General features: G+C 43.5%; 1 protein-coding gene and 1 non-coding gene across 4 annotated transcripts; both read right to left on the reverse strand.

Moving 5' to 3' along the window:
- Nucleotides 1–2,900: 2,900 nt before the first annotated feature.
- Nucleotides 2,901–59,973, reverse strand: SPIN1 (spindlin 1). Of its 3 annotated transcripts, none has more exons than XM_049769580.1 (6): nucleotides 59,876–59,973; nucleotides 36,696–36,817; nucleotides 18,160–18,208; nucleotides 8,917–9,170; nucleotides 5,138–5,371; nucleotides 2,901–3,762 (listed from the first exon to the last, which is right to left on the reverse strand). In XM_049769580.1, the coding sequence occupies exons 2-6, from the start codon at nucleotides 36,745–36,747 to the stop codon at nucleotides 3,563–3,565; spliced, it is 789 nt and encodes a 262-aa protein (XP_049625537.1). In that variant the 5' UTR covers nucleotides 36,748–36,817; nucleotides 59,876–59,973; the 3' UTR covers nucleotides 2,901–3,562. The 3 variants fall into 3 exon arrangements, with proteins under 3 accessions (XP_049625537.1, XP_049625536.1, XP_049625539.1); XM_049769579.1 differs by having other exon boundaries at nucleotides 36,696–36,909; nucleotides 59,876–59,964; XM_049769582.1 differs by having other exon boundaries at nucleotides 36,696–36,820; nucleotides 59,876–59,904.
- On the reverse strand, nucleotides 5,785–5,891 carry LOC126005594 (U6 spliceosomal RNA). The gene has a single exon (XR_007494641.1). It is a non-coding gene; the product is annotated as a U6 spliceosomal RNA (small nuclear RNA).
- Nucleotides 59,974–72,089: the final 12,116 nt, after the last annotated feature.

Raw genomic sequence — 72,089 nt, forward strand, 5'->3', positions numbered from 1 at the left:
CATTGTATAAAATAAAATTAAAATAAAAAAATGAATTCAAGCTTGAATGATGAGGTCATTTACCTAAGTTTAAATGCGAACACGAAGACCTCTGAAGTCTACACATTCATTCAAACTGCACTAAGATGGAAAATACAAAGAGCGCAGCATATCCAAGGAACCACAGGTATTTTGACGATAATTATTTTTCTGTTATAATAATTGTTCCTATTTGTCTTTGGAGAACTTTCTTTCCTTTTTAAAACAGACAATCAGCTAAAGAATGTTTTCAGGCACTACAATTTGTGACAATCAAAACCGTCTTCAAATGGGTCTACTGCGTTCAGAGATTCAGGCCCAATGCACTTTGGGGTTTGGCACAAAAAACGAGACTAGAAATGAAATCTGGTTTAGAACTGTGATTGTTCACAAATGCACAGTCCCTTCGAATGCTGCATGATATACACAACTGGAAATCACCTCCTGCTGGCACTAATTTGCTTTACCAGTGCATTTTTATCTTACAATCACTAAAACAGCACAGTAAGCAAATATACAGAGAACTGAAAACAAATAAAGTAAAAACAAAGAAAACAACAACAAAAAAAAAAAACCTAGGTATCTTCCACATGCAGTTCTAGTTAGTTACACTGGACATTCTACTTAGAATAGAGCATGCAAAAAAGGATGGTTAGCTTTTAAGGTTTTCCTTTGAAGCTTCCCGTGGCAGCCAGACATCATCACACACACGCACACGACACGATAATACTATAGCAGGTCAATGAGGAAGGCCGATACGTTTTATACAGTCATGTCTTGTGGTGTCACAAGTCCCATGATAAGTTTTGGGAATTGATGTCGGAGTCCAAGAACAAGGAACCAACATTCAGGTACCAGGAAGAGGCAAGCAGTGCATGCAGATCGGAAACATGAGCCTAAAATCAAGCCTGAAACACTCGGCTAGGGAGCAGAAAAGTCACAGCGCCACCAAGTGTGGTTTAAGCCACTGGGGAGAAAAACAAAAGTCAGGGAAAGAAACTGAAAACAAAACAAAACAAAACCCCTTCCCCTTCTTTCAGCCCTCAAGGCAATAAACGGAACAATATTAAAATAATGAAATAATAATCACGTCACAGTCATCTAGAGTGGCAGATTGTGTGGTATTAAAGTTGTTAAAGGTACTTGCAGAACTATCACAATGCAAGTCACTAATTAATGCTGGAAATGTTTCAACTGACCCACCTTGGCCGGTCCTACAGGATGTTCCCCAAGAACTTTGCCTCTTGGCTGTAAGTCACTGTACTGTGAGCTGCACTGGACACACACATTCTCCAGGTCATACGTGTCCGGTGAAGCTGGCCGAGCTTGGCCTGGAGATTCACATGCAGACTATAACAGGACCACCAGTATAAACAGGTGAAACCTGCTAAAGCTCAGGGGTGAAGGAAGAGTGTCAGTGTACCCAGCAGCCATTCCTGCTACAGCATAGGGGTAAGGGTACCCACCACCCACACTTACAAAGCACAGGAGGGCAGAGTGTTTGGGTCCCTGCCACCCACACCTGCTTAAACACAGGGCTGAAGGCAGTATCCAGGGACTCACCCCCTAAATCTGCTCAAGCATGGGGGTGAGGGCAAGTGTGTCCAGGTCTGGGTCCCCCCATCCGAAAAGCTTGTTTGTCTGCACACTGCTTGAGAACAAGGTGCTGTAGGCATTCAGGGGTGAGTTGCTTCCAGTCGCACAAGGCACATGCCTTCCGGAAGATGAAATGGGCAGTCAAAGAACCAGAGAGTGAGGCCTTGGTACCAGAGCTCATGCTGAGGCCACTCAGACCTCTAGTCGAACTCTGGAGTTTCTCATAGCCTTTTGCCCAAATCTTGGGTAAGATGAATTTCAATCTCTACAAGAGACAGGTTCCACCTTTCTCCTAACTCTCAACTGCCAGGGCTCACCCAGAACACAGTGATCAATAGCTATTTTGCTACTAAACCAACCACTTTGGGGCTGTATTTCAGTTAAAAAGAACAAAAACCCCACCTACCTTGCAGGCAGGATTAACCCACATTACGATTCTGTGGCTAAGGCTCACTATTGGTCATACCCCACAACTTACAGTGAATGGGTGACCCTAATGTGGCAGAGTCCACTGATGCAATGAAGCTACATCAACAGCACACCATGAGCAAGAACAAACAGCACCGCAAAAAGGTGTCAAGAGACTTCAGCGTTATTTTGACTAGACATTCTTTGTGGAGAAGAGCTGGGGGAGTGGAGGAAGAGGGGGTGGGAGTGTGAACCTTCTGGCATAAGCACACATCAGTCATTATAGTAATACAAGAGTCCCAGAGAACTGGAGCAGGAACATCAACCATTCTCTCTGACTGATGTTTCTAACAAAAGCACTAAGCTCTTCCAAGAACTTACCACATGCACACAAACCACTTCTGTACTGTTGCCTTTGAAATCCATGTACTAACCAGAGAGCTGATTTGTACAAACAGTGGGTCATGTGCTGTCCAAACTGTATCTGTATTACACGGTTTGAACCAAGTACCTGGGGCTTAAAAAAAAAAAAAAAAAAAAAAGTATTCATGATTTTAAAAAAAAGTAAACAAAAATTTTTTTACAAAGTTTCTAATTACAGGCAGCCTTTTACCCAGACTTGTATTTTGTAAAAGTTTTGAGGTGGGTCTGTTCGAAAGTGATTCATATCTGGATCTATGGTTTAAAGCAGTGGTCCTCAAACTATGGCCCGCCGGCCACATATTGTATTTGTATCTGTTTTGTTTCTTCATTGCAAAATAAGATAATATGCAGTGTGCATAAGAATTCGTTCGTAAGTTTTGCTTTTACTATAATCAGACCCTCCAATGGTCTGAGGGACAGTGAACTGGCCCCCTGTTTAAGAAGTTTGAGGAACCCTGATTTAAAGCCTCCAGATTGAAAAGGTGCTCTGAACCTGACTTTCAAAACAAGCTAAACATCTTTATATGCCCAAATTCATTTTAAATAAATAGCAGTAATATAGTAAATTTTGACTGACTTGGGTCAAGCACTCCTGTTAAACTGGAGATTATTTAACCCTTGTCCCAATCCACAAAAGACTGCCAAATGATTTTTGTGTGTGCGTACAGATCTGTGTGCGTATTAATACATCATATATGTAAACACACAGATATATAGATAAATAGGTAGATATAGATACATATATATCTCAAAAAGGCAGTAACAAAAATACCAAACTATGCTTGCATTGTGGCAGCAGAATATGAGAGTTCTTAAGAATGAAGGGGAAGATGGATAAGATTGATCAGTTTTAAACGTATACTAGCTGAACTTTTACCAAACTTGCCCGTAACTCCCCTCCTAACAAACAGACTTCTTTTAAGAGGAAGGAGTTCCTTACACAAAATGCTGTGTTCACATAAATCTGTACTACTCAGAACAAAACCAGTTCTGCTGCAGAGATTGTGGGTTCGCAGGGACATTTAAGCTTTCATTAAACTGGAAAGCAATCAAGTCTTTATGTCTACAAATTATACATTTAATAGTTCCACAAATTTGGCCAAGTTCATGATGACATCTAGGATGTTTTCACCAAATCGTAGACATAGATATGGAAATCGTCATCAAACTTGATGAAGTAGACAGACGGTTTGGCTTCTACTTGATGGATGACCATGCCAGTCCTTTTAGAGCCGTCTTCTTTGGCATATTCCACTTGTTTGCCTACCAGGCTGTCCACAACTTCGCCTGGTTCCCTTTCTGCTGGAGGTGAATCATCTATATTTAAGGGAAGGGTAAGAGTTCAGGTCAGTTTTTAAGTACATACCAATTCACAAGCCTCTTTGAACAGCAATTTTAAAAATTCATCATGACATTCTAAACCAGTTTCCTCCCACCTTCCATTTCGCCTTCTCAGAATTAGTTCTTCAAATTATTGTTTTAAACTGTTATTCAGATTATTAAATTATTATCCAATATACTAATTATTAAATTGTTGTTTAGAACATGCTACAAAGCAAATAATTCCTACTGGAATCAATCTAAAAGTGTCAGGGTAAAATGCCTGGTCCTTGATTGCATTCCACATCTTCCATACCAGTTTCAAATTAAAGATTTACTATGCTTCATAAATGGGTGCTGCTACGAAGAGACAATTCTCAAGACTAAATAAAATGTTTTGCCTGCAGGAGACCTGTCTCTTGTCCCCAGTACCACATGGTCCTCATAGGATCAGTAGTATCCCTCAATTATGGAATGAGGAATAGCCCTGAGCACCACCATTATTTGTCCCCCGAACCTCCCCTCCCATCCACTATAACACTAGAAATGGGTGCTATGTGAACTGCACTGAAGATGAGGATTTTGTGGAGGCTTGGAGCCCTGTGCCCAAGATTTCAATGCTAGCTGGAAAGAACTATGTATATGTTCTGTAAATTCGAGGGTGGCACAAGAAGTTTCAGCAGACTATCACCATCATTAAACTAAGAATGGAAAGGGGGCAGAGAAGCTGGCCATGATCCCACTGGAAGCTCTCAGTCATGAAGAGCCTCAGAAAGGGAGACCTCATCTTAGTGTTTGGCCATATCACCAGTACATCTCACTGAGCCATTACAGCCTCCACTTTATTCTTATATGTGGCCTCGATTGGATCATGTAATACATTTATAATTTAAAACACTGAGGGTCAGAGCAATAGTACAGAAAAGCAGGAGAGTGTTTTCTTTGCAGTTTTCCCTGACATTTTCCCAGGCAGTTGACCTGAGTTGAATCCCTGCCATCCTATCATCCATCCCTATCATCCTATCACTCGGTTCGGAGCCAGGAGTAAGTCCTAAGAACAGCCAGGTATGGGCCCCAAACAAAAAAATAAAGAAATGAAATAGAGGCACATGCTATAACTTAAATACTGAAAGCATGATACTGAATGAAAGGATTCAATGAAAAGGATTCCACATTAGACAATCCATTTATATCAAACCCAAAGTCCCAAGCAGGGAAAAACCCAAATAGGAAGCAAAATCTTTTTTTTTTTTTTGCAAAGGAGTAAAAAAAATTCTATAACCTATGTTTGGTGCATGCCTGAAAAAATATACTTAATATTCTAAATTTCAACTTCTTTTTGTATTAGCCAAAGTTTCCACTAAACACTTACTAGAGTCAGGCATTATGCGAAGATCGCCTTCTTTATAATCGTCTAAAAGCTGGTACATGTACAAGACAGGATCTTTCTCATAGGTTATATAAAACCATGTGTTCATTATTGGTGCACGTGCTAACACCATTCCCCTCCACTCGTCTTTAGAACCATCTTCAGTCTCAAACATGTGCTCCACAGCTTTGCCAATCATTGTGTCTGCCAGGTGTGCATCGCTGATCCTAGAAGTTGCTAAGAGGGAAAAGCAAGCAGTAGTCTATGAGGTATTCAATAAACAGTTTGTCAACACTTAATAAACCTGGAGTTCTGTCCACTTAATATACTTACTCTGCCAAGTCCAGCTAGATCAGATTGAGAATCTGGTCTTTATTTCTTCATAGTGTTCTAAATACTCTTTGTATTATAACTAAATCAGAACTCAAATATAAAATGACTTTACTGTTTTTTTTTATATATATATATTTTGGTTATCTTGTTGTTGCTGTTTGTTGTTGCACCACACCTGGTGACACTTAAGCGTTACTCCTGAGATCAGAAATCACTCCTGGCAAACGAAAGGGACCAAATGGGATGCTGGGCATTGAACCCAGGTCAGCTGTGTGCAAGACACTGTGCTGTACCCACTTTGGCCCCAATATTTTTTTTTAAATATGGAACGCTTCACGAATTTGCGTGTCATCCTTGTGCAGGGGCCATGCTAATCTTCTCTGTATCGTTCCAATTTTAGTATATGTACTGCCGAAGCGAGCACGGCCCCAATATTTTTTAAATTTAGATATAATTTTAGGTTTAAAAGAGCTGTAAAAGGATCAAGTATAAAATAGGAGCATTCCTTTCTGTTTTTGTGCCACATCCTGCAGTGCTCTAAGATCATTGCTGATGATGCTCAAGGGACAATAAGAGTGTTGGGGACTGAATCTGGGTCAGCTACATGCAATGTAGGCTCTTTTCCAGTGGTACTAACCACCAAACTTCCTATCCACCGACATTTTACAAATCCACATACCATTTATAAAGACTGAAGAATAAACGTAATGGAGACATGGATACCAATTTCCATAGCATTAGAATAGTATTTGTGCAGTTACACCAGATGGCACGGTCCATTTGTTTACAGTGTTCTGGGCTTTCCTTTCACCCTTTGAACAACAAAATGCTTTCACAGGGGCTGGAGAGATAGCATGAGGTAAGGCGTTTGCCTTGCATGCAGAAGGATGGTGGTTCAAATCCCGGCATCCCATATGGTCCCCCGAGCCTGCCAGGAGCTATTTCTGAGCATAGAGCCAGGAACGCTGCCCGGTGTGACCCAAAATCAAAATCAAAAAAAAGAAAAAAAAAATGCTTTCACAGACATCTGGATGTGGGTGGCCTTTCAATTCAGTTTCTTCTTTTCACTGTCTATATACTTTCTGATTACAGGTTATCATTTTAGTCGTGCAATATCCTGCTTTTTCACATTTGTCCAAGGTTCCACAGAATGCAAGGTTGCCAAAAGTTACTTTAAGCTTTTAGTCAAAGCTTTAAGGTCAAAGGAGATGCCAAGATATGGCCTCGCGGTATTTCCTACTGACATTCAGTATTCCTTGTAGTTATACTATTCTACATGCTTTATATTTCAGCTTTTGGACCACACCTTAAAGTGCTTAAAAGCTCCAGTGCAAAGGGTCACTTCCAAGGCTCTTGCATGCGAAAGATGTGCTCTAGCTCTCCTCAGTGTCTCTATTTGCTATGAACTTGTACACAGTGACAAAAAAGCAGAGAACTGTTAGATGATTTCAACAAATATATGGCTCAATGTCTGCTGCAGGTGAAATAGCTGCTTAATTTCCTAAGGTCTGGGATATATCCAGAGTCCTTGACTGCTACAACACGACTCTCCTCTTTGAAAAGTAGGTACAAAATTACATGTTCCATTCATTTTTAACACTACTGGAAATCTCACACACACACAAACCACCAACTCTCTCATAATTCTATCATTAAAAGTAGCTCTATATTTCTGGCTATTTTTGATTTGGTCAAATAACTTTTCTACCCATGGAATTTGCTTTAAAAAACTAACTCGTAAGTATCAAAAGCAGTAATATTTAAATAAGCTAGTAGTTTTATACTTAACCCAAGATGTGGACTGTTAAAAAATAAAGTGTATTATTTAGCACAAGTAATTGTTACATAGGTTTGAGCAACCAGAGTTAGAACTAGGAAACTTCAGTTTCTTGTAACAAAAATGGACTAACATCATGGTCAACAGAAAATGAGATGTCCATTATGGAAACAAATGAGGTGTTTGATTCACTCAGACTAGACAGATCAAGATGTTTAAAATGGGAGCCGGAGCAATAGCACAGTAGTAGGGCGTTTGCCTTGTAAGTGGCCGAACCAGAAGGATCCAGGTTCGATTCCCAGCATAATTCGAGCCTGCCAGGGGTGACTTATGAGTGCAGAAATTAAAATTTAAGAAGATTTATATGAAAATTTCACTCGGGGGCCAGAACAATACAACAGGTAAAGCGCTTGCCTTGCATGCTGCCAACCTGTATTCAATCCCTGACACCCCATATGGCTCCCAGAAGTCTGCCAGAAGTGATCTCTGTGGGAACAGCCAAGAGTTAAGCCCTGAATATTGCAGGGTGTGGCTCCAAGACAAATGGAAAAGAATTAACCTTCTGGGACTATGTGTACAAGAACACAGAGCAAAAACGTAAAGAAGAAAGAAAAGTGATTTTGAGTTTCTTCTAACAATCTGACTCCAAATCGCTAATCTGACTCTAGAGTAAAGAGGCCTTTAAAAGCGAACTACAAATATAACCCCATTCAAGAATTAGCACCAGGGCCGGAGAGATAGCATGGAGGTAAGCGTTTGCCTTTCATGCAAAAAGTCAGTGGTTCAAATCCCGTTATCCCATATGGTCCCCTGAGACTGCCATGAGCGATTTCTGAGCAGAGAGCCAGGAGTAACCCCTGAGCACCAATGGCTGTGACCCAAAAACCATTGAAAAAAAAAAATTAACACCATCTCTGACAGCATTTCAGCCTGAAGAAAGTTCCACCAATTTGAATATATCCTTACCAATCTTAATGCTTTGTTTTAAACTTAAAATGAAACAAAAAAATAAGTAAGACCAATCAGTATTTAATAGAAACATTATGCCTTTATACATGAAAAGGCTGGGCCCAGAAGAGGACTGTAACAGGTGCTTTGCATGAAGGAGTCCCAATTCATAAAGGAGCGCTGTCTGGTTACTCTCCCCACCTTAAACCATTGTCCGGTATTGTACACCCTCACCTCCAAAAAAACCAGCCACTCATTCCCACAAGCATACAAACAAATCCAGAGGAACATGTACTAAAACTGACATATTTTGATTCAATTTTGGCCCAAAGTATAACTATCTTTTATGTAGTAATACACAACACAACGAAAGATGTGATTCACATCAATATTCTAAAATAAATGTAAATTACTCTAAACTACTATAACTTAGTGAAATAAAAATTAGTACATAGGATATTTGAACTATTAATATTTTTATTCATTAGGGTCTAGGTAGTGAGCCAAATATAGTGAGTTAGAAGTTATTAAAGTGAAATCTTTTTAAATAATAAAAAATACATCTTTGTGCACCTCAACATTCCTTGGCCTTTGATTTTTAGAACATGTGCTCAATTTTTGTGTCTTTGAATGACTGTATAAGTATTTTAAAATACTAACAATATGATCAAAAAGGATTCATTTCAGTAAGAATTTTTAAACCATGTAACAACAAAGAACTTACCAACTCTATCAGGAAGTACTTCAAGGGCAGAAACTCTTTCATCTTTATTGAGTTCTAGTCCATAAACACAGTCAAATCCATCGTACTTTATAAGGTACAAAGAAGGATTTACAGGCACCTGGTCCAGAACGGTTCCTTTCCACTGTGTAACAGGGCCATTCCCCTCTTTCCACCCATGCTGAATCCTGCAGCCTACGATGTTCCTTCGGGGCTGGGAAACAGGCTTGCTGGGCCCCACACTGCTCCGATGTTTTCTGCATTCACACATACACATAGATAAGTACGTATCTCTGGATCCATCACAATCACAGCTCGCTGGCATCTCATACCACCAGTGACTTCCAGGTCTTGTGCTTATTCTTGCTGCCTCAAGTGGCTTCAGGCAGGAGGTAACAGAGAGGCCTTGCTCTATTAATTATGTGTGTACCAAAGAGCACGCACTGTTAGCAACTAGGAATTCTTGCACAATCCAAGTATGAACAAGCAGAAAAACACCACACCAACAGAAACAGAAGCTCTTAACATGAAGCATCAGTTTTCATATTCTACATTTTATTAGATTTGAAATTCTCCAAGTTAATCAAAGAAGTCAAAGCCCAATCACACAAACATGCATGTGACTTTATATATACTAGAAACACAGATACTGTTAAAAAAAATGTGTAATGTGATTTCACTCATTCTTATACCCATGTAATTCTTCCTCCATGGCTTAAACAGTAAACATCAACTAGACATTTAGCTTTTACTTAACCTGGGATCCATGCTGGCTTATACCCATGCATTTTATCTTTGTTACTTCTCTAGAAAACACAAAATCTTAAAACACTTAAATTCATAACAAATATTTAATATATTAAAATTATTGAAGCAACTCCAACTACATTCTTTCTGAAATATTAACGATTGAAAAGATCTACATACAATGTTTACAAATAATACATCAGGATCTTGATGTCAGGGAAAAAAATCCTCGTTCACCTAGAAATCCAAAGACAAGGGACAAGATTTGGCTTGAAAGCAAGCTAGAGGCAGAGAAGCAGCACTAGTATCTGAATGCTACTTCCTATATAAGCTAAGAATAAAAGAGCAGAAAAGATCCCCAAACACACACAATTTCATGAACATGAAGCTCACTAGGTATTATCAGGAACAACATAACTTAATTTGTATATTGTTTTGCTGCACTCAGCTTGGTGTTCAGAGAAACACCAGGTAGGTGCAGGGAATCAATCATATTCAGACATACTGAATATACATGCAGGGCACAATACTTAACCTTTAGTTCTCTCTGGCCCAAAACTCTATTTGAAATTGAGTTGGAAGAATTGGAAGGGGGGGGGGGCACAGAGCTGTAATACAGAGCTATAGGTAGGATGTTTGCTTTGCAAGTAACCGACCCTGTTTGATCACCAGCACCACAAATGGTTAGTCCTTTTGAGCACCACCAGGAGTGATCCCTGAGCAGCGCCAGAAGCCCTGAGCTTTGTGGGATGTGGACTCCCCAAATCAAAACAAAGCATGGAACTAGGTGAGCTAGGGAAACATGTGCAGAAGCAAGATGGCAAGCAAGAGAAACAGGACAACTTCTATACAATAGAACTACCCAAAAGAAAATAAGAAAACAACCCCACAAACATTAATTTAAAAAGAAATAAAACCTTCCCCAGGGTTGGAGAAATAGTACAGTGAGTAAGTGCTTGCCCTGTACATGCCGAATCCAGGTCCCATAGTTGGAACCATATATGGTCCCAGGAATCCCACCAAGACTAATCCCTAAGCATCACAGTATGTGACCCCAAAACAAAATAAATAAAAAGAACTGAGTTTCAGAATCAGTCTGTCCATGTCTCTTTTAGTCTTTTTCTAAATGCATATACGAAAGGTATATACCACTGGTTCCATTTCTCTGGAGAATACAGACTGCAACCAGAAAAGGTCTATCTCATATTCAAAGGCATAAATTTTACCTTGATTCTAAACAAAACCAATCAAGCCATTGACTGTCTGAAAGGACACCAAGCCAAAACTGCCTGGTGGCACTGTTCGGTGGTGTCCCCTCTTCTGAAAAAAGAAGCAGCATCTCTTTCCTGCCAGCCTCTTAGAGGCATTTAGGCTGCTTCTCTGTGCCTAAGAGTAAGTGCCTCACAGCTGATTGGTGTGTCTCTTTTCAAAATGGATCTTGTGTCCTTGAACTCTGATCTTATTCATAAATCTGCTTCTGTGTGCAATGTTTTCCTCTCACCTTTCCTCATCTATGCATCTGCAGTATGGATGAATGAGGATTGTTTCTAAGTGCATAGCCAGGAAAAAAACTCTGAAATGTAAATCAAGTTTGTTATTTCTATTCTGACAGCATTCAATTCCCTCTGGCTTTCAAATTACATTTGATCATACATTTCTCTACTAAAACTTACTAGTAATCAGAATCTTTATTTTTCTTTCCTTAGCACAAGCAACAATAAAAAGAATTTTTTTTTGTTTTTTGGGTCACACCCGGTGATGCTCAGGGGTTACTCCTGGCTATGCAGTCAGAAATCGCTCCTGGCTTGGGGGACCTATGGGATGCCGGGGGATTGAACCAGAGTCCATCCTAGGCTAGCGTGTGCAAGGCAAACAATTAAAAAAATTTTAATCAAACTGGGTGAGAGGGTGTGTTGGGTATGAGGGGATGTCATGTAGAAGAGATTATACAGCAGCAGTCCTGAGTTTGATACCTGGTACCCCTTTCAGTCCCCTGCAAGCACCACCAGGAGTGATCCCTGAGCAGAGGCAGGTGTGTTGTTCCCCCCACCCCCAACCAGGTGGGTCACTCCCTTCTCAAACAAAACCTAAGGGCCAGTCAGATGGCTCAATGGGTAGGCAAACCTGCTTGGTATGCAGGAGACCCAGGCTCAATCCCCAGCATGTCTTTGGCCTCTAGCAAGCCAGAGCTGAGATTTGCCTGGAAGGGTCCCTGGTATCCTTGAGTCCCACTTAAGAGCCCCTAAATTCATTTCCGTTCATATAATATATCCCATAATGTTTCTTACTTCTACAAATAGCTGCTTATCATCTTGAACAGTTGTAAAACTATATTAAAAAAAAAAAAAAGACTATAGACCTGGCTGGCTTTGGAGAGGAGTTTAGGCTCACTTCACTTCCTTTCTTACTTCCTCTCTAAACTCTTAGCAGAGTTTGGTGCTGTTCAAATGTGGGGTTTCTGTGTGTCTTCAGATTTAGTGCACTCTCCCATTTATGTATGACTTTGTGCTGTTCTGTCAGAGCCCCTTAGGGGTCCGATGGTCCCAGTGTTCCCATTTTAAATGCAAGTCCAACTGATGAAAGAGTACAAAGCCTAAGTAGTTTCCTAGCATGCGGCTCTGGTGGACTCTATCAGATTCAAGCCCTGATTACCACATACGCTCCCCGCCCCAGGTCAGCTATGGCTGTGGAGCACAGAGACGAAAGTAGCCTAAATAAAATGAGGTGTGTTCCCAAAACAAACAAACAAAAAAAGCAAAAACTTACACTAAAAAATCCAAGTCAAGATTATACCAAAATGTGTAGCCTCAGCTTCCTCCTTCCCTAGAACAGGCAGAGCCAAAGGCAGTGAAGTGCAGGAGAATCTGCCAACCTCCAAACCCCCCAAAGCATCACCCACAACCTCTGCTTACTTTGAATAATTTCATTCTTTTCCTCTCCTCTCCCCTCCCCTCTCCTTCCTCCTTCACTTTTTACTTTTTGGGCCACACCTAGAGGTACTCAGGACTAATTCCTGATGGTGCCTGAAGGGATAATATAGGTGTCAGGGATTGAATCCAGGTTGGCCACAGGCAAGGCAGCACTGGCCCAAGGTTCTATCTCTCCAGCTCCAAGGAGCTACTTTTGCATTCCAAATAGCTAAGAGATACCTTCCTTAAGCTCAACCTAGCTTCATAGAAATCTGTGCAAATTTGTTTTGGGTCTTCCAGAAACTTCTCAGTGTTGGTCTTCTGGTTATTGCAATCTATCAGTTATCAATAATAAAGACTGTAAACTTGGGGCCAGATCAGAGTACAAGGGGGAGGGGGAGGCTCAATTTAATCCACAGCAGGGCTTGAACCCCCAGCAATCACAGGGGGTGATCAGGAAGGCATCAAGTTGAGAGAAGACCCAGAACAGCATCAGGTATGACCCCGAAACAAAAACCAAAAGGCACTTCCTTAGCATGCATCCTCAATGTTTATCATTCCATTTTGGCTAGTTATATGATTCAGCAGAGAATGTCTAGTTTGCATGCTCAATCAATCCCCAGCACCACACAAGAAATAATTCTCACAGTCTAATATTTTTATTTAGTCTTTATTATTATTATTATTATTATTATTATTATTATTATTATTATTTTGGGTGGGGGGTTTGAGTCACACCCGGCAGCACTCAGTGGTTACTCCTGACTCTATGCTCAGAAATCGCTCCTGGCAGGCTCGGGGGACCCAAGATTCGAACCACTGTCCTTCTGCATGCAAGGCAAATGCGCTATCTCCATGCTATCTTTCCAGCAATAACCAGAAGATCAGCACTGAGAAGAAAAAAATTAAGTAATTAAAGTATTCCAGGCTATAGCATCTATCTTAGGTACACTAGAGTGATCAACTAGACACAGCCCATCTTCAGCAGTGGTGAGTACGTGCAGCCTCTGCAAAACACTGCCTCCAACCTGGTCAAGCCAGTGCTACTCTAATGGGGATGTTGCTGGAGATCCTATGAAGAGACTCCTGCACCTGCAAGGTTAGAGGGGCCAAGACACTAGCAAATCCTGAGTGCTGCCAATTCCAGGATCACACTCTAGAGAGCTCAGAAAGTCTAGAGACTCAGAAAATATCTAGTTAACCTATTCCCTAAAATGGGAACGAAGATGAGAGACATCCATGTACTGCTCAATCTGCTAATCTTGGCCAAGCATTAATTCAAAAGAGTATGACTCTGAAGGGTTTTCTGGCAGCACTCAACTGTTGGATTTCTCAGACCAAGAGGGATGAATCACAAACAGAAGGAAACATACATTCAAAAATTTTAAAGAACTTTGTCTGTTGTACTGAGATCATAAACAGGGCCTTGCATATTAAAGCATGAAATTTATGACCCCAATTCTACCAACATCTGATACTGCATCTTTGAATAGAGTTAATGATATTTCCCTTGTCCTAGTTGGTATTATTATGGCATAAAAGTGCTCCCTTGTTTATGCCCCAATGGATTAAAAATAAGACCCACTGGGGCCAGAGCGGCGGCACTAGAGGTAAGGTGTCTGCTTTGCAAGCACTAGCCTAGGATGGACCAAGGTTCGATCACTCAGCATCCATATGGTCCCTCCAAGTCAGGAGTGATTTCTGATCACATAGCCAAGAGTAACCCCTGAGTGTCAACGGGTATAGCCAAAATAAATAAATAAATAAATAAATAAATAAATAAATAAATAAATAAGCAAACAAACAAATAAATAAATAAGACCCACTAATTAAATCAATTTCTTTGTGATGGTGAGAGGAACATGGCAAGGAAAGAAACTGCTTTTCTGATATCTACTATTTGATTAGAGTGCTTTCTACAGCCAACTTAACAATGTCAAGAGGTGGAAAAAGAATAAAGTTTCCACTTAGATTACTTGTGGTTTCTTTTTTTAAAATTTTATTTTCTTAATTTAAACAACATGGTTATCAGGTTATTAATACAGTTGTGTTTATTTCACAGATAAAGTTGTTCATGATTGAGTTACAGTATAATGTACAACTTTCACCAGTATACATTTCCCACCGCCGTCAAGTTTTCCCCCCTCCCCCATGCCCTCTCTCCGTCTCATCTCTGGGGCACACATTTTTCTTCTCTCCTTTCCCTTTCTTTTTTCTTCTGGATACTTTGGTTTGTAGGACAGTACACAATTCCAGCCACCAATGTCCCTAGTTTCCCTCTCACCCACCTTCCCCCGCATTCTCAATCTCAGGAACTGTTTCCTCTCCCCCCACCCCCTGTCTACCCTCCTTCTTTTATACTGTGATTTGCACTACTGCTAGCTACAGACTATCCCATTTCAGCACCCGAATTCTTGTCTAGTGATCAGTTCCAACCATCACTGTCACTGTAACTATTCACTACCCTAACTCCATTCATTACTCTTGGTGGCAAGCTTCCTACCATGGACTGGTCCTCCTGATCCTCATCTCTTCCTGCTCTGAGTATTACCAAACTATTATTTTTATTTTTCTTATATCCCACAAATGAAGTGAGATTACTGTGTATCTTCCTCTCCCTCTGACTCATTTCACTCAACATAATAATCTCAATATTCCTGTATAAGCAAATTTCATGGCTTTATTTTTCCTAACAGCTGTGTAGGATTCAATTGTGTAGACATGATTCTCTAGCCACTCACCTGTTCTCAGGCACCTGGGTTGTTTCCAGATGCTGTTGATTATAAATAGTGCTGTGATGAACATAGAAATGCAGAGGGCCTTTCTGCATAATGTTTTTAGGTTCCTAGGGCATATCCCTAGGAGTAATATTGCTGAGTCATATGAAAGCTCAATATCTAGTTTTTGTTTTTGTTTTCTTTATTGTTGATTCCTAGTTTTGTTTTGTTTTAATAAATTTTAATTTTTGGGTCACACCCGGCAGCGCTCAGGGGTTACTCCTGGCTCCACACTCAGAACTTGCTCCTGGCAGGCTCGGGGACCATATGGGATAACGGGATTCATATCAATGATCTTCTGCTTGAAAGGCAAATGCCTTAACTCCATGCTATCTCTCCGGCTCCAATTCCTAGTTTTTTTGTTTTTTTTTTTTAGGAATATCCATACTGTTTTCCAAAAAGGCTAGACCAATCTGCATTCCATTTCTCCCTGCATTCACTCCACACCAGCACTGGTTGCTCATGTTCTTTGTGATATGAGTCAGTGTCTGTGGTGAGATGATACCTCATTGTTGTTTTGATTTACATCTCTCTGATGATTAATACTGTGGAACAGTATGATAGCACAGTGGTAGGGCAAAGTTTGCCTTGCATGCGGCTGACCCAAGACGGACCTGGGTTCTATCCCGGCATCCCTTATGGTCACCAGGAGCAATTTCTGAGTGCAGAGCCAGGAGTAACCTCTGAACATCAACAGGTGTGGCCCAATAACAAATGAACCAAAAAAAAAAAAAAAAAATACTGTGTAACATTTTCTAATGTGTCTTTTAGAGATCACTATTGTCCCTTTTCTTTTTTTTTTCTATTGAAACTTACTTAGAAAGAGAAAGAGATTGTGTGTATTCAAGAGAGACACAGACTTCTCCAGAGTGGGAAAAGAAAACAACCCATAGAGATTAGCAAGTGGATCCACATTCAAGAGAGAAAAAAAAAAAAAAAAAAAAAGCAAGCTTCACTAGTTTCTTTTGTGATTCTCTCACCTTGTGCCTTAAGAATATCAGAGATGTCCATAGCTAACAGTAAAAAGCCTCTAGTCTAGGATGTGGAGGCGTTCCAAAGCCCTGTTCACTCTCACTGGTGTTAATGACTAGGAGGTGCTGCTGCAATCTGAAAGTACCAGGCTTTGACTTTCAGAGAAAGACTGTCCACACCAGGCTTCATCAGATGGCTGCAACAACAGTAGACTTGTCCATTTATGGCACACATTTACTATGTTTTTTCAGATGTGATTACAAAGCAGTCAGTAGTTCAAGAAATATGGCAGAGTCATTACTGTGGTCCTAGGATAGCAGTCCCAGTTCTAAGTCCAAGTCCTGTCACTCACTTCTTAGGTATGCGACCCCATTAAACCAATGGGCTCATGTTCCTATGGGACAGGCAGCCAAAAATGACCTAGAACCACATTAGGGATGCAAGGCAGAAGTGGCAACGACAATGTTTATCAGTGGCTAGTCAGTTCCAGATAATGTAAGCCAACTGTCACAGCCTGCTGTACCTAACTGTACATAAAGGAGAAATGTACCTAAGCTAAGATGCGTTCCAATCAATGTCCTGACACAGAAATCTGTTCAAATTAAACAGGACACCTGAAAACCAAAACAGTTGAAAATTCATCTTCAAGAGCACCCCAGTTTCCCTTATCATAAAATATCCAGAAAAAAGCATTTTCCAAACATCTCTAAAAGACTGGCATGTCTTGTCAGAACTCCCACCCCCCAGAAAGGGTATGTGTAGCCTGACTTAAAGCATTTTGTTTTCATTAACTCTACAAGATAAAACCCAACAAGGCAAGGCTTCTGGTTGCGGTATGGCTGCTGCTTCACACACCTCAGACTTCCCAGAGTCCTAATATACCAATGGGCCTATCCACTGCCAAGATACACACACCTGGCACATGTCCAGGATGCTCAGATGCACATGCCAGGATGCAAACAGAGGCATCTGTACCTGGGTTCGTTCTCAGCTGCTCTGGCCAGCGAGAAGAGCATGCCTGAACACGTAATTAGGAATCCTATGTAGTGCTGGACACTTTCCCTTTCTGAATTTCCTACAGGGTGACAGCGGGGCAGGTAAAAGAAGGTTCTGTTTGCTTTTCTCTTGTTCCCATAGACTCTGCATTTGCAAGGAGTCTCTGCTGAGAAGTATACCCGCTGCGCCAATCTAGTCTCTGATTCTGCAATAAGAAGCTGGAGGCAAAGTGGATGGAAGAAGCTACGCCTGACTCAAAGGTTAATCTTTGAGTGGCCTCTACACTGGCCACTACCCCTATTTACCCTCCCCCAAAGCCCCTTTATAGCCACTATTTGTCAGATATGAAAGCTCTTGTCCTTTTTTCCATTCTTCAGGTTTGCATTAGGGAAATAGGGTCATTAACTTTTAAATTCAAATTCTCCTTTTGGCTGCACTGTAACACTTCAAGGCTCCAGAGTGTAGGTGAGCTGAGCATGCCTCCATTTATTTAAAGCACTAGATCAAGAGATACATGGCAACTTTGGGGGCTGGTGATAGTTGGGGGTTACTCCTGGCTCTGCACTCAGGGATTACATGGAGCTAGGCTTGGGGGAACCATACACAGTGTTGGGAATCAAAGTCAGGCCAGGTGTTTAAGTAAGTGCAGATCCAGGATATTTAGACCAGGCTAGGGGAAAAGAAGTGAGCAGAGACACACTGCACACCATTATTCAACTTACAAGGGGCATGCCCACACACTTGAGATTCACAATAGCGTTAAGCTGTCCACCTCCCCTGGGCCAATACATTCCACTATAACAGCCAGAATCTGCCACCCACAGAAAGTATCAAAAAGTGCTTACTTGTGGGACGTCCTTTTCTTCATCATGCTTGCAGACACACCTGCATGGCCTACAAGAGAATAAAAAAGAGAAAAAGATAAATGAAAACAAACTTCTTAGAATTTCTATAGAAACCTCCATCATGTTCACATCTTCTGTTTACTTAGTTTTTGAAAAAGGGAGTCTGGGAAGGCACAAGTATAGGGGGGAAACGTTCTCTCTCCCTAATCAGGCATAAAAAGGAAAATCAAGGGCCCGGAGAGAGAACACAGCAGCGTTTGCCTTGCAAGCAGCCGATCCAGGACCAAAGGTGGTTGGTTCGAATCCCGGTGTCCCATATGGTCCCCGTGCCTGCCAGGAACTATTTCTGAGCAGACAGCCAGGAGTAACCCCTGAGCATAGCCGGTTGTGGCCCAAAAACCAAAAAAAAAATAATAATAATAATAAAGAAAATCAAGATTGTGTGGACAAAAATAAGTGACTATCTTAGCCTTGCACAGAATTACATCTGAATACAGAGAGTAGGGAATGACTGCCATGAACACCTGGACCCAAGCCTAAGGTAGGCGGCACAAGATGGCGGGTGGACTGAGTCCTGACAACAGGCAGTTGGGAGAAGACTGCAGGCGGCCCAGCGGTGATCAGAGAGCACCAGCAGTAGGCCTGACCCCCACCCCACAACAGAAGAGCACTGTTTTGTTCTTGAGAGCAATGGAAGAGAAAGGGTATCCAACATCTTCCACTACAATAGGAAAGAAGGCACAAACGCTTTCAAGTCTGACCTAGTCATCCATTTCAACACATTCACCAATGAGAGTCACAAAAACGGTTTCCCTTCCAGAAGAAAGCAACTCACAGAATGAAAACTGTTAGAAACCCACCATAGCACAAATTGCTTACAGGAATTCAAGAAAATATGGAAAGTACAACAGTACTTTTTCAAATGCCTGCAAAAGTCATGAGTGCTGGGATGTGACCCAAGTGGTACCACCAAGTGCCCAGACTCTTGTGCATCACTGGGTATGACCCCATAGGCAAAATATGTATTAACTATGAAAAAAGCAGACTGTAAATTCATAACGAACTTATGTCAAGCAATTTAAGAACACTATTGAAAGAACTACAAATATGGGCAAAAGTACAAGAAGCCCATTCTGGTTTGATCCCTACAAATGGGCCCCCAATATTGTCCTCAGGGTAACTCCTAAACAGCCAAGAACAGCCCCTAAGGAAAAAACAAACAAACAAACGAACGAACAAAAACCTAAGTATATAGAAGTAGGTTCAAGATCCATTAAAAATCAAAAATTAGGGGGCCTGAAGAAATAGCACAGCGGCGTTTGCCTTGCAAGCAGCCAATCCAGGACCTAAGGTGGTTGGTTCGAATCCCGGTGTCCCATATGGTCCCCCGTGCCTGCCAGGAGCTATTTCTGAGCAGACAGCCAGGAGTAACCCCTGAACACCACCGGGTGTGGCCCAAAAATAAATAAATAAAATAAAATAAAAATTAGGGGGCCGGAGAGATAGCATGGAGGTAAGGCGTTTGCCTTTCATGCAGAAGGTCATCGGTTCGAATCCCGGCGTCCCATATGGTCCCCCGTGCCTGCCGGGAGCAATTTCTGAGCATGGAGCCAGGAGTGGCCCCTGAGCACTGCCGGGTGTGACCCAAAAACCACACACACACAAAAAAAAAAATAAAATAAAATAAATAAATAAATAAATAAATAAATAAATAAATAAATAAAAATTAGGGACCGGAGAGATAGCAGAGCAGTAGGGTGTTTGCCTTGCATGTGGCCGACTGGACCTGGCAGGGACTCGGTTAGACTCCCCATACCCAAATGGTCCCCCAGTCAGCCAGGGGCGATTTCTGAGAGCAGAGCAGGAGTGATTCCCTGAGCACCACTGTGTGTGGCCCAACAACCAACCAACTAATCAACCAATAACGTTTTCAAAAGAATTAAATTGCCAAAATAAAAAAGTATGATCAAAAAGGGGGTAAAAAATGAAAAAAAAATTATGAACTGAGGGTTGATGCATACCACATCTCCATAACTCCACCAGAAATCGGATTCCTGGATCAGATGCGGCCCCCAACATGCCCAAATCCATGAACGAAGACACTCCAGCACAAATGGTTTAAATATGGCTCCTCAGGGATTAGGAAGGAGGTTGGAGTTGCTCAGAAACCTTCAATGTATTATCCAGTGGCCTCCTGTCAATGAAACTGGACTGCACAACAGTGAGCAACAAGTCGGAGGAAAAGCTATTTGAAACCTCAGCACAGCTTCCCAAGTATCTCGGGAAGAAGCTGAAAGTCAGGCACATGTGTGGGCTCCTGAGCCATGTGTCGCTGCTATGCTCATGTGCTGTTCAAGCATGCCACTTGCCTCTCCCCCTGGAGAGGACTTACGCACTTTAGTGCTGAAATGGACTTGGGCTCCTGATCTTTCTGCCTTGGAAGAAGCCCATACTCTCCTGACAAGCATTACTCTTCCTCTCCTCTTCCTCAGAATTTCTACACAAAACCTGTTTTTACTTAACTTAAAAAAAAAAAAAAAAAAAAAGATAAACAAGACCATCCTAAGATACAACTTGACCACATTTCTAGAATATTTTGGGGAAATGGTATTTTAAACAGCTAAAGAAGGACTGAACAATGTAGAGCAGGTAAGGTGCTTTGCTTTCTCTAACAGGCTGACCCATGTTTCAATTCCTGGCAGCTCTATCAGGAGTGACGCCTCAGTGCAGAACCAAGAGGAAGCCCTGAGCACAGTCAAGTGACCCAAAAACAAAAACAAACAAAAAATCAACAGAACAGCCAAAGAAGAAGACACATCAATATAGTTTTGCTATTAAAAGCAAAGTATGTCAAAGGGGTGTAAGATGACTGCTAAACTCAAACAACAAAACTCACAAGCAAAAACAGATGTCACAGAGCAACTGCAGTGGACAGTAACACCTGAGTGATAGGAAGGGCCAGGGCCAACAGGCACAGAATCAGGGGACACCAGGTGCATGTGCATGTGTCTTCAGCAGAAAAGGTCCCAGGGCCAAGTGTCTATGTGAGCAAAATGGGCCAGTCTCGGGGCCACAGGGCAAACCCTTGGTTCCTTATTCCTGGGGCATTTGGGAGGTTGGGGTGCAGTGGGAAGAAGGCCAGAGGACCCATGACCCCATTAATGAGCTGAGAAAGGGTGACCACTAGTGACAGGTATTTCCTGGAGCCCTACCAGTGTGTACACAATCCTGGGATACCAGAACCTGCACCAAGAAGACTCTGGGCAATTGAGTGATATTCCCTGGATGATGATACCCCACTCCCCACCCCACCCCACCACAGGATCCTTAAAGAGTTATTCTTACTGTTTGGAGGAAAGACTCCCGTGGGGTGGGGTGTCCTATTCCTAAGAAAGGATTCTGGTTCCTGGGGAGGTCCTCAAGAAGGGATTCCCATCCCAAGTGAGTCCAGAAAAGATCAAGGCCCAGAGAAATATCTATAAATTAAGGCAATGTCTTTGGAGATGGCCTGCTGGGTATAACAAGGGCCCCATACAGATGCACACAGTGGACCCTACGGTTCCCAAGAGAATCTCTATAATTCTGCCACACCTCATGGGTTTTGTTGCCTATAAAAAGCAAGCATCCGGGGCCGGAGAGATAGCACAGCGGTAAGGCGGTTGCCTTACATGCGGAAGGTCGCTGGTTCAAATCCCGGCATCCCATATGGTCCCCCGAGCCTGCCAGGGGTGATTTCTGAGCGTAGAGCCAGGAATAACCCCTGAGCATTGCTGGGTGTGACCCAAAAACCAAAAAAAAAAAAAAGCAAGCATCCATTCTTTATTCTCATCCTTTTATGACCCTCTTCCTCCTGATTCTAATACTTCCCCCAAGATTTTCTGATAAGGCAGTAGACCAGAATCCACTGAATGCATAAACTTAAACTGACCTGACCCTTAACCACTAGTCACTGACCATCAGTAAACTTCATCCAACATTCTGGCTCCATCACCAGGTGCTTCCTACCAATAGTCGGTACACAAAGTAAGAATCCCAGTTCCCAAAATGGGGTTCTGATCACAGGAAGGGTTTCAGTTCAGGAGGAGTGGTTTGTTGGACAACCTGATAGGGAAGCATTCCATCCCCAGGGTTTTTATGGACCAGGCCTTACGCTCACCCCTGGCTTCTAAACAGTAGCTGGACAGTTGGGATTCTTCCTCACAGTGTCACCTCACTGTGTCGGAACAGCACAGGCCCTCCACAACTGCTGCCTTCTCTTTTAAGGCACCCACTGCAGGTCCAAGGGGCTTCCTCATATACCTCTTGTGCCTACTTTCCCCCAATAGTGTGGAGTCAACACTATCGGGTCAGTCTCCACAAGGAAGACCAGAGAAGCCAAGGAGGAAGGAAGCTTAGGGATGTACACAGCCTCCTACTGCTGAATACTCCTCCACAGAGGTCCCATGGCCCCTAGAGAATCATCTTGTGAGCCCCCTACTTTTTAAGTGAAACAAAGTTAAGATCTTTTTTTTTTTTTTTTTTTTTTTGGTTTTTGGGCCACACCCGGTAACGCTCAGGGGTTACTCCTGGCTATGCGCTCAGAAGTCGCTCCTGGCTTGGGGGACCATATGGGACGCCGGGGGATCGAACCGCGGTCCGTCTCCTAGGCTAGCGCAGGTAAGGCAGGCACCTTACCTCCAGCGCCACCGCCCGGCCCCAATGCTTTTTTTTTTTTTTTTTTTTTTTTTTTTTTTTTTTGGTTTTTTGGGCCACACCCGGTGACGCTCAGGGGTTACTCCTGGCTATGCACTCAGAAGTCGCTCCTGGCTTGGGGGACCATATGGGATGCCGGGGGATCGAACCGCGGTCCGTCCTAGGCCAGCGCAGGCAAGGCAGGCACCTTACCTCCAGCGCCACCGCCCGGCCCCAAAGTTAAGATCTTAATTACTTATGTTTTGGGGTCACAACTAGTGTTGCTAAGGGCTTTCTTATTCTTTAGCCCCTACACTTCAGACCACTTTTACCATTTTAGTAGAAAGAAAATGTGTCTATATCGTATTACTGAAAATGTTTATTATATTTAAACTTGATATTATTTTCAGTTTGAATCTTATTTTATAAAGTACATGCATTAAAGATATTTTATTAGGGTCAGGAACAATAGCACTGTGGGATGGGCACTGCCTTGTACAGATAAAATGTAGGTTCGATCCCTGAAAGTAGAGCAAGGAGAGAACCTTGAACACTGCCAGGTAAAAAGCAAAAAAACTGAATCAACCTTTATTATTAAAAAATGAAGCATGGGCCCGGAGAGATAACACAGCGGTGTTTGCCTTGCAAGCAGCCGATCCAGGACCAAAGGTGGTTGGTTCGAATCCCGGCGTCCCATATGGTCCCCCGTGCCTGCCAGGAGCTATTTCTGAGCAGACAGCCAGGAGTAACCCCTGAGCACTGCTGGGTGTGGCCCCCCAAAAAAAAACAAAAAACAAAACAAACAAACAAAAAAAATGAAGCATGGGGCCGGGCGGTGGCGCTGGAGGTAAGGTGCCTGCCTTGCCTGCGCTAGCTTAGGACGGACCGCGGTTCGATCCCCCGGCGTCCCATATGGTCCCCCAAGAAGCCAGGAGCAACTTCTGAGCGCATAGCCAGGAGTAACCCCTGAGCGTCACAGGGTGTGGCCCAAAAACCAAAAAAAAAAAAATGAAGCAGGGCCCGGAGACATAGCACAGTGGCACTTGCCTTGCAAGCAGCCAATTCAGGACCAAAGGTGGTTGGTTCAAATCCTGGTGTCCCATATGGTCCCCTGTGCCTGCCAGGAGCTATTTCTGAGCAGACAGCCAGGAGTAACCCCTGAGCATTGCTGGGTGTGGCCCAAAAACAAACAAACAAAAAATGAAGCAAATAAACCTTTATTATTAAAAATACAGAAATGGGTCTATATTTTAATATTGCAAAACAGAGTAAAAATAATTTTCTTTATTGTTTTTGAGCCACACTCAGTGGCGCTCAGGAGTTACTCCTGGCTCTGTACTCAGAGAATATCCATATTATTTTCCAAATGGCTGGATTAGACTGCCTTCCCACCAGCAGTGAATGAGAGTCCCTTTTCCCCACATTCACTCCATCACTGGTTGTTTTTGTTCTTTGTGATATTTGGCAGTCTTTGTGGTGGGAGATGATACTTTATTGTTGTTTAGATTTGCATCTCCCTGATGATTAGTGATGTGGATGGAGCATATTTTCATTGTGTCTTTTCGCCATGTCCGTCCATTTCTTTTCCTCATTTTTTGATGATGTTGGATGCTTTTTACTTGTTAAGTTTTGCCAGTACCTTATGTATCTTAGATTTTCTAGCCCTTTATCAGATGGGTATTAGGTGAAGAGTTTTCTCCCATTCTGGAACTATATACTTTTTATCCATCCATTCATCTAACCTCTGGCATTTGTGTTGTTTCCAGATTCGGACTGTGAATAGTGCTGCATTGAACTTTGGAGCAGAGGGCTTTTCTGCATTGTGTTTTTGGGCCCTTACAATGTATTCCCAGGAGTGGTATTACTGGGTCATATGGAACTCAATTTTGTTTTTTGAACAATATCCATATTGTTTTCCAGAAAGGCTGTACCAGTTGACAGTCCCAGGAGCAGTGAATGAGAGTCCGTTTCTCCCCATATCCCTGTCAGCACTGTTCTTGTTCTTTTTTTGTTTGTTTTTTCGGGCCACACTCATTTGATGCTCAAGGGTTACTCCTGGCTAAGCACTTAAAATTGCCCCTGGCTTGGGGGGACCATATGGGACGCTGGGGGATTGAACCGCGGTCGCAATCTTTCCTTGCAAGCGCTATGATATTCCTTAAAAACTGAATATTGGGGGCCGGAGAGATAGCATGGAGGTAAGGTGTTTGCCTTTCATACAGAAGGTCATCGGTTTGAATCCCAGCGGAGTCCCATATGGTCCCCTGTGCCTGTCAGGAGCAATTTCTGAGTGTGGAGCTAGGAGGAGTATCCCCTGAGCACTGCCTGGTGTGACCCAAAAACCACAAAAACAAACAAACAAAAAAAAAATGAACATTGAACTTCCTAATGATCGAGCAATACCATTCCTAGGGATATATGCCCTACAACACAAAAGTGCCCTCTGAACTACTATGTTCTTCACAGCACTATTTACAATAGCCAGAATCTAGAAGCAATCCAGGTGCTAACAACATGAGTGGCTACTTTGTGTGGTACTTTTACACAATGGAATATTATGCAGCTGTTAAGAAAAATGAGGTTGGGGCCGGGTAGGTGGCGCTGGAGGTAACGTGTCTGCCTTGCAAGCGCTAGCCAAGGAAGGACCGTGGTTCGATCCCCCCGCGTCCCATATGGTCCCCCCAAGCCAGGGGCGATTTCTGAGCACATAGCCAGGAGTAACCCCTGAGCGTCAAACGGGTGTGGCCCAAAAACCAAAAAAAAAAAGAAAAAAAAAGAAAAATGAGGTCATGAAGTTTGTTTATACATGGATAGATATGGAGACTATTATGCTGAGCAAAATAAGTCAGAGAGATAGAATAATTGTACTCCTTTGTGGGATACTTAAAAAAAAAAATCACAATATGGTAATATTCCCAAAGAAAATAGAGACAAGGATCAGAAGGACCAGTCCTTGACGGGAAGCTTGCCACAAACAGTAGGGGAGTACAGTTAGAGCAGAGAAGGGAACACTATGACAATGATGGCTGGAAATGATCACTCTGTACAAGAAGTGGGTGCTCAAAGGAAGCAAAGTGATACGCATGATACCCCTTCAGTAACATTGCAAACCAGTGTTTAAAGGAAAAAGAGAGGAATGGAGAGTGAGATTTTATATATATATATGAGAGAGAGAGAGAGAGAGAGAGAGAGAGAGAGAGAGAGAGAGAGAGAGAGAGAGAGAGAGAGAAGAGAGACTGTTGGAATATTGGTGGCAGGAAATGTGCACTACTGGTGAAGGGACAGCTGCTGGACATTCTAAGACTGATATTCAAGCAATTTAGTAACTATGCAAAAAAAAATAAAGATCTTAGATCACAATATGTGATATCTCTCCCTTCCCCCCCCCCCCCCGCAAGGCCAACTCTCATCCAGGTATGGTTCAACCCCATTCCCACTTCCCTCAAAAAACATAATCTTCCAATGGGCTTAAAAAGGCATTCTTGGTGCAAAGCGGTAGGGCATTTGCCTTGCACGTAGCCAATACTGGATGGACAATGGTTCGAATCCCAGCATTCCATATAGTCCCCGTCCCCTATCCCAGTCAAGAGCGATTTGAGCGCAGAGCCAGGAGTAATCAGAGTGTTGCCGGGTGTAATGAGCCCCCCCCCCCACCCAGAAAAAGAAGTATTCTTAAGTCTAGAGGAATAGCACAGCAATAGGGCATTTGCCTTGCATGTGTCCGACCCGGGACAGACCTGGGTTCTATCCCTGGCATCCTATATGGTCCCCAAGCCTGCCAGGGACGATTGCTGAGCAGAGTCAGGAGTAACCCCTAAGCTTCACTGGGTGTGGCCCCAAAACAAAACAAAACAAAAAAAGAGTATTCTTGAGGCCAGAATAATAGAAGAGCAGGTAGAACATTTGCCTTACATGAGGCCAACCAGGCTTCAAGTCCCAACATCCCATATGGTCTCCCAAGCCGACACGACTATAATTCTGAGTACAGAGCTAGGAGTAAAACCCCTGAGTGCTGCCTGATGCAGCCCAAAAAGGGGAGGCAGGCAAACGTACACTAATTTAGGGCATTACTACATCAACCAAGATCTAAGATGAAAATCTTTTTTTTTTTTAATGAAAATCCTTTTAAAGAAAAGAAGATATGCTAAGTTTGTTCTGGCCTAGAAACTAAAATGATTCAAAATACTAAATTCCATACCCAACTACATTACTAACTGAAGATACAGACTTTTAAAGTCATAGGTATCAATTTATATAACATAACTTCCCTGGAAAATATGAAGAGACAATCTTCCAGAAAAGTAAAAGCACCATATATACAGTATAAACAGGAAATGACAGAGGTCATTAGGAAAGGGCAAAATCTAAAAGAGATCTCCAGAAAGCAGGAAGATTCAGCAGGAGATGGACCAGTGATCAAAGGGACCCACACAACTAACTAACAACATACATAACACATCAAACACAGGTTCACAGCAACGACATCACACGAAGAGCTTCTCCAAGTTGAGAAAGATGCATTAAAAGATGAGGAAAAGTAAGGTCATAGAGGTGTTATACAGTCAAGTTATCCAAGTATATGAGAATAATCCAGAGACTGTGTGGTATGAGGACTGACCCTGTGGTCTGTGCATGCTCTCCAGTCCTGAAAACACAGGTTCTGGCTACTAAGAATGCAAATGCTTTGCATGTTAGAACCCCTGGTTTGATCACTGGCACTTAAGCACTGGCTCAAGGTCCCTGGAACATGATAAAATGTGGACCAAAAGCAAGAAAAGAATGCAAAATGGCACAGATCTCATACACCACACAAAATTCAATATGCACTTCATGTGTGCATACAAGAAGCAGTGCACTTAATGCACAGAAATCACTGAGTAGGACTCCAGGGACGAGGTACAATGCCAGGCTGGACCAAAGCTGACCCATACTACTGACCTATCTAGGCAAGCTAAACTACTGCTCCAGCCTGTCAATATGTATTAAAAAATGGACGAAGTTCTGCTTCTATAAATAAACCTATTAAAATGAACCAGCAAGAAAATCAGATATAGTCATTTGTTGCAATTATTTCCAAGAGAAGAGTAGAAACTACCAAATGCCAAAATAACCTGAAATGGCACATCCACAAAGTAATCTCTTCTTCTGTAAAGAGTAATGAGGTACTCCTGGGACTGGAGTGATGGCACAGCAGTAGAGCATTTGTCTTGCACGAGGCTGACCCGGGACAGTCCTGAGTTCAATCCCTGGTATCACATATGGTCCCCTGAGCCTACCAGGAGCAATTTCTGAGTGTAGAGTCAGGTGTATCCCCTGAGCATGCCGGGTGTGCCACCCCAAAAGTCATGAGGTACTCCTACAGAATGCTAAGTAGTGATCACATCACTTAAGAAAAAGCAGTGACAGGAGAGTGAATGTAATAAATACTGATGTCAGGAGTCATCAAATGTGAACGACTCACATGAGGAACATAGGTTTTTGAATGGAAAAATAAATCATGAACCTTTTATTAGGGAGTTACATATACATTTATTATCAATGGCTCAGAAGGAAAAAAAATAACATTTTATTTTTATTTTATTGAGGGGAGTTTGGGTCACACCCAGTGGTGCTCAGGGTTTACTCCTGGCAGGCTTGAACAACCACATGGGATGTGAAGGATCAAAACCAGGTCTGTCCCGGGTTGACCGTGTGCAAGGCAAATGCCCTACCCTGTGCTATCCCACCAGAACCCCCCCAAAAATCATTTTAAAAATTAAATATTTCCATGATTCACAAAAATTATTCACACTATATACTAAAGTAAATCACAAGGGGCATGAAAAAGTACAGACACTCAAGTTATTCTAACTGCTCCTTCAGTCACACATTGCCAAATAATCAACTTTTTTTTTAAATACCCAACTTTTAACTTAATTTTCCATCACTAAGCATATGTTCCAGCAACTCATTACATCAGAAATCTTCACCAGCCCCATTCCCGCCACTACACTTATTAACCTCCAACCTCGGATGCTCACTCAATTTCTGAAGCAGGTACCTTTCCCTTTCCACTTCCCTGTAAGATTGTCACAGCTCAGCCAAGTTCCTAAATCCAGTTTCTGATCTTAAGAGCATCTGTGATATGCAAGAAATGTGGCTTCTAGGGAAGATACCTTCAAAGGAAAAAAGATCAGGCAGTGTATGAATATTCTCAACTACAGAAACAGAAAATCTGAAAAATCTCTCTAGAGCAGGGGTCTCAAACTCAATTTACCTGGGGGCTGCAGGAGGCAAAGTCGGGGTGATACTTGAGTGCAAAGTCAGTAGTAAGCCTTGAACATTAGCGGGTGTGACCCAAACAACTAAAACGAAATAAAACAAAAAAAGATTCCTCAAGGGCAGGGCCACAAAATGTTGTACGGAGGCGTAGGCCATGAGTTTGAGACCCCTGCTCTAGAGCAATACCCCCAAATACTGACACTTGAGATTCCCAAAAGTATACCCGACACATCACAAAGCTTCACATAGAGGCCCTAGCAATTTTTGTGACCAACAAGAAATGGTGTAAAATACTCAGATAAAAATGACACTGAGAACAGACACCAGACACCGGTGCAAAAGCAAATTCAAGGCTTTTTACCCCTCTCCCATCCCTTTGATTCTTCAATGCTGTGGACTGCACCTTGGTTGTAATGCTTGTTAGGGATGCTCGTTTGCTGCAGCACTCAGTTTTTAGTCGTGGCACTGCTGACTGTCACATGCTTTTGGTTGCTGTGCTTTTTGGAAGTCACACACAACCGCAGAGCTCACACTGAATTGGTATGGTGCACCACAGATTGTACACTTTGTTCTAGCACCAGGAATCATAAACAGCAACTACTGGGAATACACTCAAAAATATGTGGGGTGATAGGGGGGAGTGTCAAACTAGCAACTTCACTGGTCTCACATTCTCAAGACAGATGTTCTACTGCTGAACTGTTTACTGTATCAAGAAAGGGCTTTTACACATGCAAAAAAGCAAACTCTGGGGCCGGCGAGGTGGCACTAGAGGTGTCTGCCTTGCAAGCACTAGCCAAGGAAGGGCCGCAGTTCGATCCCTCATAGTCCCATATGGTCCCCCCAAGCCAGGGGCAATTTCTGAGCACTTAGCCAGGAGTAACCCCTGAGCATCAAACGGATGTGGCCCGCAAAACCAAAAAAAAAAAGCAAACTCTGACCTCTATCTATGCACAAAAGACCTTGATATCAGACTCGAAACTATAAGGTAAATAGAAGAAAAAGTAGACAAAGCATCCATGACATTGAAACTAAAGGCATCTTCAAGGAGGAAACTGCACTCTCCAAATAAGTGGAAGCAGAGATAAACAAATGGGACTACATTAAATGGAGTAGCTTCTGCAATTCAAAGAAATAGTGAATAGGGTAAAAAGGTAAAAATAGGGTAAAAAGGGAGAAACTATTCATTCAACACCCATCAGATAAGGGGCTAATATCCAAAATATACAAGACACTGACAGAACCTAACAGGAAAAAAACATCTAACCACATCAAAAAATTGAGGGAAGAGGGTGGTTGCGAGAGCGGTAAGTCATCTGCCTTGCCCGCTCTAGCCTAGGACTGACCGCAGTTCCATCCCCTGGTGTTCCATATGGTCCCACAAGCCAGGAGCAATTTCTGAGTGCATAGCCAGGAGTAATCCCTGAGTGTCACTGGTTGTGGCCCAAAAACAAACAGACAAAAAATGGGGAGAAGAAATTAACAGACATTTCCTCAAAGAAGAAATACAGATGGCCAAAGGCACATGAAAAAATGCTTCACATCACTAATCACTGGGGAAATGCAAATCAAAACAAGTCTTATGCCACAGAGACTGGCACACATTACAAAGAACAAGAACAACCACGCTGGCGTGGATGTGAGGAGAAAGGAACTCTCATTCACTGCTGGTGGAAATGCCATCTAGTCCACCCTTTTTGGAAGACAATATAGACACTCCTTAAAAACTGGACATTGAGCTTCCGTATGATCCAGAAATACCACTCCTAGGGATTTACACTAGGAACACAAAAATCACAATACAAAGATGCCTTCAGCACTCCTATGTTCATAGCAGCAATACTTATATTAGCCAAAATCTAGAAACAACCCAGAAGCCCATCAACAGATGAGTGGCCAGAGAAACTGTGGTACATCTATACAATGGAATACTATGCAGTTGCTAGAAGAAATGAAGTCATGAATTTGCTTATAAATGGATGGATTTGGTGACTATTATGTTGCGTGAAATAAGTCAGAAGGGAAAGAGATAAGCACAGAATAGTATCACTCATATGTGGTATTTAAGAAAAATAAAAGACAGTATAATAATAACTCCCAGAGAAAATAGAGATGAGGGCTGGAGAACAACCCCATGATAAGAAGCTTATCACAAAGACTGGTAAGTGCAGTTAGAGAAATAACTACACTAAGTTACCATGACAATGATAGAGAAAAAAATACAGTGCCTGTCTTGAGGACAGGCAGGGGGTGGGGGAAGGTTGGAAATGGGAGGACAATAGTGGCTGGAAGTTGCACTAGTGAAGGGGGTTGTGCATTTCATGGCTGAAATCCAATTACAAATGGTTTGTAACCATTGTGCATAAATAAAAACTTTATTTAAAAAATAAATGTCTGGGCCCAGAGAGATAGCACAGCAGCATTTGCCTTGCAAGCAGCCGATCCAGGACCAAAGGTGGTTGGTTCGAATCCCGGTGTCCCATATGGTCCCCCGTGCCTGCCAGGAGCTATTTCTGAGCAGACAGCCAGGAGTAACCCCTGAACATTGCCGGGTGTGGCCCAAAAAACAAACAAAAAAAAAGTCTTTTAGTTTAGGTTTTGTTTTTTGGTGGGATGGACAGGGACACCTACTTCTGGAGGGTGCTCCAGAGACCATGCAGTACCAGGAACTAAACCCAGGCCTCCATCGCACAAAGCATTTTCTTTTGTTTGTTTTTGGACCACAGCCTGTGACGCTAAGGCAGGGGTGGCGAACTAGTTCGACACAAAGAGCCAAAATTTTAAACTGTGAGTCAGAGAGCCACACCACGCAGTGACCTACCAAAACAGACAAACACTCACACAAAAGCATATAATTTTAACAATAATACATGAAACACATATTGCATTTTGCCATTTCGAGTGAGGGTAAAAATCCTGCAGTGATGATGAGGATGTGTGCGTCCTCCACACTAAGAACTAATGGCAAGATGTGACCCAACATATACCACACGGGTCCCCCGCTCGCTGGCCCCTGCAGTTGTTTCCAAGGGATGGGAGAAGGGAGGACGCAGCTTGGGGGCGGGAGGGACTACATGCTCGGAGATCTCTTCTCAGAGGTCCCTCCTCAGAAGCAGAACAAATTCCAAACTTGGCAAAGATCCACAAAATATACAAAGTATACAAAATAATGATAAGAGACCAAGAGCCGCATTCATTTGGGCCGGAGCCGCATGAACCATGTGTTCACCACCCCTGCACTAAGGGGTTACTTCTGGCTATGTGTTCAGAAATCACTCCTGGCTTGGGGGACCATATGAGATGCTGGGGATCGAACCCAGGTCTGTCCTGGGTCAGCCACGTGCCAGGCAAACACCCTAACGCTGCCCGCATTTTCTTAAGACTTTTAGGATGTCTTCTGACTCCAAGAAAAACTTCTTTAAAATAAATATATGGGCTGGAGAAATAGCATAGAGGTAGGGCAGCCAACACAGGACAGATGTTGGTTCCATTCCGGGCATCCCATAAGGTCCCGCGTGCCTGCCAGGAGTGATTTCTGTGCACAGAGCTAGGAGTAACCCCTGTGTGCAGCGCCGCTGGGTGTGACCACCCCCCCCCCAAATAAAAGAACAAAATAAATAAAATAAAATTCATAGGGGGCCGGTGCAACAGCACCGTGGTAGGGCGTTTGTCTTGTAAGCGACCAATACCAGATGGACCCAGGTTCGATCCGTGGCATGCCATATGGTCCCCTGAGCCTGCCAGGAGCAATTTCTGAGTGCAGAGCCAGGAGTAACCCCTAAGCATCACTGAGTGTGAACCCCCAAAACCAAAATAATAATAATAGTAATAAATAAAATTTATAGCCTAAGTATATGTTACATGTTCATTAAAAATAGGAAGAGAGCAGGAATAGCTACTAGAAATGTAAAATATTTACAGAAATATATATATATATATATATTTGGTTTCTGGGCCACACACAGCGTTGCTCAGGGGTTACTCCTGGCTATCTGCTCAGGAATAGCGCCTGGAAGGCACGGGGGACCATATGGGACGCCGGGATTTGAACCTTTGGTCCTGGGACGGCTGCTTGCAAGGCAAACGCCACTGTGCTATCTCTCCGGCCCCCCAGAAATATATTTTAAAGGTTGCAAAACCAAGTCCCTTAGAAAGAATGAGAAAATACAATTAAATCATTGAAGGAAAAATAAACCAGGTTTAACTCTACTTCTCCACTGGAAGAAACCACACAATTGTGCTCTCTTCTCTGGCACCCTGGTTTTAAACGTGACCACGAATGTTGCTCATGGCAGAAAACATGCCTTTCCTAGGTGAGTCCTAGATTCAATTCCCAGAATTCCATATACACATGCCCAAAGGCCCAACCAAAAAATCAGTACTTGGTTTCTTCAGTTACTTAACACCAAAATGCATACCACTCAATAACCATCTGCCTTAAGAGGAGGATGACTTCAGAATCAAAGGGGAAAATAAGAATTTTGAATGATATACATAAAAATACTCTGGAAATTTATCAAATGACAAAAACCTGAGTGGTTTCACTGGTTAACTCATAAGTAAAAGCAATTTTTACAATTTTGAGCTGGTGTAAAAAATCTCATTGTAAATAGCATGACCAAAAATGTTTTCTGGAAAACACTCGTAATGGACTAGGCACCCAGTCAAGAACCTGACACATCCAAACACACTTATTCCTTATAATAATCCCACCAGGTACACACTATAGCAATCCATTATTCAAATGATAAAAACTAACACTCAAAAAATACCATGAAGAGAGTGTGCTCAAGAAGTGGATGGAGCACGTCCTTTGCATACAGAAGGTGCCTTGCATATAGTCCAAAAACAAAAACAAAACAAACTGAAATGTGCTTTTCAATGCACATTTCAATGCAAATGTGTATTTGCATTGTAAGTAAAATAGGGTAATAACAAAAGGCCAAATAGCCAAAGCCAAACAAAACTGTAGGTATCACAAACTGTGCGTATTGATAAGGTCGGGAATTCTATACACACCCCTCTAACAAAGGCAAGAGGCAGAGACCATGCAAAAGCATGCAGGGGCTCTCCCAAGGATGAGAGAGCCTCGGACCAGATTTAACAAGCCTTTATATAGCTTACAGTAGGGTGGTCCATTTCAGGGAGTAGTGACACTTGATATTTGCTCAGTTACATTTTTGCAAGATTTAGATAACCACAAGTCATAAGGTTTGCAACAGTTAAAATGTCAAGGACAAGTTCTTGATATTTAGGAAGGGGTGGGGTCCTCTGAAGCGCCAGAGTTAAAATATATATCTTTTGGTCAAGGGCGAGTCCTTGGGAAGCTGCAGAGAAAAATTATTTTATTTCTTTTGCCTTTCAGTATCACATGTTCTGATCTCAAGTTATATAGTAAGGCTCCAGTAATCAAAACAGTGTGGTTATGGAAACAGAACAGAGCACAGAAATAAGCCCAAGCATATGTCGTCAAATGACTATTTTTTGACCAAAAGATGCATGTTTCCCCAGCAAAAGAAGGGAGAAAATGTTTGTGCATCTTATGGAGCAAATGCCTGTTTGATTGCTGCTGCAACTTTTATTATTTTTATATTAACAAAAATGTATTTAAAAAAAATTTTTTTTGGTTTTTGGGTCACACCCAGCAGCGTTCAGGGGTTACTCCTGGCTCCACGCTCAAAAATCGCTCCTGGCAGGCTCGGGGGACCATACGGGATGCCGGGATTAGAACCAATGACCTTCTGCATGAAAGGTAAAACAGCTTACCTCCATGCTATCTCTCGGTCCCCTTTTTTAATTTTCTAATGTAAAGAAAAAAGGTAAGAGTGTTTAACCAGGGCCCGGAGAGATAGCACAGCGGCATTTGCCTTGCAAGCAGCTGATCCAGCACCAAAGGTGGTTGGTTCAAATACTGGTGTCCCATATGGTCCCTCGTGCCTGCCAGGAGCTATTTCTGAGCAGACAGCCAGGAGTATCCCCTGAGCACCACAGGGTGTGGCCCAAAAACCAAAAAAAAAAATAGAGTGTTTAACCAGCAGTGGACCAGTATATTGTAAATATACTTCTGCCTCGCAGGCTGGTTTTTCCCAAACACCATCTCCTGACATCACTTGTTTTCCTTGTCTAAAAGCTATGTGTCTTATGGTTCGGTGGTGCATCTTATGCAGCAAAAATACGGTACCTTATGACCAAAATGTCAATAAAAGGGCCAGAGAGTTAGTACATGTGTTAAAGCACTTGCCTTGGAGGAAGCCAACCATCACTCCATCCCTGGCACTGCATGGTCCTTTAGCACTGCCAGGAGTGAATCCGGAGCATTGCCCAGAGCTAGTCCAAAAATCCATATACATATGGATTTATATACATATATATACATATACATATTGTCATATACAATATGACAATAGTCAATGAATGGCCTTGGGAAAACTCCGAAACAAGAAGCAAAAGAATTAAACTAGACCACTATCCTCCATCGTATTAGAACAATCAAAATTGGACAAAGATTTGAAAGTAAGCCACGAAGTCACAAATGAAGAAAATCTAGACCGTAAGATGTCTTGACATTGGTTCCATTTCTGTGGTTCAAACCACAAAAGCAAAAACAAATAAAATTATGTCATTGTATAACAAAATGAACAATACTTAATAACTATACTTGGTTTTTAAAATAATAAAAATGTTAAAAGACTGCAGGGCAAACTTAAAAGTGCTTTTAAAACAAACACATTTAAAGATATTTGTCTTTAGGACAGTCCTAAGGGGAAGGCTGGGTCATTTACAAATTCTCAGATGAACTGTAGACATCATATCCCAAGTTAAATCCTGTCACAATCTTTTAACAGTTAAATTCTAATTGTCTTTCAAGAGGAGAAATAAAAAATACGAAGTTAAATATTAAATATTAAAATTAAATATTTTAAAATATTTAATCCCAAGATCAGAGAGAGAGCTGAAAGGGCTGGAGGACATGCTTACCCCTAGGTTTGTTCCCCTGAGCACTGAGCAAGGCAGGAGTAGAATCTGGACAGTAATGAGTATGGTCCAAAGCCAAAACAAAACATCTAAGTATTGTAGGCTCTTCTATAAAAGAACTCAAATTACCACAGTAATAAATACAGACAATAGTTCAGGGCTGGGGAGAGCCTAGCATACACCAGACCCCATTTCAATTCCTGGCACGAGATGGACTCCAAACAATGTTGGGTAGAGGTCCCAGGGTTACCTGGATGGCAGCTGTCATACAGGACTCCAGCATGACTGCATCCTTGGGCCCCCTAAACATTGCTATGGTTGCCTCCTCAAGTTCTAAACTCATACTCTCTCGATATATAAAAATATACATTATGTGCATAATTATTTCTGTAAGATTAAAATAATTTTAAGAGCATATTCTGATTCATTTATCAAATAAGTTTCATAATCCTTAATAAATTTGATGGACATTTGTAATCACAAGATAACTGATATTCAAAAACCTAAACTTCTTGACATGTATGTTGCATATGAAACAGTACAAATCACAAACCTCTGTAGAAGAGCAAGTCACAAAATATGTTGAATCTTGTAAATGTTTAAATGTGTTGTTAGAACATACTGCCTACCTGCATCAGCTCTGGACCGCTGGCCAGGAGTCTTCCCGAATGGGGTCTTCATTCATCTGTATTTAAGTGAGCAGCAATGCTGCTGGACTAGGGTGAAAATTCAATAGCAACCAACTTGAAATCTGCTGAAGAAATTCAGTATTCTTATTAATCCATCATCCAAGAGTCAGAAAAAATAGGTGAAGTTCAAAAAAAGATAAAGTTCACAAGCACTCTGTAAAAGTGAAATAACAATCCATTACTAGAGTATCACAAAAGCAAAATTATCTTAATAAACTTTTTTTTTTACAGGGAGTTTTGAGGAGATACTGGGCTATTTCCATCTATGCTTGGCCCTCATACAGGACAGTGCACTCCAGGGACCAAAGAAATAGAAAACAATGAGAAAATGTCACTGAAGGGCAAGTGGTTTTAGGTAGCAAGTTCCCTCTGCAGTGAGGGAACCACCACTTGATTCTAGATGTGATGTGAGACGCTACCTTGTCAGTCTTTACCAAAATCTCATTGAGAGGTAGAGGGTAATATAGGATGTCAGGTGCTTGCCTTGAATGCAGCAGACCTGGATTCAAATCCTATCATTATCATATAGGGGGCCAGAGGGTGGTGGCACAAGTGGTAAGGTGTCTGCCTTGTCCATGCTAGCCTAGGATGGACCGTGGTTCAATCCCCCAGCATCTCATATGGTCCCCCAAGCTAGGAGGGATTCTGAGCACATAGCCAGAAGTAATCCCTGAACATCACAGGATGTGGCCCAAAAACAAACAAACAAACAAAAAAAAACAAAAAAACCATCCTATCATACGGCTCCTCAGCACACAGGGTCACTCCAGCTGAAGTCCAAACATCCCAAAACCAAATCCTTACTAAACCTTCAGATCTGAAAGTAGTTCATAGGAAGTATGGGTGATAAACAAGTCAGAAGACCACAAAAAAAAAAAAAAAAAAAAAAAAGCCCAAGAGCTAGAGAGTGCAGCAGGCGGGGGTATTAGCCCTGCGTGCAGCTGTCCCAGTTCAATCCCAAGAACCCCTATATGGTTCCCCTGCCAAAGCCCCAATAAAAGTGAAACCCAACCCAAACACAGAGCCAGGAATAAGCCCTGAGTGAGCACTGTCAGGTAGGGTCCCAACTACCCCACCCCAGAAAGAAACAAATTCAGGTCAGAGAAATAGCTCAATAGCCTGAGCACAGGGTTTTGTGTGTTTCCGGCACATGATTAGAAGTAACCCCAATAAACATAACCAAGAATAGCTCTCTAGCACTGCCAAGTGGACCCTTACATAAAGAATAAATTTCAGTAGATTTCACAAGACAAGATCATACTAAAAACAATCCACCTTTGGGGCCAGAGCGGTGGTGCAAGCGGTAGGGCGTTTGCCTTACACATGCTAACCTAGGACTAACCACAGCATCCCATATGGTCCCCCAGCCTCCAAATTATAAGACACTAGAGAAAGATATCAATCAAATGCATCAGGTAAGCCCTAAGAATGCTTTAAAAAGAAAAGAACATAAAGACACTAATATTGGCCCGGAGAAATAGCACAGCGGCGTTTGCCTTGCAAGCAGCCGATCCAGGACCAAAGGTGGTTGGTTCGAATCCCGGTGTCCCATATGGTCCCCCGTGCCTGCCAGGAGCTATTTCTGAGCAGACAGCCAGTAGTAACCCCTGAGCACCGCCGGGTGTGACCCAAAAACAAAACAAAACAAAACAAAAGAAAAAAAAAAAAGACACTAATATTTATAAAAGTGAGATTATGGGAAAACTAACAGTAACATTGGGCAAAATAGCTTAGATATTTTAGAATAAAATCTGCCCAGGAAAAAAACAGGATAGATTAAAGCAAGCAAAAACACACCCAAGAAAGAACAGAATAAAACAGTTCATGTTTTTCAAGGCCAGAGTGGAGGCACAAGCGATGAGGAATCTGCCTTGAGCGCACGAGCCTAGGAAGGGCCTAGGTTAGATCCCCTGTCTCCCATGTAGTCCCCCCCAAGCCAGGAGTTATTTCTGAGCTTATAGCTAGGAGTAATCCCTGAGCATCACCGGGTGTGGCCTAAACACAAAAACAAACAAACAAAAAAAAAAGTTCGTGTTTTTTTTTTCAGTTATATAGGGAACAACAAAACCAAAAATAAAACAAGAAACTGTCTTGATTAGACTCATTCTCTAGGGTGCTTGCTGAAAGGCTTAGAGAACTGCCCCAACCACTGCTTTTTAGGTACTTACTGAATGCTCATGTACTTATAAAAAGTCCTTAAAGTCTGTCAACCTTAACCATGATTCACAGGTTGGGAGCCAAGGTAGACTATTTTATTACATATATGGCCAGCCTGTGAGCTCATTGATGTCTACCCAGAGGACCCAAAAGCTTGGACAATCCTTTTGTGTTTGTCTCCTTCAAGTCTCACTTCCTAAGATTGACCCTACTTCAGGACTGGCTTTAGACAGGAGCTTGTATAGCAGGTAAGGCACTTGCCTTGCATAGTGCCAACCAAGACCTATTCCCAGCACCTGATAAGGTCTCTTGAGCAGCACCACAAAACAACACAGCGAAATATAGTAAATGGACCTTGAATGGGTATGAAAATGTTTTTCGGCTGTAGTTTCAACTCTTCTACATGTACTAAAATTTATGTTGCATAAAAAGGAGGACTCCATAGTACAGTATATATCTCACATACATGAGGCCTTGGGTTCAACCACAGAACTCCCTCCAAATTATATATGTTAAAAAAAATTTTAAGTAGTGGGGGTTTGTGGTCTCCTGGTCTAGCCAGAATATGATGTAATGGCTAAAACCAACTCCCTGAAAGCCAAAGCATGACTTCAATCCCCGTTACCAACATATAGCAAGCACAAGCACAGCAACTCTATTGTATGAAACACATCAAGGCACAACAGAATTCATGATCTCCAGTACACAATCAGGTGTGTTCAAACATCCAGCCAAAATATGCAAGCCCTTGGAGAATAAAGCAGTTGAATATGAGAGTACCACAATATGTGGCCCTGGTCATCTCACCAACAGCAAGAAGGAACGGAGGGAGAAAGAATGAAATAGCCACACTAAAAGATGTCTACGGTCACAAAGAGTGAATTTATATAAAAATGTCTATACCAGGGAGCAGAGCAATAGTACAGCAGGCCCCTTGGGTGCCTGCTTGCCTTGCAGGTGGCCAACTCAGTTTCAATTCCTGGCACTCCATATGGTCCTGAGTACCACTAGAAATAGCTTGAGCATAGCCAGATTAAGATCTCCAAACAGGGCAGGAGATAACACAGTTGTAGGGCATTTGCCTTGCATGCAGCTGATAGAGAATCCCAGCATCCCATATGGTCCCCGTGCCTGCCAAGAGCAATATCTGAATGTAGAGCAAGGAGTAACCCCTGAGCGCCACCAGGTATGACCCAAACACCAAAAAAAAAAAAAAAAAAAAAAAAAAAGCCTGAAGATAATCTAAGTAAATTTGGGGGAAATTTTTTTAATTGGAAGGGAAAGGAACTCATATGCAAAACAATCACCCCAGCCCTTTGAGCAATGCTTTATCTTAAGCCATCAGGTTACAATAGTTGCCCTCTACTACTTCTGTCCCTTTGTCACCCCTACTTGAAAAATATTTTTTTTTGGACAGTGAAGCCCAACTGAGAAATTTTATTTCTTTTTTTTTTTTTTTTTTTTTTTTTGGTTTTTGGGCCACACCCGGTGACGCTCAGGGGTTACTCCTGGCTATGCGCTCAGAAGTCGCTCCTGGCTTGGGGGACCATATGGGACGCCGGGGGATCGAACCGCGGTCCGTCTCCTAGGCTAGCGCAGGTAAGGCAGGCACCTTACCTCCAGCGCCACCGCCCGGCCCCGAGAAATTTTATTTCAAACCGCCTGCATCTAACTTTGCTTCAGGTGTATCTCTTAATCTAAGTCTTGTTAAATCTTGTTGATTTAAATGTGCTTTATTGTTTTCCATAGTTAATATTCTCAATTGTATAATGTTTTACTGTGGATTTTGATGTATTAGCCAGTATAAATAATCTTGTAATTGTGTGTAGGAAAGGTTATATAGGAACATGAAAGTTCCAGGAAAAAGGTTATATAGTATTAAGAAATATAGGAACTAAAAAGTTCCAGGATAGTGCTTCGTTAAATAAGTATTAAGAAAAATTTAAGTTGGGGCCGGAGAGATAGCACAAAGGTGTTTGCCTTGCAAGCAGACAATCCGGGGCCTAAGGTTGGAATCCCTGTGTCCCATATGGTCGCCCGTGCCTGTGAGGAGCTATTTCAGAACAGATAGCCAGGAGTAACCCCTGAGCACTGCCAGGTGTGGCCTAAAAACAAAACAAAAAAAAAAAAATTAAGTTACAGGTGTATTTTGCAAAAAAGTTATGTTTTTGGAAAAGGCTGATATGTTAATTTGCACTTTAAACTTTGTTGCTATGGGAATATAGAGGCGGAGTCAGGAATACAAAAATTTACTACCCTTCATTTATATCTAGGGAGGGGGAGATTGTTACCACACACCCCCATTCTTCCTGTGTAACCTTACAAGAAAGACCTGCCCATTTCTGGGCGGGGTCTTTGGTAGGTAACAAAAAGGTTTGGCCTCACGGGCAAAAGGATTTTGCATGGATGGAGGAGGGAGAAGGAAGCTGGAGGAGATGGCTGAGAGACAAGATACAAAGCAGGGCTGAATAGGAATCCAGTGTAAAAGATTATGAGAAAAGCCACTTGTTGGCTAGGGCATGAATAAAGCTGATATTTTTTAGAGCCCATCTGTAGATGATTTCCTTGCCTCTACCTGAACCTGCTGACCCACCAGCTGGAGGGGACTGCAGACACAAGTGGCCTGGGTTGGAGGAGAAAGGCCCCTCCATCACCATCCATCACCATCCACCATCCAAGCCCATCCAAAGGGCTTATATGCTACAGACAGAAGCATAAAAGTCCACGAAAAAGCCAAACTGAATGAAAAGTTATGAAGAACTCTATTTCCTAACTTTAAATTACAAAACGTATAGTAATCAAACAACACCATACTGTAATAAGGACAGGCTGATAGATGCATGGATTAAAACTGAGATCCAATGATAAACCCTCCAATATATGGATATATAACAATGGATCTGGATGAGGAAGTAGAGCAAGGAAAGCCCCTTAACAAGTAGTACTGGAAACTGAAACATGCTGTGTAAGGAAAAGTTAAATGATCTCAAATCACACACAAAAATAAAATCAAAAAAAAAAAAAAATCAAAATAGGGCCTGGAGAGATAGCACAGCAGCGTTTGCCTTGCAAGCAGCCGATACAGGACCAAAGGTGGTTGGTTCGAATCCCGGTGTCCCATATGGTTCTCTGTGCCTGCCAGGAGCTATTTCTGAGCAGACAGCCAGGAGTAACCCCTAAGCACTGCCGGGTGTGACCCAAAAACTAAAAAAAATAAATAAATAAATAAATCAAAATAAAAAAAAATCTGAGACCAAGAAATTAGACTAAAAGCCATAAAATAAACAGAGGAAAACAGGGAGAACTCTCTAGGATCTGGGCCTCAAAGGCTTCTTCAATGACCTGATTCCACTGGTAAAGGTAGCAAAAATAAAAATAAGCTATAATTAATTAACTGAATAAGATAAATTGGACCATACTAAGTTAAAAATGTGAAGTTGTGGGGTGTTGGGGGGTTATCATGCCTGGCAATGCTCATGGCTATGGTTCTGTGAAAAAGGAGTGACCCCTGGCAATGCTTGGGGGTAGGAAACAGATCACAAATGGTGCCTGGGATTTAAACTGGGGCACCTGTTGGATTACTGGTCCTTCCCTAATCAATATTTATACTTCATCCTAGTGTGATCTGGTGATGGGATTACAGGATCCCTCCCTACTTGGTATTCCTTTTCCACCCTAGGGTGTGGCCTGGTTCTTGCTAATAAAAGCCTGGATTTCAGGAAGAAAAGGGATCTCATTCTTTGGTCTTCCTCCACTAAGCTGCTTTTCTTACTGGGAGCAGAAGGCTTGTGTGGTGGGATTCCTGGTTAAAGTGCTGAAATTCCTGAACCCATTCTTGCACCCCTCTCACTGTTTGGAATTATTTCCTGCATCAACGTTTACTTCCAAACCCATGTCTCTCCAGGTCCTAGTTTTGGAGCCTGGGGCTCTTCTTATAGGTCTGGATATTGATCTCTACAGACAGGGTCCACACACAGGACCCTGCAACCTTGTTTCCTTCCTTGACCCCCCCCCCCCAATTTACATAATGCTCTTCTGGAAGTCCAAGGTCTCCAGCTGAGTAACCTGATCTGAATACATCAAACAAGTTCTAACACAGACGCTCCTAAGACTGGAAAAAAATTATAGGACCATGAATCTAAACACAGTACTTGCATCCATGATGGCATACACAACAAATCGGAGACTCTGACTTCATAATAAAAGTACAACTGTTAAATAAAGTACTTTTTAAGTCTATTAGACCAGACCCCCTCAAATGTGTAACCTGGGCCTACAGGCATTGTACTGCAAGTTTGCTTCATCAAGCACATGGAGACAGAGACTAGTCCTAGGAGACCAAGGTTTACTTACACTGACTAAACAAAGTGCCCAAAACTATAGGTCAATAGGAGGGGCTTCTAGAGTCCTTATATACAGTATTTGGTTTCTCATTTATCAATCAGCAGCAATAAGCAATGCAAGGAGGTTACAACATGAAATCAAGAAAAAGAAAAAAGAACTTGGGCAAAAGGGGTCTTTTTAATAGTTTTCTACTACCAGGGGTCTTATAATAATAACTAGTTATGACATTTCTGAATTTAAAATTTTTGCTAGTACATGTTCACGTTTGCTAGTACAAGTTCAGAGAATCCATGGCATCTAAGGAGAGCATCTTAATTGAATTAGAATTACAATCTGAGGGGCCGGGTGGTGGCGCTGGAGGTAAGGTGCCTGCGCTAGCCTAGGACGGATCACGGTTCGATCCCCCGGCGTCCCATATGGTCCCCCAAGAAGCCAGGAGCAACTTCTGAGCGCATAGCCAGGAGTAACCCCTGAGCATCACAGGGTGTGGCCCAAAAACCAAAAAAAAAAAAAAAAAAAAAAAAAAGAATTACAATCTGTAATTCACACATGCCACAAGATGATTAGAAAGTGTCAAAGAGGGCCGGGCGGTGGCGCTAAAGGTAAGGTGCCTGCCTTACCTGCGCTAGCCTAGGACGGACCGCGGTTCAATCCCCCGGTGTCCCATATGGTCCCCCAAGCCAGGAGCGACTTCTGAGCGCATAGCCAGGAGTAACCCCTGAGCGTCACTGGGTGTGGCCCAAAAACCAAAAAAAAAAAAAAAAAAAAAAAAAAAAAAGAAAGTGTCAAAGAGATAGTGCAATGGTAGAGCACTTGCCTTGCACATGACCAATCTAGGTTCAATCTCCCACATACATACTACTCTGAGCCTGTGAAAAATAATCTTTGAGCACAGAGTCACAAGGAAGTTCTGAGCTTGGCCAGGTGTGGTCCAAAAGAAAAAAGAAAAAGAACAGACCCACAGGCTTGCAGTAAATCTCAACTGAGAGTCATATGGCCACCAAGAGATTCCCCAGGACATAAAAAAAAATGGGGGGATCATGGCACATTAGTAGGGGACCAACTAGTAAGACATGGAGGGGATGGTACAGGAAGAAAACAAAGTCAGACCATCAAAAAGAAATAAGAAATTCCACTTTATAGTATATGGGGAAAATATAGGAAAAAGAGTAATTAATAGTAATCAGTAGTAAATTAGCTCAATTTGGGCCAGAGATGCTCAACAGAGCCCAGGTTTTGCTACACAGGACTCAAGTTCCATCTTTAGCACTGCAAGTTTCCCCAATCATTGCTAGGAACACCACCACCGAATTCAGAACAAAAACAACCACTTTGTTGTCTATAATGCCGTGGTGCTTTCCGAATTTTTTGTTTGATTTTTTTTGGTATTGTTATGTTTTTCTTCCTTTTTCCTTCTCTCAAAATGATATTTATAGCCTCTAGAAGAACTCCTCCCATTCTTTGCTTGTTTGATTTTTGCCCCATTTTTTTTTTTTTTTTTTTTTTGGTTTTTGGGCCACACCCATTTGACGCTCAGGGGTTACTCCTGGCTATGCGCTCAGAAATCGCCCCTGGCTTGGGGGGACCATATGGGACGCCGGGGGATCGAACCGCGGTCCTTCCTTGGCTAGGGCTTGCAAGGCAGACACCTTACCTCCAGCGCCACCTACCCGGCCCCGATTTTTGCCCCATTTTATTTTATTATTATTTTTCTTTCCTTCAAACAGAAACACATAACTTGAACCATTTTGTTCCGCCTCACAAATGGAGGGGGAAATAATGGAGGTACCAAGACCAAAGAGTCATATGAACATTAAGTAGAAATAAAAAATGATCAGACTTAAACACCAAATCCAAAGCCAACGACAACAGAATAGATTTACAACCCGATTTACAACAGGCTAGACACAGAGGGGACCACTTATACTAGCAGCCCGGGGAGTGGGGGGTAAAACAGGGGGATATGGGATGCATGCTGGGAATAGGAGTGGAGGGAGGACAACATTGGTGATGGGAATGCCCCTGGTTCAATGTCACTATGTACCTAAAATATTATTGTGTAAGATTTTTAATCCACTTTGGTAAAAAAAAAAACAAAAAAACAAAAACCAACACTGATCTACTGTAGGGTCTGAGTTGACACCCGAGTCAGCGCTGAGAGTCTAGTACCACCTCGGATAATGCAGGATGCAAAAGGGAGTTTATTAGGTTAGCCGAGGTCCAAGTCTCATCCAACCAGGGGAATCCTGACAAGAACCCCAAATCAAATTTCCAATCAGTTTTTATAGGGCTCATAAGCTTCAACTACACAAGCCTGTCATTGGTTAATACAAATAGTTCATCCTTCTCAACATACATGATTGGCCCATTTCCATTTGCACAGAATGATCACATCATTCCTTTGCGGACTCAACTTTGTGTCAAGGGGTCCTTATCTGGTAAAACATTCTGAGACTCACTTAGTTCCTCTTATTTCAGCAGAAATAGAGGGTCCTGCCCTTTAGAGGGTTCATTCTGCAGTTTTATCTCTGAGCTAACTCCCTCTGCCTATGGGGAAGTGGTAGAGTGGAAAAATACTTTACAGTGGCTTTACTGGGGGGCTTGAGACCACCTTGGTCCTGGGGGGTGGGCTTTGTTTCTCACACTGGTAACTGCCCATATGCACAGTCGAATGTGACCCTCTGCCCACCACCAGAAAAGAGCAAAGCACTGTCTTTCAAAGCTCAACAAAGGAGCAGATGCTGCCAGGCATGCTAGAGATCCAACCCATAGCTCCATGTGCAATGTGTGAGCATGAACTTCTAAACCCAAGTTCTTGGAGCAAATTCCTCTACCCAAGCCAGAGCTTGCCAAGATTTAGTAAAACTTAAAAACACAAAATATAAATAGCATATAGACCTAGGCATCATCATAGGAAATTGCAGAAAACCAAAGACCGGAAACTCAAAAAAGCCTGAAGTGAAAAAAATGATTTTGTTCATGGAAGTAAATATTAAATTGACAATTTACTTCTATAGACTAGAAAGTGAAAATGTAACTCAATAATTTCAACTAAAAAACCTGACAGGTTAGGATTCTATGCACATCAAAACATCCATCAGAAAGAAAAGAAAATCAATTTGAGCCATTCCTACAATAACACATATTCAGAGAATTCATAACAAGTGGGAAGGGATTATCAGGCAACAGAAAATTGTTCAAAGATGGAGAAGAGGAATTTTAACAGGGAATGATGAGAAATGAAAAGAATAACTAAATGGTTACTGACTGTACAAATGCCTTAAGATAAAATGCATACAGAAGTAAAACAGTACAACAATGGTATATGAAAGTTTAGCATCAGTAGGGTATGAGTACCCAGCAAAGGGGAGAAACTATATAAAGATGCGAGTCTGAAAAATTCTGCAAGTTGGCAAATTAAAAAATATACATTAATAAGGCTAGAAAGAGAAAATGGGGGGCTGGAGAGATAGCATGGAGATAAGGCATTTGCATTGCATGGAGAAAGACAGTGGTTCGAATCCCAACATCCCATATGGTCCCCTGAGCCTACCAGGAGTGATTTCTGAGCCTAGAGCCAGAGGTAACCCGAGTGCTGCTGGGTATGACCCAACCCCCCCCCCAAAAGAGGAAATGGCACATAAAACTAGCACAATAAAATTAACTGAGCTATTTTGTTAACTAGCAATAAATCAAAAGTAATAAGGCATACTATCAAACTGAGATTTTCAAATTCCAACTAAATAATCTGACAATATAATCATCTAAAAGGCAAGTAAGTATTCAGAAAGACTGAAACTAAAGGATTAAAATAAGAATGGAGCTATGGCACAGCAGGTAGGGCTTTTGCCTTGCAGTGGACCTGGGTATAATTCCTGACATCCTATATGGTCCCCGAGCCCCACAAGGAATGATTCCTGAACAAACTCAAGAGTAACCCCTAAGCATTGCCAGGTGTGACCCAAATACATACATATATACATACATACTTACTACATACATTGCATATAGCAACAATTTCCCAGTTACATTAACAATAAACTAAAACTTTTGGGGGTCATGAAATTATTTTTACTTGGATTAGAAGATGGGCAATGAGATAAGATGGAGATGGGAAAAGAAAGTAATTTTATTTTATGTATATTTTTGTTTGTTTTGGTTTGGTTTTGGTGGTGTTCAGGGGACCTGTATGTGGTTCTGAGTATTGAGCCCAAGTAACTCTTGCAAGGCAAGCACCCTACCCTCTGTGTTAGATCTCTTAGGCTCCAGGACAATAATTTTAAAAGGATGCCAGAGAATACAGGCATACAAACCCACTTCGATTCTCAGCACCACAAACAGTCCACTGGAGTCACTCTTCAACAAAGCTAGGAATAGACCCAGAGCACCTCAGGGTGAGACCCAAACCACCACTCTTCAAAAAATATAAGTTGATGAGGAAAAATGTATGTATACATATTTTAACATGTATGTAGGGGCCTGGAGAGATAGCACAGCGGCGTTTGCCTTGCAAGCAGCCAATCCAGGACCAAAGGTGGTTGGTTCGAATCCCGGTGTCCCATATGGTCCCCCGTGCCTGCCAGGAGCTATTTCTGAGCAGACAGCCAGGAGTAATCCCTGACCACCGCCGGGTGTGACCCAAAAAAAACAAAACAAAACAAAAAACATGTATGTAGATAACATGCTCAAAACTATAAACAAAAGCAAAACCAGAGTCTCATTTCTAATAATAACCAATATAATTGGCAAACCAAAAGGACAAAAAGGCTGTAGAGAATTTAATACAACTAAACAAGTTAAACTGAAAAATAAGACCAAAAACTGGAGAAATACATTCTTTGCAAGCACAGAGTGGAATTATAAAAACTAATGATATGTTTGGCTGTAAAGATAGCACAGTAGGTCAGGTGTTTGCCTTGCATGTAGCTATTCTAAGCTTGATCAGCATCCCATATGGTGTCCCAAGAACCTCAGTGAAGAGCTAGGAGGTCCTGAGCACTGCTAGATGTGGTCCAAAACAAAACAAACTAAAACAAACAAACACACAAACTAATGCTAAGCCATAAGTCAAGCTTCATACAAAAAAAGAAGTCACAAGCATTTATTGATTAGTTATTCTACATGAGAATGAAGACAGAAATCAGTAACAATAACAAAAACAGTAACAAAAACAAATAGAAGGTTCTTAGAGCAGCAAAACTATTCTTTAGAATACTATAATGATAGATATTATTTACAAAACCCCCCACAGAATCCCACCCCAAACTGAACCATGCATTTTGGATAATGCTGCATCAATGAAAGTTGTTCAACTGCTACAAATGTATAATTTGGAGGTGGATATTCTACAGTGAAAGCTGGGGGTATGGTGGGGAGAATTGGAGATAAAGATATACTGGACTGTTAAAATTTGCAGTTCTTAAAAATAAAGGTTCATAAAACATGTGATTCAGTGGAAGAATACTCTCCCATCTCCCCTCTCTCTCTTTCACAACACACACACACACACACACACACCTTGGAGACTGAGTTCATCTCTAGAGCACAATAAAATTATGATCATGAGTCATAAGGGCTTGCTTCTATCTTAAAACGGTTATCCTTTCTCCCTCATATCTAAGCAAGTTTCTTCCAAAAAATATTTTTACACACACACACACACACACACACACACACAAGGGGCTAGAAAGTGAATATAGTTGGTTTAGAAGGTGAATATAGTTGGTTTACAACTTGGTTTCACCCAAAACAGAGACTTTCCTACTTACCACCTGGTTTTTCAAGTATAAAGCCTACCTGGGCGAGACTGGCTCAAGACAGTCCTCGCTCTATCATCCAGGGGTACCTGAGGTTGACAGGTAGATCTCATGCTTGAGACAGAAAAAACTCCCCAACCATGCAATGTTTCACCATCTCAAGCTTGGCCTGATTTATTTCCTGTGGCAAGCCCTGCTCCAGATCCATTTTCGTTTTCCTTACGGTATGTGGAACCCAACATCTGGAGCCTAAACAAGGACCATGAGGGGAAAATGCTTGCCTTGCATATGGGTGACCCAGGTTCTATCCCTGGCAAAATCTTAAGATAATCTTGGCTGCTTCTTTAAAAACAGCTAACCGTCACCGTAGTCTTTAGTTATTACTCTCTTGTTGCAGAGGAAGGGCCTTGCTTCAAAGTTAATGACTGCTCAGTCCACTGGATGGGCGTGGCATTTTCCTCTTTTTAAAAATAACCCCATTTTCCCTTTTTTGTGGTTTGATTGTTCAAAAGGTTTCAGACTGCACTCCTGTTGCAGGGAGGAGGAAAGCCAATGGCAGGAATGCCAGGATCACACTCCAGAGCCTGTGGAGTAGTGGGTCATGCTTTCAAGGCAGACACTTAGGGGCCAGCGAGGTGGCGCTAGAGGTAAGGGCTAAAGGTAAGGTGTCTGCTTTGCAAGCGCTAGCCAAGGAAGGACCACGGTTCGATCCCCCAGCGTCCCATATGGTCCCCCCAAATTAGGGGCAATTTATGAGCGCTTAGCCAGGAGTAACCCCTGAGCATCTAACAGGTGTGCCCCCCCCCCAAAAAAATAAACAAAAAAAAATACAGGTCACAAGGCAGACACTTATTACAGTTATCCCTAATCCCAAGCAGAGAATTTCTTAAAGAAAACAAAAACTATTTAATCAAGTTTCTTACATTGATCCACTCTACCATTTACTAAGTTTTCTCAGACATGTGAGGATTTAATCACATTTTACCCACAAATCTTTCAAACTACTTTTGCTCTATCAATGAAGGTACATAGTGCTCTAGACTTTGTGGCCATTTTGACAAAGTTCATAGCATTCACCTAGGAGTATGTCCAACTCGAGACGGTTTTTGGTTCCTCCTTCAGAAGCAACTCCTTCTCATTAACCAAAGAGGGGTGTGGAGAGATAGCACGTGGGTAGGGTATTTTGCCTTGCATGTGGCTGATCCAGGTTCAGTCGCCAGCATCCAAATGTTTCTCCAGAGCCCTGCTAGGAGTAATTTCTGAGCCCAGAGACAGGAGTAACCCCTGAGTAATACTAGGTGTGGTCCAACCCCCCCCAATAAAAGTTTTTGTTTGGGGGCTACACCCAATGGTGCTCAGGGACAACTCCTGGCTCTACACTTAGGGATCACTACTGGTGGTGCTCCAGGAATCATATGGAATGCCAGGAACCAAACCTGGATAGTCATATATGCATGGCAGACACCTTCCCCAACGCACTATTTCTCCAGCCCCAACATTCATTAAATTGTATTAGATTGAAGCAATTCAGTGACATCTCAGGCTCCACTCTACTTTCTAATTCTCTAACATTTGCAGTTACTTCCTTTAGTCTTGGACCCAATTTTTCTTTTCTTTTTGGGTCACACCCAGCAGCGCTCAGGGGTTCCTCCTGGCTCTATGCTCAGAAATCACTCCTGGCAGGCTCAGGGGACCCTATGGGATGCCGGGATTTGAACCAATGACCTTCTGATGAAAGGCAAACGCCTTACACCTCCATGCTATCTCTCTGGCCCCAATTTTTCTTTCCTTTTTGACAAGTGGGTGCATGCCCAGTGGTGTTGAGGGTAGCATGTGGAACCAAGGACTGAACCTGGACTTCACACATACAGAAGCATGAGCGCCAGTTCTTGAGCTATACAACTCTCTAACCCAAACTACCTTTTAAGTCATCCATGGGGTTGGCCAGAATCAATTCTTCTTCCAAAAGCCCATTACTTTTACCTTGTGAATTTTTTGTTTATTTGTTTGTTTTGTTTTGGGGGCCACACCCGTTGATGCTCAGAGTTTACTCCTGGCTAATGTGCTCAGAAATCGCTCCTGGGTTGGGGGAAACCACATGGGATGCCGGGGGATCGAACCGCGGTCCGTCCTAGGCTAGCACTTGCAAGGCAGATGCCTTACCTCTAGCGCCACTGCTCCGGCCCCTACCTTGTGAATTTTTGTCTTGTTTAAGGGTCATACCTGGTGGTCCTGACCCAAACCTCCTGCATGAAAAACATGAGCTCAGCCCATGAACTAACTCTACAGCATGAATCACAAATGCTCTTACTAGTATCTGCAACAGTGAATCCTTTCCAGAAAGTCTTCAATTTATTTTGTTCAGATCAATCAAAGGAATCTTCTGTAGGAGCCTTAGGCCTCCCAAACATTGCTAAAGGGCCCAGGGGTCACTCCTGTGCTATTCCAAGAGGTACTGAGCAGACTATGTGTTGCCAGGATTTGAACTTAAGACTTGCATTAGCCCGACTGCTGACACCAACCTCTAAATTACTTCTTAGGGCCAGATCAAGAGTACAGAGGGTAGGGAGCTAAATCTTGAAAATGGCTGAGGTGGGTTCAATCCCAGACAACCCATATGGTTCCCTAGCCCCACCACAAGTGATCCTTAGCATAAAGCCAGGAGTAAATCCTGAATACTGCCAGGTGTGGCCTAAAATTTTAAGTAAAATATATTTGTAGATGATGCCGGATCCCAGGCGAGTAGAGTGCTTGCAGATTCAAACCATCTGTGAGCCACTTCAGGGAGATAACTTCATTTATTTTAGGTGAGACTAGGATACTCAAAATGTGCCTCAGCCAATCAGGTTAGGTCAAGTAGTGTGAGCTGTGTATGTTTAGGGGACTAGGGGGAAATCAGGTTGTGTGCTGTGTGTTTGATATATATACCTCTAGCAAAATAGAAATGAGTATCCAAAATTGGTAAGTTTGCCATAATTTCTGAATACTGAACCATGTCTGAATCTACCAAAACAGAAACGTTTGCGAAAGCACAGGTACCCGAATGTTCACAGATCCATTCAGCACGTGCCCTGTAACAACGTTAACATGTGTCTCTTGTATGGCCCAGTAAGTGACAGTGGCTGGGCTTCTAGTGCTCCATATCCACCATCACTGTGTCCTGACCTTCCATTCATACAGATTTTTCCTAAGCAACAAGTGAATGAGAATTGGGATGTGAGATGTTACATATAGTAGGACCATCCCTGTAGGATTGAGAATCCTCCACCCAGGGCCCGGAGAGATATTACAGCAGTGTTTGCCTTACAAGCAGCCGATCCAGGACCTAAGGTGGTTGGTTCGAATCCCGGTGTCCCATATGGTCCCCTGTGCCTGCCAGGAGCTATTTCTGAGCAGAGAGCCAGGAGTAACCCCTGAGCACCGCCGGGTGTGGCCCAAAAACCAAAAACAAAAACAAAAAAAAGAATCCTCTACCCAGAATCTGGACCAAGAACCTCTGACCAGTCAGGTTCAGACTGGCGCAGAACTAATTGCAAGACATCTAATCTCCTTCAGCTATATCTCCATCTCAGCTTCAGCATTCATCAGACCTATAAGAGCTGCTAGCTCCCTCTTGTAGCCTACCTGTGAATCTCAATCTAATGCCAGCTTGCTATCTTCACTTTCTTGGGGAACCTAAATCAACAGTATCTTATTGAAAGCAATCCAATACTTCTCAACAGAATGAATAAATATCCAAATGATAAAACACTAATAAGCAAACCACTATATGATATGTGATGTGAGCTAAAATCATTGTCAAGTGAGTAGCAACTACACAGTTGGTAGCTCAACTATAGATCTGTAACTGTATCAATTTAAAAAGTTAAAAAAAGCAAGGCATTGAAAAGTTAATTGTTCTCAAAACAAAGGAGAATCTGCACTTTTGGGGTTGAGGGTACATACCCAGCAGTACTTAGGAGATAATACAGTGTCAGGAATCAAACCCAGGATTCAAAAATACAAACTTCCAACGTATGTTCTTAGGGAATGGACTCCAGTATTCGTTTGCTTTGGGCCACACCTGGTTATGCTCAGAGGTTATCCTGTCTCTGCACTCAGGAATTATTCCCGGTGTGCTTGGGGGACCATGCATTGTTGGGGGATCAAAACCAGGTCAGCTTCATGCAAAGCAAATTCCCTACCCCCTACACTATCACTTCAGCCCCTGGACTTGTGTTTTTGAGTCATCTGCCCAGCACATAATTTGTTACTGTGATTAAGAAATTGGGAAGCTTGCAGATAATTCAGTGGCAGAGTACACGTCTTATAGTCATGAGGTCTCAAGTTCAATGCCAAGCATTGTCTGATATGCTGAACACCATCCTGGAGCCACTGCTATTTGGAGTGTCAAAACCAAATGCAATCCCACTGTACCCCAAGTGTACATGAGCATCACAGCTAAGTGCACACCCCCCTATTCTCACTCCACAACAAATTTGAGAGCACTGATCCTAATCACTGCCAACTATCAATACCACCACAAAGGAAAGAGAAAACTATTAAAAGCCTCAGGTTGCAAATAAGGATTTAGGAAGAGATAAAGAGATGGCCTTAGCACATGCTTTACATAAAGGTGCCAGGGTTTGAACTGTAATGCCAGGTTTTCCAGGCATTACTGGAAACAACCTGCAACACCACTGGCTGTGATGCCCACCCCATCACCACCACCACTGTAGGGGGATCAGAGAATGAAACAGTTTGGGTGAACAAAGGAAACAAATGAGTATGTTACACAAAAAGAAACACAGAAGACTAGTTTTATCTTTTAGGAAAGGAAAATAAATATACCGTATTTTCCGGCATATAAGGCAACTTTTGAAACAAAAAAAAGTCAACCGAAAATCGGGGGTCGTCTTATATCCCGAAAAATGTTTCAATATGCCGCTAAACGAAAATTGTCTGAATACTGCCACAAAACAAATTTTCCAACTCGATCCTGCACCAATCACTGCCAGGCTGCTCGGACCGCCTCTCTAACTCAGCCAAGCCAAGCAGGCTTTTGATGCATGCAAATTAGACAATGTTCTGTACCGAATCTACACTGTGAAAAGCCTGCTCAGATTGGCCAGAGTCAGAGAGGAAGTCTTTTCCAGTAGAACCTTTGAACCTTTGCTTGTTGTGATTGGCTCACTGTGGTACATATAGTTGCAGCACAGGAACGTTCTGTCTGATACAACGAATATAGGCCTAAACCTATGTTTTAACTGCAAAATTAGGGGGTCGTCTTATACGCCGGAAAATACGGTGTTGATTTAGGGCATGTGGACTAGAGGACGTCAGCATCTAATTGAGTGGGCTTTAGGCACAAAAGTATGGTGGAGTCCTTATTGCTTTCATTGCACACATTTGGAAGATATGTAAACTTGACATTGTGTTAATATTTCAAAGTCAAAACTGATGATGCCTGGGTTCAATTCCCCACACTGCAAGAAGCTCCCTGAGTGCAAATGGATGTAGCCCCAAACCCAAAGAAAACAAAACCCATCAGCAGCTCCAACTTGATGCCTGCTGTGAGTGAAGTATGCCAGCAGCTGTTCTCACTTGATGTGCTCTTAAGAAACATAATGTGATAAGGACAGGATGTTTTTACGTCCTGTAAAACTCACAGGTTTAAGACATTAGGGTCACACTTGACTTGGGATTCAAAGCCAAGATCACAAACCCCTCTCATCCCCCCCTTTTTTTTAATTTTTGGGTCACACCCAGCAGCGCTCAGGGGTTACTTCTGGCTGTGTAACAGAAATCGGTCCTGGCAGGGTTGGGGGACCATAAGGGATGCCGGGATTCGAACCACCATCCTTCTGCATGCAAGGCAGACGCCCTACCTCCATGCTATCTCTCCACCCACCCACCCACCCACCCCCTATTACCGTAATTTTCTTTTTAATTTTCACAACGTGAAGCAGTCAAGGACTGTGTCAGTACGTGTGTACCAAGTACCAGGTGTACCATTCCACTTAGAACCTGACACCCTGTCCATGGCACTTCCTAACCTAACCCTCTAAGCCATCTCCTGGGCCTTTTCTATAGAGAGCTCTAGCTAGCCCTAGAGGTTATGAGGGGCACTGGGGTTTGAACTTTCAATTCCTAGATAAATGATTTAAGCTACTGTCTACCTGATACTCCATTGGGCTTTCTCAAAATTCTTTTTCCAGACACCAAAGCATAGTCGTTCCATCCTTTCCCCAAACATCTATCAATGCAAATCTATCTTCCCTACCAAATCACAAGGTCTCAAACAGAATTTAGGGAGAGGAACAGACATATATTTGGTGGTGCTAAGGGAACTATGCAAGTGTCAGATTGACTGAACCCTGGCCTCCTGCATGCAAAACACTAAGAAGAGGCGTGTTTTTTTTGGGGGGGGGATGGTGGTTTGGGGGTCACACCCAGCAGCGCCCAGGGGTTACTCCTGGCTCTATGCTCAGGAATCATTCCTGGCAGGCTCGGAGGACCATATGGGATGCCAGGATTCAAACTACCATCCTTCTGCATGCAAGGCATGCTATCTCTCTGGCCCCCAAAAGGCACGTTTGTTTTGTTTTGTTTTTTGTTTTTTGGGCCACACCCGGCGTTGCTCAGGGGTTACTCCTGGCTGTCTGCTCAGAAATAGCTCCTGGCAGGCACGGGGGACCATGACCATATGGGACACCAGGATTTGAACCGACCACCTTTGGTCCTGGATCGGCTGCTTGCAAGGCAAATGCCGCTGTGCTATCTCTCCGGGCCCAAAAGGCAAGTTTTTATGTGGTTTGCTAGTATATAATTTGTCCTAGGAAGAAGTATTGGCAGCATGTCTAAGGCCATAAACACCCAATAAAGATTTAACTAAAGATCTGATTAAAGTTGTGTGCATGCTTCAGATGTGACAGCCCTGGGTTTGATCCCTACATTCCCTCAAAAACGTTAAGTTGATGAGACAGAAATAATACACCAATAGAAAGGCACTTGCTTTGCATATGGTAAGCATAGAAATAGAACCTAGGGAGCTGGGGACATAGCATGAAGGTTAAGGCATTTGCCTTGCATGCAGAAGAAGGACGGTGGTTTGAATCCCGGCATTCCATTTGGTTCTGGGAGCCTGCCAGGGGCAATTTCTGAGCATATAGCCAGGAGTAGCCCCTGAGCGCTGCCAGGTGTGACCCAAAAACCAAAAAAAAAAAAAAAAAAAAAAAAAGGAAAAGAAATAGAACTAGTCCCGACTTTCCCCCAACATGGCCCCCATGAGCTCAGCAAGGAATGATCCCTGAGTGAGGAGTTAACTCCTAAGTATTACAGGGCATGACCTCTCCCCCCAAAAAACTTAAATTGAGGGTTAGAGAAATAGTTCAGAGGTTTTAAATACTTGTCTTGTACAGTCAACTCTAGTTCAATTTCCCCCAGTACAGCATATGATCCCCAAGAACTGCCAGGAGAAACCCCTGAGCCCAGAGCCATGAAAAAGTCCTGAACACGACTAGGGATGCCCGCCTCACCAACAAAAAATTAAGTTGAATAACTAAGCAACATGGGGAAAATATCACTCACAACCACAGCAAAGTTAGAAAGCAAGAAGCAGCAACTGGCAGCTGTTGCACCGTTTGAGGAATTATACCAGGAACTTATATTTCAATTAATCCTCAAAAATAGCTGTATAATATGTAGATTTCATCCTAATTTACAACTTGAGAAGATTAAAATTTTTAAAGGCCACCTTATGATGGATGGACATAGTACAGCAGGTAGAGAGAGCACTTGCCTTGCATGTGGCAGACCAGGGTGCAATCCCCAGTGTACCATATGATTCCCTGGACCCACCAAGAATAATCGCCAAGCATACCAAGTGTGACCCCAAAACAAAAGGCTACATGATGTAACTCTAGACCAATGAGAACTGGATTTGAACCCAGGTGCAACTGAGCTGGAAGGTCAGGCCGTCTCAAGCTCCAACCCCAACGCTCACAACCCTTAGGAATACATCTTCCAAACGGAACAAAGCACTTGAGCAAAATAGTTTAATGTCCTTCTTCCAACTTTTCACTGAAAGAGAAAGAAAACATACTGAATATCTACTAAGATTAAGGGATCCTGTGTTATTGCTCAACAAATTCAAATTAACTGCTAAGAACTAAACAGAATACCCAAAACATGTAGGAATCATATACAACCAACTAGCAGCGCTTGAGGGCGAGAGCAATTGAACCCAGGGCCAGGCAGGGCAGGTACTCTATCAGTAAGGCCACCTCTCCCAAGGCATTATTTTTAAATCTCTAAATAATCTATAATATTAAATCTTCACTCACATTTGTGTTTCAGGAAAAGAATGTCAACAAGAGCACAGCCAGAGAAGATAAAAAAAATTCGATTGGGGGCATTTGCCTTGCATGCAGCCAACCTAGGACTGACGATGGTTCGAATCCCAGCACTCCATATGGTCACCCCAGTCGGCCAGGAGCGATTTCTGAGTGCAAAGCCAGCCAGGAGCACCACCAGGTATGACTCCCCCCCCCCCCGCAAAAAAAAAAGATTCAATTATCCCATTTGGAATAAAATGGATGAAATTGGATTATGCTAAGGAAAACAAAGAAGCAACAGAATTATAAAATCGTTTTAGTTCCATGAAACAACTAAAGCCAACAAAGAGAATAAACAAAACTAGCCCCAAGCTCCTAGAAAACTATAAAAGGGGGGATAAACTGGGGAAAATGGGTAGAGAGAGCTTTTTAGAAGTGTGGTGAATCCTACACAGAGACAAATGGACAAATGTTAAGTTATAATACCCTTGAAATCCTGTTAATGATAAACTAATAAAGGGAGGGGGTTATCTCTGCAAAGAACTTTTTCAATGAATACTGAGGGCCAGCCAGATGAAAGCCCAGCTAACACAAAGTTCTGATTTGCTGCCCCCATTTCCCTCCTTCCCCTAACTATTCAACACAAGCAATACACATTTTAAAGAAAAATCTACTAGTTTTCACTCCTTATCAATATCAAAACGAAACCAACTGTGGCACACTGCTACTAAGACCCATAAAACCACCTATTTGTAATTAAGAGTCCAAGTTCCACTATGAGCCACGTGGTAGAGAAGCACTGACAAATACTGTTACCTGGATTTCATTATTAGCAATAGATCCTGCACTAATTACAAAGCATGGAAAAATACCACTGGGTTGTTCTCAAAATGTACTGAATGTAATAACATGAACTGCGACAACCTGACTGGGACACGGAAACCACAGCGGGGTGGGGGGAGGACTGGAATGTGCCAGGGAAGGCTTCCCCCACAAACACAGCATGTGCAGTGACCATTCAATTTACCTCTGGCTAAACTGCTACATCCTGCAAGGACAGCACTACCTCCCAAACTTCAACAGCGCAGAAGCTTTGATTTTAGCCCCAGTGTCTGAGAACTGGTGCCACAAAGAGCAAGTTACCTTATGCAATTTTGTTTCACGTGTCCTATAGCTAAGTAAATAGAGTGTTCTGAGGAGGTAATTACAGGTTCTTTTCTTTTCCGGAGACAGCACTGAAGCGAAATTCCGGGATCCTAAAAGCTTTTCCTCCGGCCCGAAAAGCCCAAGTTTAACATCAAGAGGCATTTCAGAGAGGTCATTTGGCCTTACGCGTTTCCATCTCAACCACGCAAAAAGATTCCATTCCTCACAAAGTTCTCTCTGTCCATCTAGGGCCCCACCTTTGTATAGAATTACCCAGTCTGATCATGAACATGAGGTCCAGCCGTCTGCCCACTAGGGTGAGGAGGAAAGAATTAGGAAAGCCCCCACCCCACCCCATTTCCTAGCCAGTGTCCAGGACCCCTCCCTCCAAAGCCCTCTGTCCCTGCAGCTCCTGGAGCTGCTGAGCCGTGTGGTCCCGTCCTGATAAAAAGCTGGGATGCCCGTCTGTAGACTGTCTGTGCCATGCATGCATGCATCACCCCTAGAGAGTGTGTGCCATGCATGCATCACCCCTGGAAGAGTGTGTCATGCATACATACATCACCACTGGAGTGTCTGCCATGCATACATGCATCACCCCTGGAGTGTGCCATGCATGCATGCATGCATCACCCCTGGAGAGTCTTGCCATGCATGCATGCATCGCCCCTGGAGAGAGACTGCAGCGCCCCTTCCAGGAGAAAATTCGAGCAAGGGGAAGGAAGGATGGAAGTTTTGGTCTGTCGGGTCCTGCTGGCATGGGGCGGGCACGTCTGCCTGCTGTCCTGAGCCACGCGCGCCAGTCACTTTGGTCACCGTGGAACCTCGGCACACAGGCGAGCACAAGAGGGGCACGCGAAAGGGCCCCAAGAGACGGGGCCGAATGCAGATTCAGATGGGTGCGTGCACGCACTTCCTTGCCCGGGCTCCCCAGGACGCTCACCCCGAAACCAGAGGCAGGGGTGGGGGGTGCAAGCTCCGGCCAGGCCGCGGGGCGCTGCGCAGTGGGGCAGTCCCGGCGCGCGAGGGGGCCGGGCCCACCTTCCGGGGTCCCTCCCCTCCCCCGCGGCTCCCGCATCCAGCCTCCCCGCCCCCGCCCGCAGCGCCCCCATGACGCAACCGCTCCCGCCGGCCCGAAACAAAGCGCAGGCGGCGCGCGCCGAACGCCATGTTGGCGGGGGCGCGAACAAAGGCGCGAGGCCCGCGCCCCCCCACGCACACGGGCACCCCGGGGCCCGGCCGGCAGGGGGCGCTGTGCGGGCGCCGCCGCCGCCGCCGCCGCCGCCGGACAATGCACGCTCGCTCCCGGCTGCCGCCATCCCATCCCCGCCGCCCCCAACGCGCCAGCAGCCGCCGCTCCCGGCTCCCCCACCCACGCACCCGCGCACCCCAGACGCCTCACCTGCATGGGCCGCAGCTCCGCCACGGGGCCCGCCGCCGCCGTCCCCGCCGCGATCCCGCCCGCCGCCCGCCCCGGGCCCTCACCGAGCCAGACGGCGCCACCCCGCCCCCGCTCCCGCGCCGCCGCGGCGCCGCCCGTCGCACGGCGCACGGCGCACGCGCACTGGGACCCGCCCCTCGGCGCCGTCCGCTGGAAGCGCCCGACTGCAGCGCTGCGCAGGCGCCTCCTGAGGGGCGTGGCCTGCGGAGATATGGGCGGGGCTTAAGGAGCAAGGGGCGGGGTCTGCCGGAGGTACCCGGTCTCACCTGGCGGCAGCAAAGCGGCTGGCTGACCTCTAGGCCCACCCGGCCGGACTCGGCGGCGGCGGCGGCGGCGGCGGCGGCGGCGGCGGCGGCGGCGGGTGGGCGGGGCCTGTGGTGTGGGCGGAGCTTGGTGCTGTGAGCGGAGCCTGTGGCCGGAAGGCGCTGGCTTGAGGAAGGCGGAAGGGGCCTGAAGGCGAGGTGGGCGGGGCTTAAGGGGCAAGGGGGCGTGGTCTGGCGGAGGTGCCAGGTCTCACCTGGCGGCGGCGGCAGATTTGCTGGTGACCTTGAGACCCACCCAGCAGGACTCGGTGGCGGCGGGGTGGGCGGGGCCTCTGGTGGTGTGGGCGGAGCCTGGTGTGCATGGGGCCCGTGTCTGGGGGTGGGGCCTTGTGTGGGCGTGGCTTGGCGGGAAGGCGCTGGCTTTGAGGAAGGCGGAAGCGGGCGGGAGGATGCCCGGCTGCAGAGGCTCACCTGGCGGCGGCAGGGCTGCGGACCTGAAGACCCGGCCGGACTCGGCGCGGGGTGGGCGGGGCCTCTGGTGGTGTGGGCGGAGCCGTGGCGGGAAGGTGCAGGCTTAAGGAAGGCGGAAGCGGGCGGGAAGGAAGTGACCCGGCTGTGGAGGCTCACCTGGCGGCGGCCGGCGGCGGCGGCGGCGGGAGGAGCCAGGTGCGCGCGCCAGCCCAGGTGCACCTCGGGGTGGGCCGGACCGGACGTGCCGGTGCCCGTAGCGTGGCGCGCGGCGCGCGGCGCGTGCCGGAAGTCGGGCATCCTAGGAAGTGAAGTTGCCTCGCAGTCAGGGAGAGGATCTGCTCCTCCTCTCCCGTCCTCTGTGCAAGCGGCTCGAGGGCGCACCTCACGCGACCCGGCCGTAGGGCGAGGACGTCCGCGGGCCGGCCGACCGGGAGGGGCTGGGGCGCGGGCCCGGGCGCTCCCCCCAAAGCACGCCCGGCGTCTGCTTCCCGCGCGGACCGCAACGCAGCGTCTTGCCGCGCCGCGCCGCGCCGCGCCGCACTGCGCCATCGCCATCGCCATCCCATCGCCGCGCGCGCAGGCCTTCCCCGCTCACCTGCCCCACCTGCGGGACGCGACCGGAGGACTCGGACGCCCCGGTCGAGGCTCTGCACGCTTGCAGCTGCTCCCCCGAGGAAGCCCTGCTTGGGGCTATCTCAAGCCTTGTGGGTTTGCAGGAGGACAAAAGAAGCATCCACGAGATGAGGGGCTGACCTTCACCCCTCGCAGCCTGCTAGCCTATCCCAGGGGGTCCCTGGGCTGATGCCCCGGTTCCTCGAGTTCGTGTCTCCGACTGCGCGTGTCCCCAAGTGTCAGGTCAAATTACACGGCATGTTCCTGGAAAGCATTGCATGCTCAAGTGCTGCGCAATTGGTGGCGGTCCCCCCCCCCCCCCGCTTTCTTTAATTTTCTTTTGAGGGGACGTTGGCTCACTCTTGGCGATTTTCAGCCAGATTTATTCTGCTTCATGTCAGGTTTTAAAAAAGCTGGATTTTACTGGCACCCCTCCCCACCTGCAGAAGATTGATAGGTGCCTACTCAAACAATGCCAGGAGCTCTTCTCAGATGACACACTTGGCAGTCCAAGGCAGTTCTTAAGGCCAATTAATCGGGCGGCCAAAGTACAGAGCTGTAGCCTCTGCTCACTTGTTCTAGAGCACTAGGAAGTGGACCCAAAATTAAAAAAATTAATAAAGAAAAGCATCTAATTATTTTCAAAACAAACGAGTGGGGGCAGAGTATTAGCATAGTGAATGGGATTCTTGCCTTGCATGCAGCAGAACAGATTTGATCATTGGTACCAAATATATGGTGCCCTGAGCACCAGAAGAAGTGACTACTGAATGCAGAATCGAAAGTAAGGCATGAATACCACTGGGTAAGCCCCAAAATAAAACTTAAAAAATGTAAATGGAGGGGGTGGTGCTGCAACCTAGCTTTTGGGGTCCAGTGCATTAGAGAACTTCTTTGAGTTTCCTCAAGGAAAGTGGATGTACAGGCAGCAAAATATGAAGAAATTAGAGGCCACACAATGTATGTGGAGAAACAGCCCACTCTAAACTTTAATGTCTGGGAGAGGTATAAATGAGGTAAATTGCCAGTCATACAGATACTTTCTAGTACACAGAAACATTAACAGTAGCCTTGTTTAATATATATAACAATTCACCTGGCTAGGGGGATGAGCAATAAGAGTCCTGAGTTACAAAGGAGAAGGTTAATTTTAACATTCCAAAGCAGTTCCTGACAGGTTAGCCTCAGATGTAAACTAGGGAATTAGTGAGGAGTGGAATTTCTCATTTCATTGTTTAAAGGTCGAAATGAAGGAGATGAACTATGTCTCAAAGGATGTAATTCTTTTTCTGGTGAAAATTTAGTAGCCCGGGGCCGGCGAGGTGGCGCTAGAGGTAAGGTGTCTGCCTTGTAAGCGCTAGCCAAGGATCAGGACCACGGTTCGATCCCCCGGTGTCCCATATGGTCCCCCCAAGCCAGGGGCAATTTCTGAGCGCTTAGCCAGGAATAACCCCTGAGCACCAAACGGGTGTGACCCTAAAATTAAAAAAAAAAAAAAAAGAAAATTTAGTAGCCCAAATCTACACCCTGGTCAAACCTTTTGTTAAGTGAATTCTGAAGTAAGAGTTAACAACTATGAGGTCCTATTTAGAGAATGTCCTCAGAAGCAGAAACTGCAAGGGCATTATAAAGACAGAGGAAAACACTTGTTTCTAAGTGTCTTTAATTTGGTGCTGGAATTTTCCAGGTAAAGAGAATTTAATCAATTTATATTTGCCTGTAATACAGCAGAAGGGAGAATCAATTATAGGCTAATTAGATATGAAGGAAGCATAATGTCAGTACCATAACACGGATCTCAAAAATATTTCTAAAGAAATAGTTCAGTAATCTACGCAGGGGAGAGACATCCCAGCAGGCCTTCTGGTGAAATATTAGATCTGAAGGAAGCATAATGTCAGTACCGAAACACGAATCTCAAAAATATTTCTAAAGGAATAGTTCAGTTATCCATGCAGGGGAGAGGCATCCAGCGAGCCTTCTGGTGAAATATTTCTTGGGAGTATTCAAAACAGCCATCCACGCTAAGAATATGACATCAGGGGCCGGGCGGTGGCGCTAAAGGTAAGGTGCCTGCCTTGCCTGCGCTAGCCTTGGACGGACCGCGGTTCGATCCCCCGGTGTCCCATATGGTTCCCCAAGCCAGGAGCAATTTCTGAGCACATAGCCAGGAGTAACCCCTGAGCGTTACCGGGTGTGGCCCAAAAACCAAAAAAAAAAAAAACAAAAACAAGAATATGACATCAAGTAGAATATGACATCCTTCTGTCTGTCCTCTTCATAGTGTTAAGTCCAGGAGAATGATGCGCCGTTCAAAGACACCAAGACCATAGTCTCATGCAAAAGCAGGGGGTTTATTTTCAAGCATATGCAGGGGCTGTGCTAGAATCCAGCATAAGTCAGAAACTGTCAGCCCCAAGCCATGAGCTTACAAACTATATATAGTTTTTCGAACAATAGAAAGTTACAGTAGATTGATTTGCTTTAGGAAGTACATGACATCTGGCATTTGCTCAATCACATTTTTTTTTTTTTTTTGGTTTTTAGGCCACACCCGGCGGTGCTCAGGGGTTACTCCTGGCTGTCTGCTCAGAAATAGCTCCAGGCAGGCACAGGGGACCATATGGGACACCGGGATTCGAACCAACCACCTTTGGTCCTGGATCGGCTGCTTGCAAGGCAAACGCCGCTGTGCTATCTCTCTGAGCCCGCTCAATCACATTTTTGCAAGGTTCAGATGCAAGCTTACAGGGTTAACACGACCAAGTTAAAACCATGTTGGAACAGAAAGTTAAACTGTGGGGCCGGAGAGATAGCATGGAGGTAAGGCGTTTGCCTTTCATGCAGAAGGTCCATGGTTCAAATCCCGGAATCCCATATGGTCCACCGTGCCTGCCAGGAGCGATTTCTGAGCATAGAGCCAGGAGTAACACCCTGAGCACTGCTGGGTGTGACCAAAAAAAAAAACAAAAAAAAAAAAAAGAAAAGAAAGAAAGTTAAACTGTAACTCGGTCTACAAGTTCCCAGAATTGTGAAGGGGGGTAGGTGATCAGGGCAGTCAGGAAACTCAGGGGAAACTTTTCCTTTACAATAGAAATATAGAAATTCCTATCACTGGTGCAACAGGTTGGTATAGCAGGTAGGGTGCTGGCCTTGCATGTGGCTTCAATCTCTGGTATCCCTTATGGTGTTAAAGAGTCTGTAAAAGGGTCCATAAAAGCCCAAGATTCAAAATAGCTAAGGGTCTGAGAAAACTCAGTGCCCAGGAAAGCCCATTGCCTCAATAAAGACCATAACACATACCTTCAGAGAATGTAAACAGCAAAGCAGGTTTATTGAACCAGAGATCTAGGGTACACTGTCTCTTAAAGCAGCAAGTTCACCAGTGGACCTCAAGTCTTAGAAACCCAAGGCTTTTGGGGCCGGAGAGATAGCACAGCAGGCGTTTGCCTTGCAAGCAGCCGATCCAGGACCTAAGGTGGTAGGTTCGAATCCTGGAGTCCCATATGGTCCCCCGTGCTTGCTAGGAGTAACCTCTGAGCACTGCCGGGTGTGGCCCAAAAACAAAAAGAAAAGAAACCCAAGGCTTTTATAGTAATCCATCTGATAACAAGGTTTCAAACTTCAAACATTTCATTGATTCACGCAACGGTTTTAATTCAAAAAACATCCAATAGTGTAACCAGAAAAAAAGTGCGATTTCTTCAGGTGATCTCTGGGTGGGTCCTGATCCGTGTGTTTTAGGCAAACACATGTAGTCATCCTTTCAAGAACCTTCTCATCTCAATTCCTCCCTATGGTGACCTTTAAAAATACCTTGTGGAGGATCAGCGCTAAGGGAGGGACATGGGTGCCCCCTAAGGTCTGGGAATTTAATTCAGGGAAATTTAAGGAGATAGAAATTAAATCTAGGCCATCTACTTGCAAAGTTTACACTCCACCCTTCAAAATATCAAAATTTCTTTTAAAATACACTTAAACGGGGCCGGCGAGGTGGCGCTAGAGGTAAGGTGTCTGCCTTGCAAGCGCTAGGAAGGACCGCGGTTGAATCCCCCGGCGTCCCATATGGTTCCCCCCCAAGCCAGGGGCAATTTCTGAGTGTGTAGCCAGGAGTAACCCCTGAGCATCAAATGGGTGTGGCCAAAAAAACAAACAAAAAAAAAAAAACACTTAAACATGGGTTCTCCCTGAGCATGACCAAGAGTAATTCCTGAGTGGTGGAAAACCATGAGTAACCGCTGTGCATCACTGAATGTGGCCAAAAAAAATTTTTTTTAAAGAAGCAAGCAAAAAGTAAATGGAGGGGCTAGAGCAGTAGCACAATGGATAAGGTGTTTAGACTCAGGTTTGATCCCTAACCCTTGTCCTACCCAAATTTGATCCTCCACTGGAAACCAGCTGCTGTGAGATGTATTACAAGTGGAACTGTGTAATAAAGAGCACCAGCATTTATATAAACAGATAATCAAATTCAAACAATGATTTCAAAATGTGAGGGTTTTGACAACTTAATAGGGAAATAAAACCACATCCTAGGGCTAAAGAGAGTACAGTGGGTAGGGCACCTGCTCTGCTTCTATCCCTGGTGTTCAGTATGGTCCCCTGAGCCTTACCAGGAGTAATTCCTGAGTGCAGAGCCAGGAATGACCCTTGATTAAGCTGGTATATTATTGGTTGCCCTCTGTGTCCCTGAACTGCATGGCAGACAGAACCCCTGTAGAGTTATTTGTTCCAGGGATTCTCCTTGAAGCTAAAAGCTTTGGAGACACCACCTCACCAGAGATGGGGAGCAACAACAGAAATCTGGGGCAGGTAACCCCCTCCCATAATTAGTATTCCTAATTGGCTTTGACCTTGGGCCATTCCTCCTTCCTCACAGTGAGCTCTGGTTATACCTATCAATACCACCTTGCTCCAGGGCACTTCTAAATCCCATTGTTCATGCAGAGCTCCTTCCCAGCCTCACCTAACCCCTGGGCTATGATCTGTTACCTTTCAGATATCCCAGTTCCTCTTTCAGTCCTGTATAAGCACTGTTGTAAAGGAACATACTGTCTCTGGTCATCAACCTGGGCTCTTTCTTTCCCAGTCATGAACTGGTGGGAATGTCCATAATCCTTGGAATGCCTGGGGACCCGACAAGGTCAACATAGTATGACCTCAAAACAACAATAACAACAAAATTCTCCTCAATGATGAACAACGTGGTAGCAGTGAATCATCTGATGATTCAATTTTATAAAGTTGCTAAAAATAAAAAAGCTGCGGTCCATGACAGCTCATTTTCCAGAGATTATATTTCACTATATATATATATATATAATATATATATATAATATATATATATATATTATAGTTGACGGTCAAATCTGGCAGTGTTTGAGGGAATTTAATCATAGAGATTAACCCTGAGATTCCCAAACGTAATGCTCTCTCCCCCCTTTTATTTAAATTTAGATATTGGTTTGTAGTATTGTTACTGAAGGGGATCATGTATATTATTTATCTCCTTTCAGCATCCAGTTCTTATCCAGAGTGATTATTTTGAACTATCATTGACATAGTGGTCCTTTCTCTGCCCTAACTGCACTCAGAAATGCTGTTTGTAGCAAGCTTGCTAACATGGAATGGTCCTCCTGGTGCTCATTTTTATTGACTTTGGGAATTATTACCATACTATGTGGGTTTTGTGTGTGTGTATGTATGTATGTATGTATGTGTGTGTGTAAATGAGAGCAAACATTTTATGTCTAACTTGTTCTCTGATTCATTTCATTCAGCTAAATACTCTTGATATCATCCATGTATAAGCAAATGACTTCATTTTTTTCTAATGGCTACATAGTATTTCACTGTGTTCTTGTGTACCACAGTTTATTTAACAACTTATTTTTTCTAGGGCATTTGGGTTATTTCCAGATTCTGACTATGTAAATAGTGCTGCAGTGAATTTTTGGGTGCACAGCAGTATTGCTAGGTCATATGGGAGTCCATTTCTAGTTTCTGTTTTTTTTTTTTTTGTTTTTGCAGGGGTTTTTTTGTTTGTTTGTTTGTTTTTGTTGTTGTTGTTTGTATTTGGGTCTCATCCAGCAATACTCAGAGGTTACCGTGGCTCTGTGCTCAGAAATCGCTCCTCACAGGCTCAGGGAACCATATGGGATGCCAGGAATCAAGCCCAGGTCTGTCCCAGATCAGCCACATGCAAGGCAAATGCCCTACTGCTGTGCTATCACTCTGGCTCCATAATCCATTCTTTTTTTTTTTTTTTTTTGGTTTTTGGGTCACACCCGGCATAGTTCAGGGGTTACTCCTGGCTCTACGCTCAGAAATCACTCCTGGCAGGCTTAGAAGACCATACGGGACGTTGGGATTCAAACCACTGACCTTCTGCATGAGAGGCAAACGCCTTACCTCCATGCTATATCTCCAGCCCCCATAATCCATTTTTATTTTACTTTTGTGTTACAGGGGTCCTCAAACATTTTAAACAGGGGGCCAGTTCACTGTCCTTCAGACTGTTGGAGGGCTGTAGTTTGAGGGCGGGCCACATATTGTATTTATTTCCATTTTGTTTCTTCACTTCTAAATAAGATATATGCAGTGTGCATAGAAATTTGTTCATAATTTTTGTTTTTACTATAATCTGGCCCTCCAACAGTCTGAAGGACAGTGAACTGGCCCCCTGTTTAAAAAGTTTGAGAACTCCTGGTGTATGGCATTAAAGAGAGGGCTGAGTTCACTTTTTTTGCACATTGTTGACCAGTTTTCAAACACCACTTGTTGAAAAGGCTACCCTTGCTCCACTTTGTATTTCTTGCCCCTTTATCAAAGATTAATTGATTATACATGTACCTGTGGATCAGTCTCGGGATATTCAAGTCCATTCCATTGATCTGAGAGTTTAGCTTTATTCCAATACCATACTGTTTTAATGAGTACTGGTTTATAGTACAGTTTAAAGTTGTGGAAACTGATTCCACTCATCTTCTTTGTCCCAATAATTGCCTTAGCTATTTGTGGAGGTTTATTGTTTCATATGAATTTTAGAAATATTTTATCTAATTCTTTGAAAAAATACGGGTATACTTACAGGGATTGCATTAAATCTGTACAATGCCTTGGTAAGTACTGCCATTTTAATGATGTTAATCGTCCCAATCCATGTTCATAGTGTGCATTTCCATTTATGTCCTCTTTTATTTCTGTTTTTTTGTTGTTTTGTTTTGTTTTTGTTTTTGTACACTCTGACACTCAGGGGTTACTTCTGGCTATGTGCTCAGAAATGGCTTGGGGGATCATATGGGAAGCAGGAGGATTAAATCAGGGTCCATCCTACATCAGCAGCAAATGCAAGGCAAATGCCCTACTACTCTGGCCCAAAGTGATTTTTTTTGTTTGTTTTTTTTGTTTTTTTTTTGTTTTTTGAGCCTCACCCAGAGATGCTCAGGGGTTACTCCTGGCAGTGCGCTCAGAAACTGCTCCTGGCTTGGAGGACCATATGGGATGCCAGGGTATTAAATCTCGGTCCCTCCTAGGCTAGTGCAGGCAAGACAGATGCCATTTCACTTGTGCCACCATTCTAGCCATCTCTTTTATTTCTTGAAGCAATGTTTGGATGTTTGGTATTATTTTCGTATAGGTGGTTCACCTTTTTAGTTAAGTTGACTCCAAGGAACTTGATTTTCTGAAGCACAAATGTGAAAAGGGTTGTTTTTTTCATTCTTTCTCTTTGGTAAAGCTCCTGAGATTCTGTTCTCAAGAATTATTCCTGATAGTGCAAGGCAAGCATCCTAACTGCTGTACTTTTTCTCCAACCCTATCAAGGTAAATACTAAAGGAATTACATATTTAACATTTAGATGCAGGAAAATCTTAGTATGGACAATGTATGCAGCTATTCTGTACAAAGTTGGTTTTGTTTGGTTTGGTTTTGGGTCACACCCAGTGGCACTCAGTGGTTACTCCTGACTCTACAGTCAGAAGTTGCTCCTGGCAGGCTCAGTGGACCATATGGAATTCTGGGATTCGAACCGTGGTCCTGTCCTGTGTTGGCTGCATGCAAGGCCAACACACACAGCCTTACCGCTGTGCTATAGCTCCAGTCCACAAAGTTGGTTTTATAGTAGGACTTTTCTCAAATTACTCCTCCTTGGGATTTTCTGTGTAGGAAAAAGTCCATTGCTAGGGCAATGACAAGGGGAATGGCCTTGGACCCTTGATGGCTTTCTCCCATTTTCTTACCAATACCTATTGTTCTTAAAACACCTCCTTTTCTGTTTATATTTTTGGGCCATATCTGATGATGCTCAGAGTTTACTCCTGTATTTGCATTCAGAGATCACTTCTATTGACTCTGGGATCACTTCTATTGACTCTGGGAATTGAACCTAGGTTGACCTTGTGCAAAGCAACCACCATAGATTTAGTTTAAAGGAAAGTTTACAAATCTTCTTTGATTTCATTATTTATTCGCTTCAATTTTGGTCATACATGGCAGTTATTAGGGCCTACTTTTACTCTAAGATCACTCCTGCCAGTGTTCTTGGGACCGTATGTATCAGGAATCAAATCACTTTGGCCTTATGCAAGGCAAGCACCTTAAACCCTATTCTATCTCCTATCTCTCAGATCCCCTTGATGGATTCTTTTTTGTTTGTTTGTTTGTTTTGTTTTGTTTTTGGGTCACACCCGGCGTTGCTCAGGGGTTACTCCTGGCTGTCTGCTCAGAAATAGCTCCTGGCAGGCACGGGGGACCATATGGGACATTGGGATTTGAACCAACCATCTTTGGTCCTGGATCGGCTGCTTGCAAGGCAAACGCTGCTGTGCTATCTCTCCGCCTCACCCCCTTGATGGATTCTTAATGTTGCAGGTGGAAAAATAGATTCTTGTAATACAATATATGTTGGAGAAAACTTTGTCTGAAATCTAAAACCTGCCCTTAAGCACAAAACTTTTGATACAACAGACCCATCTGAAAACCACTGAGATGCAGAATTCCAGGCCAGGTGCCTGGAGGTTTCCTGAGAAGAGGCTGAACCCCCAGGCAAGAGAGGAGTTATTGCTGAAATAAAGACCAAGAGAAGAATATTAAAAGCTCATCAACTGGGCCCGGAGAGATAGCACAGTGGTGTTTGCCTTGCAAGCAGTCGATCCAGGACCAAAGGTGGTTGGTTCGAATCCCGGTGTCCCATATGGTCCCCCGTGCCTGCCAGGAGCTATTTCTGAGCAGACAGCCAGGAGTAACCCCTGAGCACCGCCGGGTGTGGGCCCCCCCCCAAAAAAAAAAGCTCATCAACTGTTCTCAGTTCTCCCCTACTACCATTATAGCAATGATGGGGATGAAGGGGGACAGTTTAGGAAAACTAACAGAGGAAGAGCTAAGAGTTATCCAGCAACTCCTCCTTCTTTCTTAGCCTTGCCTCATTGTTCCAGATGTGTCTTCTTATTTTAGGTGTCTCTTCATTCTGGGGAAATGTTGCACACATCCATGCTTGAGATTTAGCTTTTCTACATTCTGAGTACATACCTTTATTTTCCTTTCTCCTTCTCCTTTACTTTATTTCCTGAATAAACTTGTTTTACTGCACTATTCATCTGAAATTCTTTTCTGTGAGGAAATAGCTCCAGATCTAAGAATCACCATTGCATTCCATTGGTTTTGATGGTCTCTGATCACTGCCAAAGTGGAACCTTTGAAACACTTTACACTGATAAGCAGGATCCTGGCTAGCCAGTACTGAACAGTGGACATTATGCAATAGAACCTAGTACTTAAACTTCAAACTTGTACTTGATTACCACACCAAATGCACAACTCCATAACAGTTCTCCACCATTTTCTATATATGTGATATGTGTTCTTTGTATTTTATTTAATTGTGCATATTCAAAATACTTTCTCATGAATATGTACAGGGTTTTTTTTTGGGGGGGGGGGGTCCACCCGGCGGCGCTCAGTGCTTAATCCTGGCTCTGCACTCAGAAATTGACTCTGGCAGGCTCAAGGGACCATATGGGATCAGAATTCTAACCACGTCCATCCTGAATTAGCTGCATGCAAGGCAAACGCCCTACTGCTGTGCTGTCTCTTCAGTACCATACAGTTTAATGGGAAAAAATTAGAATATGTATAAGCTGTTACATTGCTCTACCTCTATTGGGCAAAAAAATTATACCATTCACTCCCTCTCTTTGAAGCTATTCTCCCGCCCATTGCTGTATATGTCCTTCCCAAATGATGTTGCTTCATTACCAATAAAAATTCCTCTATATAGTTGTTCTGAGACTTTTTCTAGGACTAAAAAGGAGTATCTCAGCCAAGAATTTAAAAAAGGAACAGAGAAATTTTTTCTCTGTTGTATATGAAGACATCCAAGAAATAAATAAGTTTAGCTAGAAAGTCTGAGAAAAGTGGCCAAAACATAAATGCATTCATCAGCAAAAGATGTCTTACTGATGGTGGTCCTGCATTCATTCTTTGGTCTGCCATCTCTCCTAGAGGAAGACAATACACAGACACTTTGTTTTAGCTTCCTCTTCCCTTCACACACTCCCTTTGAGAAGTAAAGACCCACTTGGGCTTGATTAGCATTAGCTAGTTATCTGCCCTTTCTCCCATGTTGATTGTCGCTAAACAAATAGTGTATATGAAGGATAAATAGTTGGGCTTCTCAGTCCTTGAGGCTGTGACCCCACTGACCTCATGATTTTCTCTATAATATCTGTCTTGTTTTCTTAATCCTTGTGGCACCCCTGCTTTAGTACCATTCACCTAGGGCTGGACTTCAATACTCCTCTACAATATGTTCAATATTATACACTTAGAA

This window comes from Suncus etruscus, chromosome 3, assembly GCF_024139225.1.
Source record: "Suncus etruscus isolate mSunEtr1 chromosome 3, mSunEtr1.pri.cur, whole genome shotgun sequence".
Lineage (NCBI taxonomy): Eukaryota > Metazoa > Chordata > Mammalia > Eulipotyphla > Soricidae > Suncus > Suncus etruscus.

What these genes read in the sequence shown, in the direction of transcription:
- SPIN1 (XM_049769580.1), bottom strand. Translation starts at nt 36,747, where the DNA reads ATGAAGACCCCATTCGGGAAGACTCCTGGCCAGCGGTCCAGAGCTGAT. An exon ending in AAGAAAAGGACGTCCCACAA is followed by an intron (nt 9,171 to 18,159) that starts GTAAGCACTTTT and finishes GTGTGAATGCAG; the next exon opens with AAAACATCGGAGCAGTGTGG. An exon ending in TCGCATAATGCCTGACTCTA is followed by an intron (nt 3,763 to 5,137) that starts GTAAGTGTTTAG and finishes CCTTAAATATAG; the next exon opens with ATGATTCACCTCCAGCAGAA.